Here is a 72,089-nt window from a genome sequence, read left to right as displayed (position 1 = left end):
GGAACTTCCTCGAAAGACTTTGTTATTAGGGATGCCCAAACTTATTTAGGTGACATGCATATGGGCCAACATAGTCCACACATTAGTAATTCTACCTTAGTTCATTCATCAAGGAAGACAATCAATGGAGCTAAACATCATTCAATCAAGGAATTTCGCAGTTACAATCACAAGGTAAAGCCTCACACATTTGAGGTGGGTAACTTGGTGCTCAGAGAGAATACTAAGAATCAACAAGATAGAGAGAAAAAGGGTAAGTCTGAACCAAATTGGCTTGGCCCTTATGTCATCATGACAGTATATGGATCAAGTGCATATCAGCTCTCAACACTAGATGGAGAAAGTTTGGAGGATCCTATCAACAACATGCACCTTTGCAGGTTTTACACATGGTTTTTTTGAGCATCCTAATAAAAAATACAAAAAAATAAAATAAAAAATCATTACTTGGTGAAAACCTAGCAAATAGGCACCTTGTGACACAAAAAAAAAATGAGAAATCAAAAAATGTAAAGAGAAATAAATTCGTCCAACGGTGAAAATCACTTCAGTGGTGCCCTAGTCAAGTACATGGTGAAAAATGGGTTATCAACGCCATGTGTAGAGACTCTTGCTCCTTCCTCCTTCAAGATTCAATTTTTCCCTTTCAATTTGCTCACACTCATAGTCTTTCATTCCATAATAAATTTCCCCATTCCCATCATGGCTTGTTGTTGATCTATTTAAGATTGGTTAGCCATCCATAATAAACCTCTTTCCACTCCTCTTTCCTTTCATAATAAATCAATTCCAATCTATAATTGGGGGCAAATCCTAAATCTAGTTATGAAAGTGGATTTCTTAGCATTGCATGTTTTGAGGAGCATTGACTTTTCATTCATCCTTCCTTTGCACACATTCTGTAATAAAAGATCACTTGCATCATTGATCCACAATAAAGTTCCATTCTTCTTTGCAATAAAGTATCAATTTCATGGATTCAGTCAGTTTCAGATGAGACATAAGCAACACTATGCTTTTAACAAATCAAATCTTTTGGTAGACTTTGGCAATAACAAGATTTTTCAGCATTATCTATCCTTTATCAGGATCACAACGTTGTGACCAAATCAAACATGTTAACATATATGGCTAGAAACAATAATAACTTGAGGATTTTAGTTTATGTTAGTGTCAAGTCTTTGATTTTATTTTGATTTTATGTTTTGTGGTGACATGTCTTTAAGATTTTCCAGGTTGTCTCTTACTAGAGATTTCTATCTCAAGGATATCTTTGACTAGAAAGGTGAGGATGGGATATGTTCACCAATTTTGTTGTTTGTGGATTGTCTCTTAGTAATACTATGACTCATCCAAGGATATGAGGGCATTATGGGTCTAGTGTGAACTAGGGCATTCCTTGTTTGTGACTATTTAATCTTCATGCAAATGGGTACAATGATTTTCAAGGTCAAACCTATATCTAGATGGTCATAACCTATTTGCCATAATAAAGCTCAATAATGATATTATCACAAGAAGCTCTTTCGCCTCCATATCTTCTACCTTCCATTCTCATTTTTCTCATTTGCCTTTCATTGTCCCTTCACGAGTCCATATAGTCCAGTATCACATGACTGAGTATAATGACACACCAAAAATGTCTACATCTCATGTAATGTTCATCTACATCATCATACGTTACTTTGCATCATGCATATCATAGATATAGAAATAATAACTGCATCCATCCTACATTTATCATAAACATGTATATAAGCATATCATATGAACATCATTCTCATAGTGCACCCATCATATGCCATCATTATAAGCATAAAATATTTGCATTGCCATACATAGGAACATTCCATTACTATCTTGTATAATATAAACATAAAAATAATAAAAATAATAACGCATTGCATCATATGCATAGATTGGATCTCATAATCATCATAAGCATCATAGAATCATCATAATAAAGCATATAGAAACATCACAATATCATAGTAAATGCATCACAGATGAACACGTGCATATAACTGTCGCAAGGATAGGTCATCTCATATATATATATATCAAAAAAATCCAGTGTCATGATTCAATGATGTCAAAAACCATATGGCAACACAATCACCCAAAGGTGTCTATATCATCATACAAAAACTGATACAAAAATGGACCAAAGAGAGCTATGATGAACTCCCTCCCTCAGAGTCGGTAGGTCTCGATGAAATTTGAGCTTCTAAAGGCCCAACCCTTGGATCATCTCGTTGACCCCCTCTTGCAGACCCTGCAAGTGGTGTTGTTGGTCCCATCACACTCCTGTTAGATGCCCTTTGTCTCTCTTGACCTATCATCATGGAGCAGGATGCCCATTTGTAGCTCTCTGACCATAGGTAAGGTGGCACTACTTCCTTGTATATACTCCTCTAGTAACTAATCTCTTCTCTTGTTTAGATAAAATAGGCATATCCTGATTCTGTGTGTCCCTAGAGTGTAGCCTCGGTTTCTCTTAGAGCCTCCTCAGTGTCTATATATCATCGGATGGCCTTGTCTCTCTTATTTATCACCTTGTGGATCTATCACCTCAATCAAGTCACATCTCTCTCAAGATCGTCAATCTCATTAGCTTGTCCCTAAGTGATCTCTCTCAGCATGAGTATCTCATCCTCATACTCATCCCTCCTTTCACCTAACCTGCTTTGGAGCACCTTGTACAAGTATATCTTGTCCTTCCTATCCATGTCTACCTTTTATAGCTTGCATTTGTGCCTATGGAGCAACCTGTAGTGGTTGTCCTCCTCTCCCTCTTGGTGGCTTGTCCTATCCTCCATCTCTACCCTATCCTCCACCTCTACCCCTCACAATACTCTCAGTCCCTCCTCTCCTTTGTCTCCTCCATCATTCACCTCCATCATCATCATCATCATCATCATCATCATCATCATCATCATCATCATCATCATCATCATCATCATCATCATCATCATCATCATCATCATCATCATCATCATCATCCTCCACCTCTACCCCTCACAATACTCTCAGTCCCTCCTCTCCTTTGTCTCCTCCATCATCCACCACCACCATCATCATCATCATCATCATCATCATCATCATCATCGTCATCGTCATTGCCATCATCATCGTCATCGTCATCGTCATCGTCATCGTCATCGTCATCGTCGTCGTCATCGTCATCATCATCATCATCGTCGTCATCATCATCATCATCATCATCATCATCATCATCATCATCAAACCCTAGAGCTGGCTCTCCTAGACCTGTCAATCGAGGGAATGGATGTGCTGCAAAATAAGCTGCATATTGATTTAACATGCTTGCATCTTCTATATCCCTGAGCATATCCCAAGACCAAGCCACCATCTCCTAAAACTAAGTCAAAATCACATCATATGACAAAATTGACCCCCAGTATACCTGCTCTCTCATTGTCCAAGAAAACTAGATCTTGAGCCCCGTGGCATCTACTACACCTTGCCAAATTGTCTAGCAACCCTATCAACCAGAGGTCTGTCTAAAATGTAGGGAGTCCATCCAATGAGATACCTACTACAGAAACAAAATGGTAGCTCCCTATCATCCTCCTCCTAGGCCTCACAGTATAAGTACAACTGCCATGTCACATTATCAATGTCATTAATCACTCGACACTAGTACTCTAGCTTCCCAATCTGTGGCTAGGAAGTGATCATGCCATACATATGCACATATACCTATCCATGTACCCAAAATCTAAAATGGATTAGCCTTGTCACTGCAATGTGTTCGTAGGCCCACACTTGTAATCGTGTGACCCCACATCCTAATCCACAGCCATTAAGGTACGCAAACTAATGAATCTTATGGTACAAGTGCACTAGCATGCAAGGCCCCCATGTGAATCTGGTCCTCTTTGTCAGCACAATCTCCAGTTCTCTACCCTATCCTACTGCCAATCCTGAGTAGCCTCGTCAAGACATAGGAAACCATTGATCACCCCTCCCACCACTGCAGTCAATGTATGCTCACTAGTGTACATAACCTCCCAACTCAAGCGCCCTCCCCTCAACTTTAACTTTGAGTCTCCAAAGACTCGTCGAAGTGAAAATGTAACATGCATGTCTCATAGTAGCATCTCTCCACAATAGTAGTAAGCAGTCCTGTGTTCACTCAAATCTCAAGAATGAACATGATGTGTCTCAATCCCATCACCTCGATCGATGCGTGATCATCGACAATCAGGTTTGGCCATAGCTGCTGAGTCATCGAGAACCTCCCTTATGACTCAATCTGAGGTAGATACTCTTGCAATCCAATCAAACCAATCACGTCAATCCCAGTAGTACTCATGTCTATCAAATATCACTTTTATCCTATCTTATCCTAGCAGTACCTATGTCTATCACATGGTGGTGCTCCTTAGGCTCTATCCTAGTGCCTATGTTTATCACATGGTGTTGCATCCTAGTGTATATGTTTATCACATTGCACTTGATCCTATCTTGCTAGAGCACTCATCGGATTTTATCAATTCGATGACTTATCCTACATTCAGCTTAACAAACCTATCTTCTTAAGGACACTTCTTGAGTGAATCCTCTCAACAAATTATCCAATTGGCAACATCTGCTCATCATAAAAATGTCAATTTTGGACTTTTTAGACATAAATGTGGTTATATTTATCCTACACACACCTTTACTACAAAGACACATTTTTATAGTACCCAAGCACATTTTTATAGCACAGATGCAACGTTGTTTGACATAAACACACCCATATCCCATAGACGTGGCTATAGAACCTAGACACACCCATAAGGCGTAGACGTGCACATACATATCATGGACATGTGCATATTGGACACATACTATTGGTAATGGGCCAATGTCCCTCACGAGGATTCACGACATGGTTTAACAGCCTATTGTGGATTCTATAAGTCTAGTGGTTGTATTGAGCATTGACAGGTCGATATTTTGGTGCAATGACAACCCTAGCTTGTAACAAGTGGTATCAGAGCTTGGTGACAAGTTTGAATCACGCAGGTCGCACTGAGTGACACTGGTAGGGGGATTGTTGGTAGTGGGCCAGCGTCCCTTGTGGGGATTCACAACATGGTTTAACAGCCTCATGTGGATTCTATAAGTCTAGTGGTTGTATCAGGCATTGATAGGTCGATCTTTTGGTGCAACGACAACTCTAGCTTGTAACACATACGTACTCGCGCATAGCAAAAGCGCACTAACAAGACCCAGCTACGTTCCTACACCTAAAACATACTTCCACATTTTTGTTTATCTACCTTCTTAATGCAATAAATGTGTCATAAATGCAAAATTAATGAGCAATTTTGAAGTATGTACCGACTCACCCATTTCCTTTGGCTTCTCGAATTATCAGGCTCTCAAATTGATGTAATTTGATTGCCATTGCTCCTAACTATTGACTTATCTCTAAGATCTCTGAGTACTGTACCATGCTCTTATTTCTTTTAAGGTTGTGGATACAAATAAGGATGTTTTCCCTTATGGCCTATATATATAGGTAGTGTAACCCTAGCTCACTACATCGGTCTCCTGCTTCCCGTTGATCCCTTTTCAATCCATTTTTCACCTGTATAATCTTGTCGTCCTATCCTTTATTCTTTCTAGCCTTTCTTTTCGAGAGATTGTTTGCACTTTTTCAAAAAAAATCATCCAATCTCTTGAGGGGGCATATCTTTTCCATCTTGGGGCAACTTTGTATTAGTTTATCGTATCTTCTTTGAGCCAATGCGACAAGCTGCACTATCTTAAAGAGGGGCAAAATGTAGACACCTAAAATTGTCCTAGCATAATTAATAAATATTTTATTTATTTAATTATTTTATTGTAAGCCTTCTATTAATTAAATAGATTTTTATTTATTTAATTAATTCACTCATCCTTTTCTAGGATTTCCCCATTTAAATAAATATTTTTATTTATTTAAATTATCCTTTCCTTAAATTAAATAAATAATTAAATTAAATAAATAATTTATTTATTTAATTGATCCTACTTCCTCTATTAATTCAATAGATCTTTATTTATTTAATTCATTCATTAGCTTATTCCCTCCATGAGAATTATCATTTATCTCTTAATTTTCCTCTAACTACCCCTTTCATATTTAATTATTTTCCCTACCTACCCTTTAATCCTAGCCGACCATTTATTCTTTCACCTCTTAATCCAATCCCTCCATTTTCTAAGGTGTCTTCTATATAAGAGGATCCTTTCATCATTTCACAACCCTAACTAATCCATCAACCTAATCAATCAGTCATTCAAGCCTTCAAGTGACTTCACAACCACAATATATTCTTTGTTGAGCTCTTGTGCACACATAAAATCTGAGAGAAAATGTATCAAAGAAGATCAATGGAGATAGGGAACAATGGAGATCAAACCCTACTTGGCATGCGAATGACCTATTATCATCTTGTTTGTTTATTTGCATGTTCTTAGGTTTCTTCATTGGTGTATGGTGGATTCTTGATTGTAGAACTAGGATTTTATGTGGTTGGATATTTTATGGTTTTACAATAGTTTTTGTGTGTATTGATGATATTATTATTATTAAATATACGGAAAAGGATCAGTTACACTATTTATAATATGGTTTGATTATCAGATCTCGCCTAGCTGCTACAAAAAAATAGCTATCATTGTACGATACCGACTCATATAATTTCTTACCCCAACCCACTATATGCAAAATGGGGCCTATACTTTTGATTGTATGCATTTAGTCAAAACTTGATATACAATATATCTTATATACTCAAAACATGATATACAAAATACTTCAATGCTCAATCCAGGAGATCCATCTAAGAGGGCCTTCCATCCAAATAGCTATTATGTTCCATGGAATTACTCCCGCTTCTGCTAACCGTCCCTAATACCGACATTCAATCTTCTTTCCCTTTATTGATCTCATGCATAAAATCCTCCAATGCGTTAACAAAAGTAGACCTTTCAATGTTGAATTTGGACCAAGTGTAGCCATGAGAGAGTTCAAATAGATAGACTCTTGTGGTTCCATCTTCTATAAATCTTTCAAACTTCTTTACTGCAAGTCTCATCACTATGGAAACCTACACATCAATGGTATGAAAAACGAGTCTTCTTAAAGACTCAGTAAGTAGTCTATCCTTTCTTTGATAACTTTCCTCATTCCTAAATTTCTAAATAGTCCAAATAATTTCACAAGATAACAAAGACCAAAAAATATTACTTTTTTAATGCCTTTAATGTAACCACAAACAACATCACGATGAGTGAATCCATTAGCAAAATTATTCCCAAACATATTTCAAATTTACTTAGAAAAAATGCAATCAAAGATATATGCATAGTAGCATCAACAATCCTACATATATTACACACATCAATATCATTTTTATCATTCTTAATAGGAAGCCTATTCAAATTAAACAACCATTTGAAGCCTTTCTTTTTAGGCAAGATACCATCCCAAAGTTGGGTGGAAATTTTCTACCAATCATTATTGTTGCAATTCAAATCCCATATAGAGTTAATATGAATAATCATATCTGAGTTAGAAGATAAAGCATCATAAACCATTTTAGTTTGGGTATTCTTGAGTGGAGAGCCATCTACCCATGTGTAGGATCTGAACCAGTCCAAAATCACTTCACACGACTTGGGGAGATGAAGGTTAAGACATACCTCCCTTGGCATGGTATAATTTCTCTAGTTGGAAGGGGGCATTTACAATACTATTGACTGAGTCCAAACCAAGAAATAAAATTGCCATTAGGAATGATATCATTAAAGCAATAAATTCTTTTAAGAGACCAACTCTTAGCAAAGCAACCCTAAATGAGAGCAAGCAATCTATCCTTATGGAATAAGTTCCACCAGATAGACCTCCCTTCACAAATAGAATAATTACTATTGATGATCCTAATATTAGTAACAAGGTTTCTAATGAATTCCCATGCCTTCCATATAACCCTAAACACATCAGATTCAACTAGGGAGATTGAGAAGTTACCAGTCATAAGATCACTAAAGGGGAGCATTTTTCAGGACTGACAATCTTTGAGACAACAAGCTTAATGTTATTCCTAATAAGAACCTCCCATGGTTCCTCAACTTCTAGAGCATGGAATATCAATTTAGCTGCTAAGGCAATTCCTTACATCTTGAGATCCTTTAGTCCTATTCTACCCAACTTTTTACTAAGACAACACCAATTCCATTTAATTGAGTGCCACTTCTTGTTATTTCTGTCATCCAAACAAAGAAAGTTTTTGATATATTTTCAAATATCATTAATTTGATAGTTACTAAACATCCAAATAAATGCATAGTATAAGCTGTAAGAGGAGTGAATTTTGAGCCATACCTGAATTTTTCCTGCTAGTGATAGATATTGTTTATTCCATTTCTTCAATTTGCATTCTAGTTTCCATTTAACCCACAACCACATCTCTTTCAGGCATGGATTAATAGTGAAGGGAATTCCCAGATACTATACTTGGTTAGAAGGACCACCACATTGATATCCATATTTACTAAGCCAAAGGGGGGGTATCATTCCAACCCAAAAGAGTGGATTTGGTTATAGAAATTTTAGCCCCAAAGGATTCATAGAATATAATGAGTTTTATCATAAATGAGTCCATATTTTCTTCAACTAGATTCAGAAAAAAGGTTGTATCATCAACAAACTATATATTGATAAGATCCACTTTGGCAGGTAGGGTGATACACCTCACCCTTGGAGAGTGGGTGGATTCTCTAAGTAGGTAGAATATATCATCTACTACAATAATAAATAGGGTGGGAGCAAGAGGGAATCCATGTCTGATAGATATTTCTAGCTTGATGGGTAGAGTACGAGATCCATTAACCTCCTCTTGAGCCATAAACAACATAACATGAGAATCATCATCTATTGGGACAGTGGATTGAACAAACTATGGGTGCTCCTTAGAATAGTTGGTCACCTCCATCATGGAAACCTTAGAGCCCTTGAGCTTCTCAAGGGAAAGATGTTGAACATTCTTCTCTTGACCTTTTGACTTCTTTGGTGCACAAACTAGTCAATATTTTCCTTTTTGGGATCTCTAATTTGAGAGAGCAACACTGTAATGATTGAGTGAGGGAGGGGGTCAGCATTAAACTTCACAAACTTAGTTGCTTCATGAAGAACATGAAGATTAATAGATGGATTGTTAATTGCAACCTTCATTTCATCTTTAAGGACATTAAGATTTTCCAAAACATTGCCTTGATTACCATTTGCGAGATTAGGCGGAGACCGAAGAGGGGTGGAAGATACACCAGTAGGTTGTACCGAGTTTCTAGAATTACCCTTAGAGCCAACTGGGGGTTTACATTAGTAAGAATAGGGAATTTCCTTCACATGTGCCCCTCTCTTTTACACAGGAAGTAAGCATTAATTCCACCTAGAACTTCAATAAGGTGAACCATGTGATCCTCATCAATATTAATTTCAATAAATCTTAAAAGATATTTGCAAAGGTCAATCAATATTAGGACCCTGGCATCCATGTGAGGAACCAAGGAGTGAGTTTTATCCACTCTAAGAACTTTCCCAATGGAGGCTAACATTTGGGGAATAATATTCCATAATAGAGGAAGAAGGTTTTTTATGACAATCCACCTAGGGAAAGAGAGGGCTAGAATTTCATCACTCACAGCCCTAGGCAACCATTTGAGGGCCCTGAAAATACATTTCCCAATAGACCAATATTGTTTCTCAATGATAGTCATCTACAACTTGGCATCATTAAATAAAATGATAAACAAACCTCTTTGGGTCATTCTACAAAATAAAAAATGAGACCCTAATTTTTTAACCCAAATATTTTTTAGCCATTCATCCATATATTTATGGGGCGGGTAGTTAGCAGTGTCCATGGCTGCAAGAAAAACAATAATGTCTTTTAATTTAGATTTTTCATTATTTAGGGTATCAATCATTTTTGAATCGGGGGTGATAGAAAGGATAGACAGAGAAAGTGTTGCTATTTACTAATTTGTCATTAGTTTTATGTCCAAAGTCATCCTATATACTCTAGTCAGTTAATACTACCGAAATACTTAGTCAGTAAGCACTAAAGCAATCGGTTATAGAAGAAAGAAGTCACAGAGTTTAGTATACACTGAGTTGTCTACCGAGTAATGCTCTATGTCTACCGAGCAGCAAAGATGGTATACCAAGTTAATATGAACCGAGTGAAACATGTTACCAGATTCATTGAACCTGGACACATATGTGGAAACGTGTTACAAGATCGTGGAACAGGGAACCGTTATCACATAGGGAATTGCACCTTAAGATTTTGTATGATTTTGAGGACATCTATCCAATGAAATAATTTGTATGGTTATTCATTTGATGAATCATGATTGTAAGATTGAAGTATGAACAGATCACCGTCATAAGAGATCTATTTATACAACATGAAATGAGGATCAAAATGCATGAAGCAAGACATGTGTGATAGATAAGTTGAAAGGAAAAATCATGAGAAAGCATAATGTGTTGTGACTGTTACGACTGATAGAGATATTCAGAGGTCACCGAGAAAGATTTTAGAGAACAGTTAAGGAACAAAGTAAACAGAAGGGTTTATCGAGATGATTTATCAATTACCAAGGTATGCTATGAGCAAGGTAATTTCATATTGAGCACATAGAATCTGCTATAACATTTTAGATGTGAAGTTACATATATTTTGTAAAGATTCTGATTGTATTATTTTGAGTTGTAAGAGAAACCTTTAACATGGTAAAAGACTCTAACAAAGTCTATAAATTGTAAAGCCTTTAACCAGGTACAACATTTAGTATAAGTGTTGTAAAATACTTTAGCAAGGTAGATCTAAAGATCTTGATACTCCTAACAGGGTAAGCTATCAGAAATAGCTAAACATGTAGCTCTAACCGTGCAACCTTTATTATTGCAGTAGTGAAGTTGTGGGTGCCATCCCCACCGCAGTTTTTCTCTCTAACAAAGAGTCTCTACGTAACCAAAATATATGTGTTATGGAGTGAAACATGTATGCATGTTATTTGTATGTTTTAGCTTTATATTATGTTTCAGCAATATTCAGTTTATGTTTAATAGTAAAGTTATTATTGAAGAAAAGTTTTGAAGTACTGATTCACCCCTCCCCTCTCAGTACATTAGCTTTCCATATTGGACCTAACAGAAAGGTAGTTTCTTCAAAAGTGAATCTAGAAAATCCAAGATGAATTGAAGATCAAGCAATCTATCAATTGAGGACAAATAAAAATCCTCTTTATCAGTTTCAATAGTCACAAGAAAGCTAAATTCTTTGATGACTTCATCAATAGCAAGAAATTTTTCATTTTCATCAAGGAAAGCACATGGAATTTCAGAAATGTGATCAATACTTTATTTCTTCTTGTTAGCACATTCTTTCTAGGCTTTCCTCATGTCCTTGACTAGGCACTCTACAATGTTCATTTGATGTTCCAGTGTCTCTCATTGTTCAACATACATACACCATGAAGAAATAATACCGTTCTGTATGAGGTCATTTGGATCAACATATTCAAGTTTCAACCATGCCTCAAAGTCTTTCTCTTGCGATTCAAGTTATTGGGAGAAAGCTCCTATGGTGTTGTCTACTTCTATCTTGGTGGCATCAAGATTATTGATAATGGTGAAAGTTGTACTTAAAATTTGTGTACCTTGACTTAGCATTCAATCCATCCATTCTACCATAGCTCTAGTATGTGATGCTATCTACTCGACTCTCCACACAACCTGTTCATCTATTGATGAAGTCATTGGTTCAATAGCTTCTAAGGACTTCGTTACTTTGATGAATATGGTGGTGAGCTACTCAATTGTGCCTTGAGTTGATCCTTTTTAGCCTTATCTTCATCATATATGAATATAAGAGCCTCTAGAGCTAACTAAGCATCTTGTGTAGTAGAATCATGAGTTTGCTTTCCCAACTCAATCCTTTTGATGGCATACTTTGAATTCTATATTTGGAGGAGGAATAGAAACCTCAACATACTTATTTCTTTCTTTATCCATCTTTATCCTTGACAAGGTTTTAGCTTTCTTGGTGGTTTTGGATTTGATTAGAATAAATTTACTAAAGTCAAAGTCATCAAGAGACACTGCTTTCTTCTTTCTTTTAGGAGCATTAGAAAACAACCAAGGTGGTTAAGTTGAATCATCATCCTCACTTGTCACCACATTTTGAGAGGGATTGACTGATTCTTGAACAATGATAGTAACAATAGGCGATGTCATAGTAAGAACATTGGTAGGATTTTCAATGGATAAATCATTTAACTTAGGAGCTCTCTCTGTCATAAAAATTATCAAAGTCATCTAACATAGAGGAGGATACCTTAGATAGATTGGGAAAAGCAAAGAAAAAGTTCTCAAAGTTATTATGCGGTACCCAAGCAAACTCAATAGCACTAGTAGAGGAGACATGAACAACATTGCTAGGAGAAATACAAGTGACTACATGAGGATTTGACTTAGTAGTAGTAGAAATAGGGACTTGCATCATGGATGAAGAAAGGGATACCGAATGTAAGGAATTATCTGCTTATGGTAGACCTACTTCATCATATTCTTCTTTCTCTTGATCACCTCTTTGATCATCTTCCAGTTGGTTGATCTCAATAGGTTCTTCATTAGGATCCTCACCTTTCAATTGTTCATATGGTACCTCAAACTCTTGTGTCTCATGAACATTAGAGGCTGATGGCTCTCCTTGGGATTTTCCTTTCTTGTTTCAAAGTGTGAACGTCGATTTTAGATCCTTTGCAGGAGTGGCAAGATCCTATTTATTGTTGGCTCTAATTTCTAACCTTTTTCTTATGGGTCCTATCATGCCTATGAAGTGTGATACCTGCAGCTCCAACACAAAACACTCAATAAATCATTACAAGCATGGTTAGCAAATAATAAGAAAACAAAGATGAACCATGAAAAAGTGACCTATCACCTCCTAAGAGATGCGAGTATGGATTTGCTCTGAGATCTAGATAAGCAATCCCAGTGACTTGACTACACCTAGACGAAAGATTTGAAATGATAATGATATGCAAAGATGAGATTGATTATGCTAGATTGATCCAAGAGACTAATTAAGCTAATGATATGCATGATTAAGCTATGATGGTGATGCAATTAAGCTAGAAAAGAGATTGATTAAGCTACATGATTCAACAATTATGCTAGAAAATGATAAAATTAAACTAAATCTAAGATGCAATTGCCTATAACTATAATGCTCAAATGATATACCTATAATAACAATGCCTAAATTGATAATGAGATGGGATCTGCCTATAATAACAATGCATAAGATGGAAAAGAGATGGGATCTACCTATAATAACAATGCATAAGATGAAAATGAGATGGGATCTTGATTGATCCAAAATGGGGGATATTTATAGGATTTCCAAGGCCAGGGGTGAGGTGGCAGGAATCAATGGTCAATATTGAGTTTGAAGATATCAAGGGTGAAATTGGAGGAGGTTGGAGAAGAGGTTGGAGGAAGAGACACTTGTCATCTCTGTGGTGACAAGTGTCAAGGAGATTTGCTCATAAAAGGGAAAGTGTCCAAGAGAGGAGACATGTAACCAAAGTGTCATGTGTCTCAAGGGGAAAATATCCACACCATGGGAGGTTAGGATAAGGAGGTTAGAATGTGCAAGATAGGTGGAATGGGTTAGGTTAGGCATATGGGTAATTTGAATTTAAAAATTCAAATAATAGGAAAAGACTAATTAATTCTCAACAACTCATAAATTGATTTCTTTTAATTAATTAGAGGATTAGAAGAATTGATTGAAAATGGGGGGAGGATTAATTAATTTGAAATTAATTAATCAAAGGGACTATTGAAATGAACCTATTAAATAAATCCTTAGATTTATTAATAAGTAGGTGAAAGGGACAATTTAATCAAATTGCCTAATGAATTCAATTAAATTAGGAAGGGAGATTAATTAAATAATTGCTTATTTAATTAATTATCTTCAAACCATTTTTAGGTGTAGACATTTTGCCCCTCTTTGAAGCAAGGTGTGATGACACATTGATTCAAAGAATAATCTCATTTTGATGATGATATTAGTTCGATAGGATGCCCCAGACATTGATTGATAAATTGTGGTATGATGATGCCCCCTCGGGAGATCAATTGACATAATTGATCTTTGGAGTGTTTAGATCTTTGCGAAATTGATATCCCGATTAGAAATGATTCAATTTCTGCAACTGTGGTTGATGAAAATGTGAGTTCTACGATCACGGTGATGTAGTTTCTTGATTATTGATAAAGCTTGATTGGTTAGATTGATAAGATTGAGATTCAGTCTGGTTTCAGGAATGCAACCTCCTGTATAAGACAAAGATGATCAAAGCGTTTGGTTTCAAGAATGATATATCTTGTATAAGACATGATCAAAATGTCTGGTTTCAAGAAAGATACATCATGTATAAGACATGATGGGTGAATTCACAAAACTGGTTCCCACTTTTGCCAACGAAAGAATTTGGCGAAAGTGGGAATTTCGGATTTGACAATGTTCGAGTGAAACATAAATGTTCGCTCGGACTACCCCTGGGAGTCCGAGCGAACCAACCGGTTCAGCAGGGTTCGAGCGAACAAGGTGGTTCGAGCGAACCCATTAAAATATCGATATTTAATGGGTTCGCTCGAACCCCCCGTTCGCTCGAACCCTTGGCAGTTAGGGTTTTTTTTTAAATTTTATAAATATCGAAAATGACAGTTAAAAGGTCATTGTTATATTTGACTTTTTCTGTCTGGTGGGGGTTAGATCGAACCAGTCGTTAGCATCACGTCATCGAGCATTGTCTGCAGCAGTTAGCATCTTTCTTATTTCAGTTTTCGACCCTTGTTATATCAGGTGCACAAAATAACCCTTTGTTTGGTTTAATAATGTCTTTTTTTATTAAATTTGTAAATAATTTATTTGTTAATTTAATTTTTTAATTAAATAATTATATATAGTTATTGGTTTTGAACATTTTAGAAAAATGTTTGATAATTTATTGTTTTTCATTATTTTAGAAAAATGTTTGATAATTTAATATTTTGATTGAAATGTGTAAATTTGTTTTTAAAATTACGTAATTGTATCTAGATGTATATTTTTTTCAACATTTTAAAAAATTGTTATGAAAAACATAGAAAACTATCCTGTAGTAAATCAGATCTTAGAAAAACATTAGCAAAAAAAGAAAAACGTTAAAAAAATTAATTTAAATAAACATTAGAAAATTTAGATACCAAATTTAAACAAATTAGACAAAATAAATTTCCTCTACAATGTGACCTATTTTCACATCCTATTACACGCACAACATGACCCCTTGAGACCACATATGACACTATACGTTCTCTTAGGAGGTCATAGAGGATCACATATAATATAATAGTGTACATGTATGACATTCCCTTTAGGATCACATCTAGTGTCCTAAGGGGTCATACGTGGTTCTAAGGTGTCACACGTGTTATAACACATGCGGGACCCCTTAGAATCGCATATGACACCTTATAAAATTGTAGGGTGAATGACATACCCCTTAGTCCATCAAATAGTGTCTTAACACATACGTGACCCATTAAAATCGCATATGACCCTTTATAAAATCAATCTTAGTGTGAACGACATATCCCAAAACCCATCACATAGCGTCTTAAGGGGTCGTATGTGGTCCTAAGGGGTCACGCATGCTTTAACACATGCGTGACACCTTAGTAGGTCACATAGGACCCCTTATAACATCCTACTATACATATGACATTCCCCTTAGGATCACATAGTGTCATAAGGGGTCATATGTGGTTCTGAGGGGTCATGCATTTGTTATAACATATGCATGACCCCTTAGAACTGCATATGACCCCTTATAAAATCCTAGTGTGAACGACATACCCCTTAGTCCATCACATAGTGTCTTAAGGGGTCCTATGTTGTCCTAAGGGGTCACGCATGCATTAACACATGTGTGACCCCTTAGTAGGTCACATATGACCCCTTATAACATCCTACTGTACATATGACATTCCCCTTAGGATCATATAGTGTCCTAAGGGGTCATATGTGGTTAGACCCACATATGACCCCTTATAAAATCCTATAACCACATATGACCCCTTGTAAAATCCTAGTGTGAACGACATACCCTTTAGTTCATCACATAGCGTCTTAAGGGTCGTATGTGGTCCTAGGGGCCACGCATGCATTGACACATACCTGACCCCTTAGTAGGTCACATGTATGACCCCTAATAACATCCTACTGTACATATGACATTTCCTATGTGTCCTAAGGGGTTGAATATGTGGTCCTAAGGGCTCACGCATGCATTAACACATGCGTGACCCCTTATAGAATCCTAGTGTGAACGACATACCCCTTAGTCCATCACATACTATCTTAAGGGGTCGTATGTGGTCCTAAGGGGTCAACATGCATTAACACATGCGTGACCCCCTTATAACATCCTACTGTACATATGACATTCCCCTTAGGATCATATAGTGTCCTAAGGGGTCATATGTGGTTAGACCCACATATGACCCCTTATAAAATCCTATAACCACATATGACCCCTTATAAAATCCTAGTGTGAACGACATACCCCTTAGCCCATCACATAGCGTCTTAAGGGGTCATATGTGGTCCTAAGGGGCCACGCATGCATTGACACATGCGTGACACCTTAGTAGGTCACATAGGACCCCTTATAACATCCTACTATACATATGACATTCCCCTTAGGATCACATAGTGTCATAAGGGGTCATATGTGGTTCTGAGGGGTCATGCATTTGTTATAACATATGCATGACCCCTTAGAACTGCATATGACCCCTTATAAAATCCTAGTGTGAACGACATACCCCTTAGTCCATCACATAGTGTCTTAAGGGGTCCTATGTTGTCCTAAGGGGTCACGCATGCATTAACACATGTGTGACCCCTTAGTAGGTCACATATGACCCCTTATAACATCCTACTGTACATATGACATTCCCCTTAGGATCATATAGTGTCCTAAGGGGTCATATGTGGTTAGACCCACATATGACCCCTTATAAAATCCTATAACCACATATGACCCCTTGTAAAATCCTAGTGTGAACGACATACCCTTTAGTTCATCACATAGTGTCTTAAGGGTCGTATGTGGTCCTAGGGGCCACGCATGCATTGACACATACCTGACCCCTTAGTAGGTCACATGTATGACCCCTAATAACATCCTACTGTACATATGACATTTCCTATGTGTCCTAAGGGGTTGAATATGTGGTCCTAAGGGCTCACGCATGCATTAACACATGCGTGACCCCTTATAGAATCCTAGTGTGAACGACATACCCCTTAGTCCATCACATACTATCTTAAGGGGTCGTATGTGGTCCTAAGGGGTCAACATGCATTAACACATGCGTGACCCCCTTATAACATCCTACTGTACATATGACATTCCCCTTAGGATCATATAGTGTCCTAAGGGGTCATATGTGGTTTGACCCACATATGACCCCTTATAAAATCCTATAACCACATATGACCCCTTATAAAATCCTAGTGTGAACGACATACCCCTTAGCCCATCACATAGCGTCTTAAGGGGTCATATGTGGTCCTAAGGGGCCACGCATGCATTGACACATGCGTGACACCTTAGTAGGTCACATAGGACCCCTTATAACATCCTACTATACATATGAAATTTCCTATGTGTCCTAAGGGGTTGAATATGTGGTCCTAAGGGCTCACGCATGCATTAACACATGCGTGACCCTTTATAGAATCCTAGTGTGAACGACATACCCCTTAGTCCATCACATACTATCTTAAGGGGTCGTATGTGGTCCTAAGGGGTCAACATGCATTAACACATGCGTGACCCCTTATAACATCCTACTGTACATATGACATTCCCCTTAGGATCATATAGTGTCCTAAGGGGTCATATGTGGTTAGACCCACATATGACCCCTTATAACATCCTACTGTACATATGACATTCCCCTTAGGATCATATAGTGTCCTAAGGGGTCATATGTGGTTAGACCCACGTATGACCCCTTATAACATCCTACTATACATATGACATTCCCCTTAGGATCATATAGTGTCCTAACATACATATGACGTGTTAGATCTCTCTATTCTTGAATTTTTTATGTATGTCAAAGATTTAAATATGTACATGTACATTAGATCTCTCTATCTCTTTGAAATATATGTTATCTCTAGATCTGAAATATATGAACTCTCTCTCTCTCTCATTGAAATATTTGAAATTTTTACATGTATTTTTTGAAAATGAAAATGATCTCTCTCTCTCTCTCTCATGAAAATGATCTCTCTCTCTCTCTCTCATGAAAATGATCTCTCTCTCTCTGCTTACGTATTTATTTTAACTTTATGACATGTACCTAGATAGATGGCATCCCAGGATATACCTTCGCAGGCTCCTGATCAGGATCCACCTTTGCAGGCTCCTGATCAGGATCCACCTTCACAGGCTCCTGATCAGGATCCACCTGCGCAGGCTCCACATCAGGAGCCACCACAGCAGGATCCTCCACAGCAGGATCCCCCCTTGCCCGATATTGCCACTATTTTTCATTATAGTGATCGAGAGCTGCATAGGTTGAGGGCCATACTAGATGACCCTCGTACTGATGGCGTGTACAAGAGTACGTGCACGTCCATTTTTGACAGTTTGCAGACATTGAGGGATCGCTTAGTATCTCATACCTCATTCTCACCTGAGGTTATAGAGGATATATATAGACAGTTGAGGAGTGAGGTGAGGGGTCCTCATTCTTTTGCTGATGTGGTGGGGGTGGTCTCGAAGGAGACCATCAAGGAGAGATGCTTCCCACAATATCAGGAGAAGAGTAAGGTGAGGGGATATCAGGTTACCAGATGTATTGACCCATAGGTTGCGTCACTGATTTACCCACGATTCTTAGCAGCCCATGGTCGTTATCCTAATAACGACCAGATTCCATTATACTTTGCACAACAGGTATTTGCTGAGGTTCATTGTCAGATGAAACCAAACTACCTTGATATTCCGGGATATTATGGACAGGGGAGGGGCAGGATTGCTGATAGAGATGCATACCGTAGGCGTGATAGAGCTCCGCCTAGACACAGGGACCTTGTTGGCCAGAGATTTCCTGCAGTAGTCCCAGCCATGGCACCCATAGCAGATCACGTTGTGATTGCTTCTCAGAGAGAAGCAATTGATAGGATTGGACATATTGCATCAGCAGCAGCCACCATATCTTCTGACAGGGTGGGCAGATATATGATGACTCGACCACGTTCGTGATCATCCATAGATCATGCATCTTCTAGTCATGGGGGGGCTTCAGATTCAGATGATCGGTATATTTCTGCTGGCATCCCCTCCCCAGATGAGGTAGCAGCTATAGTCGGAGGTAGTAGACATGTACAGATGTCGCAGTATTTAGTCGAGGACCTACTACATGCTTATAGTTTTATTTCATCTCGACTTGGGATACCATTGGGTGATGTTAGAGAGGAGATTCTCAGAGATGTTCAGGCTACAGCGGCATCGACGCATACCCCGAGGCAGTCACAGCATTCTCATCACTCTACGCATGCTCCAGGCACTGACCCACCTACAGATCACTCTGTTGCTGCAGAGGAGGAGCTACGAGCTGATGAGCTCCATATCACAGATGAGGGCCGGTTGGATTCATGTGAGGAGATACGAGCTGATCAGGTACATATCACAGATGAGGGTTTGGACTCATTTGAGGATCAGCTGAGAGATTTGAGCCATACTGGATTTATGGACATGCTACTACAGTTAGACACTTCATCCACGATGCCCACTCATCTAGTTAGCCCCTTGCACTCCTCAGTGATACGTACAGCTAGAGAGAGATATACTGGCACGAGTGATGTTGTTGATATGATTACGGGACAGGATCAGTCTACTATACAGCCTACTCCAGGTGATACATAGGTATGTACATGTACATGTGTGTTTAAAATTTTAGAAGATATGTATACTTACATTGCAAATTTGTACCTAATAAATCTATATATATATATAGATCTCATGTTTAATTTAAATAATCTAGAACTTTCTAAGTTTTAATTTGTAGATCATTTAAATTGATTGTGGACTAATCCTTAAATTGACAGTTAGCTCATGTCACTCCTTCCTTGAGCTCTGAGCATGTGCGTAGGAGAGATTCTTTAGATGCTGACATTAGTGTACAAGTTAGTTATGGTTTTTGGTATATATATATTTGATGTACATGCACGTCTAGAGAGATCTATATATATTATATTTAATATTTAAATAAATTCTACTTTTGCAGGACTCCCCCTCAGATGGTCGCTCAGTTCGTAGCCGACATGATGATCCCCAGTGTTGATTTGCTCCAGACTTTATAGCTCATTTACATTTATCTTTTTATATACTTTCATATTATATATATATTCATGCACGTACATGGAGTTTAGACTCTAGATTATACTTTATACCTGATTTATGTTTGACTCTGGATTATACTTTATACTTTATACATGGAGTTTAGACTCTAGATTATACTTTATACCTGGTTTGTGTTTGACTAGAGCTAGATTATACTTTATACATGGAGTTTAGACTATAGATTATACATGTTATAAGTTTTATACATGTTTGATTATATTATATTTATACACATGTTTGATTATATTCTAGATTTATGTACATGATGTTTGATTAAATTAGATTTAAATACATGATTGATTAGATTGTATATTTCATGCATGTGTACAACGACTTGTTTAGACTCTAGATTATACTTTATACCTGGTTTGTGTTTGATCAAGATCTATTATACATGTTTGATTATATTAGATTTATACACATGTTTGATTAAAGATTAGATTTAAATTCATGTTCAAGATTAGATTGTATATTTCATGCATGTACAATGACTTGTTTAGACTCTAGATTATACTTTATACCTGGTTTGTGTTTGATTGATCTATTATACATGTTTGATTATATTAGATTTATACACATGTTTGATTAAAGATTAGATTTAAATTCATGTTTGATTAGATTGTATATTTCATGCATGTACAACGACTTATTTAGACTCTAGATTATTCTGTATACCTGGTTTGTGTTTGATCATCTATTATACATGTTTGATTATATTAGATTTATACATGTTTGATTAGATTAGATTTAAATACATGTTTGATTTTCAAACAAACTTGATTTAAATGTATTCAATTATAAATGTTTGATTTTCAAACAAAAGAGTATGTATGAAATGAACAAACTAAACTAAGATAGGTCATGTATTGAATAGTTCACATCCAGTACATGTATATTACATAGGTATGTATATTTGTAGGTATGTGAGCTTCTAGGTATGTATATTGTAGTTAAATAGTTCACAACATGTACATGTCCTAATTCCATATTAAATATATCAATTTTACAAATGTACATATTATGTATTCTAATTTAAATATGCATTTTTTAATTAAATACAAATACAATTACATACAATTAAACACGTGCACATTTAAATACATCCTAATTTGATATAATGTATAAATAAACTTAAAAAAATATTTATCCTAAATAGTTTCAAAACAAGTTACTTGAGATCTAGAATTTATAGATTGAACTTTTACATTAAAATTCAATTCAAGTGGATTACTAAATTATGTATATATAGTTCATACCACATCAAGTGGTTCACAACGCTCTTCAATAACACTTAATATTTTGTCATGATCTTCACTATCTAGTCTCCACTTTTGAGTCCGCCCTCGACGTGGAACTGTTTGAAGAATTAGGCCAACAGCAATGACCAAGTGACTATACTGATATACCTTGTTATCAATTTGGTATTCAGTGAAATGAATCCCATGTTGAACAATTTTAACTTGTTTGAAATATGTCCCTTGCACTACAACTGATCCTGCATGTACATGTATATAAGAAACATGAGAAATTAAAAAAATTCACAGAAGCGATTTGTATGTATGTACATATTCAAATCAGAACTCAAACCTGTGGGAAATGACATTCCATCACTCATCTCAGATTTTGATAACTTCTTTCTCTCTTCTGTGCAACGCAATAAATAATAACTAACACCTTCTATATTTCCATCTTCTGCTATGACTGCAAAAATATCTCCTGCAATTTGACACAATTTAAATAAATTCTAAGTTATATGTCATTTTTAAGGAAATGTTTACATGTGTACGTCATGTACATACATACCTTTTTTAATCAATCCTGAAATATGATCGTAATCACCAAAAATCAAAGGAATGTCTTCAAAGTTTTCATCCTCATTTGAATCCTCGTATGTGTCAGAAACATCTAGTGGCACCATTTTCCATTCACTAACATATCCAAGCTCTTGGTTCTTGCAATCAACATAGTTTTCGAAAATGCATTCAAAACAAAAACATGAATAATCTCTAGTGTATAATGTCCATGGGCGATTATCTGTACTCATGACACAATGCAAAGATCTTGTCCTCTCCACACTCTTGCATCCATGCATTGATTTTCTATCCACATCTGTAAAATGTACATGTGTACAAGAATACATACATGTAGATCAAGTTGTTAAATTAAAAAAAAATAGAATAAAATACTAAAAGAGAACACGTACCGGTTATCTCCCAAAACACTCTATATGGAATGGGCTTATATGTTCTTGATGATGATTCCCCAGGATAATTAGGTTGTTCAAAGTGTTTCTTACACCATTCAACAACATCATGTGCATTTTCTATACGTTCTCCTGTGTACTTTATTTGATGCTTTCTTATAGCACGTTTGATACAAGCTCCTGCACCATCATGTTCACCCTTTCCATGACCACTCTCAAAAAAACTCCAAACATGTGGTATTTTGTCATTTCGATGATATCTACATAGTGCATAAAATGGCCTCGAAGATTTGAATTGTGCCGCACATCCATCAGACCAAACAAAATGTTTAACTATTGTTATGCCTCTATCTTTCAAATATTCAAAAAACTTCTTAAAGCAATGTTGTACAAAAAGTGTGTCATGCTCCTTATCATCACTGATATAGAAGTGGTACTCTTTCTTAATGACACGATTTTCAAATGTACTATCAACACCATCTAAATTCATCTGTGCATGTCGATAACACACATGCACGAAAATAGTGATTTGCTTTGAAAAATAATACTCTGATTGAATCTCTTTTTGATGCACAAAAGAGTAATTCTCTGCGAAGTCAACTACAGATAAAATAGTTCCAAGTGGGAAAGTGTCTCTTAATCTTTTAAATTGTTCTGCTTGCCACTTGGCAAAAAAACCATGGCATATGTATGGTTTTATCAACTTACGAAAATTTTCCATAAATGTTCCAATAGGTATTTCTTCTTCTACATAATCTAGTCTTGTAGATTCCTTTCCAAATTTTGTTTCAATTTTTTTGTACTTATAACTCTTGCAATCTACCATCTTCCTCATGTCAGTATCTTCATCTCTCAAAGGCAATTTAGCCAAGTCCCCGCATGTTCCACAAATTCCTCTTATGCAATTTATTTGACCGGTTGCATTATCATCTGATTTATCACATAAGATGGATGCTATAAATTGACTTGTTCGTTTAGGAGGAGCATTTTCATAACCATCATTATCTTCTCTAATCTTTCGAAACACCTGATAGTACAAGTCAAATTCGATGTGATAACGACAACAACAAGTTTCGAAAACTTTGTTTAACTTCACATAATATGGCCTTAACCGTTCAAACATGGTTTGTCCAATCTTTATATGAGGGTTTGTTTTAGTAAACAATACATACAATTCATGTTTTGTTGTGTCTAGCCAATGTTTTACATGGAGATCATAACGATCAGGACCAATCCTTTGCTTGATAACATCTCTACTATTTGATGAAGGGCGAGTATTATCATTCCAAAAACTTGTCACAAAGTTCCTAACAACATCTTCAATTCTATCAGAACGAGGAGCTCTACACATAATTGCCCAATTCCCTTCTGAGGTAGTATCATCCAAAATCTTTCTCCTTTTAACATATTTAGATATTGTCCTTCTACTAAAACCAAACTCAGATGACAGTGAAGAGATTTGTCTTTTTTGAGGCAATCTTTCATTTACTAAAGATGTCAACATCACTCTTCTTGAAATGGTCTTATCTAGTTTTCGAGATTTTTTACCAATGTTCACCAAACCTTTCTTAACATTATCAACAATAGATTTTTGTAGCTGAGAATATTTCCTCTTTTGATTTGTTGTATCTATACCCAACAATTTCATTGGATCTATTAAGTCTTTATGAGTAAGTACAATTGATAACAATTGAGCTTTTTCTAGTGTAGTATCAAGATTGTTGAAATGCGACATTATTTCTTTTGCACTTTTATTCATTGACCTCCTTTTAGTATGTCTAGGTTCTTCACTGAGACGTTTCAACTCATCCACATCCATTTCAAGTAAATGATCTAAATTTTTATAAGAAATATTTCTCTTCACCTGTTTAGCTAGATCCACAATATGCTCATCCATATCAGTGGTAGGAGGTAAGGAGCCTGACCCCTCTCCTTCAAAGGTCTCCATTGGTTCAACTTGGACAATCTCCTCCCTATGTTCATCAACTATATTGTGTTCTTCAACAGGTTCATTTGCCCGTTCTGCACATAATTTAAGAGTTTGTGTAAGGTTCTTGAATTAATCAGAGATTATTCAATTAGGATTAAGAATAGGGGTGAATTTGGCTTAAAGCTTTACATGTTAAAATTAAAGCCCATTCAATTTGGTTTATTAAATTTAAATACTTTTTTAAGACCTTATTGTTATAACTCTAATTAAATTACTTGTTTAGGTTTAAAGTTCAATTTGTTCTCAGGTTAGGATTAAAGTTCAATCTCTAATTTTGAGCACTAATTTAACACATAAAATAAAATTTTGATAAATTAGAAATTCCAATTTTGAAAATTAAAAGTACAAATATTTTGATGCATGCATACGATAACTTAGGTGACCTCATATTAATTTGTTATGGACCATAATGTAAGTGGACTATAATTTGTCACATGTGAGTATATTTAAGACCTATTATTGCATAATAGACCTCCTAATCTGAAATGTTTTTGCATGTACGTGAAGTTGAATATAAATAGTTCACCTAAATTATTCAACATGTTTAATAGGAGAAAAATGCAATTACACAACAAGCAAGTTGATGGAAATTGAAATTTGCAAATACACATGTATTATCTCAAATTAATTATGTTTTCCAATTAAAACAAAATTATTTTTAATCCTATTAAAAATATTAGATAAAAAATATTGAATTCTAATTAATTGATACGTAATACATATTAAATTAAATATCTTCTTTGTTATAAATTTATGTCACATTTAAGAACTATAATCAATGTAATAGTCCTAATAGGCCTTATTATTAAAATCAATATGACCACATTTGAAAAAACATTTCACAAAATTAATATGCTTAACTACCCTTAAGACAAATATATTATGTGATATTAAAGGACCTATCACATGAAATTACTTGTACATGTAGATTAAATATTCAATATATATAATTTAGAACCTAAAAATTATGACATAATAGGTCTTATCTATTATAAATGAACTTAATTATATAGGAGAAAAATGCAATTACACAACAAGCAAGTTGATGGAAATTGAAATTTGCAAATACACATGTATTATCTCAAATTAATTATGTTTTCCAATTAAAACAAAATTATTTTTAATCCTATTAAAAATATTAGATAAAAAATATTGAATTCTAATTAATTGATACGTAATACATATTAAATTAAATAGAAATAAAATTAAAAATACATACTTGCATCATGATATCTTTGTCTTCTTTGTTCTCGATATCTTTCTTCCGTTTCGGGAGAATAATTCCTTGCAGTTTTATTTTGCCTTCTCTTCTTGTTCCCCATGCTTTTACAAAAAACCTTCAAATTATTCGCTTTCAAAATAATTTTCAAATATCTTCTCTCATCCAAAAGTGCGAATTATTTTAATCATTTGAGTGATAAAAAGCGAAAAAAAATTATAGATATTTATACGATTCCACAAATGAAAAAAAAAACAAAAAATGCGTCGGCCCGTGTTCGAACGAAAGCCGACAGTTAAAAATTGTTGGGTTCGCTCGAACATGGCAGTTACCAAAAAATGCGTGCCAAAATTTAGCTCGGGGGTTCGAGCGAATGGGGGTTCGCTCGAACCCACTTTGGTTCGAGCGAACCCAATCCGATCGAACATGTGTTCGATCGAAACCCCAAAATTGGAAGTTTCTCCCAAAAAATTTCAGAGTTCTGAAGAATTAATGACTTCGGAGCTCTGGTTCAGTACACGAATGAAATAATCTTCATAACCCAAAAATATTAGATGGTAGTACTCGAAACAAGCTTTCCAACGGATATAATTTTGTTATATTTTGAATTTATTATGTTCTTGATTTTTTAATTTTATTAAAAGTTGGTTTTTAAACGAACATGAACTTCTCTGTTCAACGCATTGGGAAAAATAAGAAACTAATTCAAAAATTTTTTGAAAAATATCTATGCCCTTGGTATTGATGTCTTCTTTCTAACAAAAAAAAAAAAATTGAATTTCGATTTATATAGAACAAGTTATGTGTTCAAACGTAAACCTATGTTTGAATTATGACTAGTCGGACTTCAAAACTTTATAAAATAAAAAATATTGAACATATCACTATAAAACCAAATGCATGCCATGGATATTGATGTTACAAACCAAAATTCAAAAGAATTGAGTTTTTATCATTTATAGAAAAAAAGTTATGCGTTACGGAAGGCACATCACTCTTAAAAAATGTAGTTTGTTGTAAAAAACTACTTTTCGAGGGAGATGGAAAATTTTTTAAAAAATCTTTCAAAAAAAATTGAAAAAAATGTATATAGAATCTACAAACAAAATGCTAGAAATCACTAATTTACATCATCTTCAAATTTTTAATAGTTTAAAAGTTATAGTTCTCGGAAGTTGAAGATTATTTTAAAAATGTACATCTCAGTGTCAAAAGTGGCAAAAAAGTGGGAACCATTATTGTGAGTTCACCCTGATAGAATCAATTTAGATGCGATCAATTGATAGAATTGATAAGGTTGATTGGATAAAGAACTGACAATTTGTTGATATTAAGTTGTAGAAAGATTCAGATATGTTGATGTTGGTTCTGTTGAGAGGGTAAATATAAGATTTTCGCTGGGTCTATAATATCTGGAGAGAGTTGAGTCATCATTCTAATTGCATATACACTCATGATGATGCCTTGATGATTCCTGCGATAGATTTAACCTTGGATAAAATGAGCATGTGAGATCCCATGCAAGAATAAAATGCAAGCTAAATGCAAATGAAATGCAAAGCTATGACCGAACTAGTCATGGGGTTATTGCATTTTGTCATCATTGAGCTTTTTAAAATGTGGAAAGTGAGTGAAAACATCAATGGTACAATTAAACCATGATGACCTAAGCATGACTTTCTTGAATTTTGATATGGCAAGTTAGCACAAGCACCGATGTATAATTGAACCAAGATGACCTGAGTGTTGCTTGCGTAAAACAGACAGTATTAACCATTTCAAAACACAAATCGGAAATGTCTTCAATGATACTCTGATTATCATGTCCCAAGACAAATTTGCACATATTAATGATTAATTTACAGACAACAGACAAGAAAAATATCATGTTCCTTCCTTGTTGCTCTAGTCAGAAACATCCTGGAGTTACTCAGAAATCATGATAGCGAAAATCAAGATAGAAAAGTTGAACAAGCATGTTAAAATCATTATCTAAAAGATATCATCCATTAAAAAGTGTGTGATGTGCTTAGATTGACTTTGTGATAGTTTGATGGTTGATAATTTGATCTCGTGTTTAACGTTGGATGTCTTAGTTTTTGCTTGATAAGGGTTGCCTGTTGTTCTACCTGTTTGAATAAGCTCAAAATGATAAAAAATTTTGCCCCTAGCTAGGTTCAGGATTTTGCCCCAAGCCTAGAAACAACTTCATTATGATATACCCAATGATCCAAATCATGGTGAGAAGCCATCTGGGATACCTGCGTATGTACAAGGCTTTATTATGGATATGAACAATGCTGAATGAATGCAAGTGGAAGGATGCATGAGCTAATAGATGAAAGAGATAGCTAACAGATAATGCCTGTTTACCAGGTTTTTCACCATCTATTTTTATTGCACTTTTTCTCATATTTGATTTTTTGGATTTTTTGCTTTTTCACTTTTTTTGGATTTTTTGCTTTTTCATTATTTTTGGATTTTCTGCTTTTTCACTGTTTTTGGATTTTTTTGCTTTTTCAGACACAAAATTTCTTTAGATGCATGCTATTGATGGGTTCATTGAGTTGATCTCCATCCTATGTTGATAGCTGATATGCTCCTGACCCAAATATTGTTGTGACCACAAACGGACCTAACTAGTTTGGTTCGAACTTTCCTTTCTTTTCTCGATCTGCCTGGTTGCATGGATTTTCCTTGAGTACTAGTTCCCCAACTTGAAAGACTCGTGGTTTGACCCTATGATTATAACTTTGGCACATTCTTTGCTGATATACCTTTAAATATGATCAAAGACATTTTTTCTTCATTCATGGATTAATTCTAACTCCTGCAATCTAGATACTCAATGTTCTTCATCTGGGATAAGACCTTTTAATGATACTTATAGAGAAGGTATCTCTACTTCTATTGGTAGTATTGCTTCTGATCCATAAACAAGAGAGAAAGGTGTGGCACCTGTTGGTGTGTGGATACTAGTACGGTAGGCCCATAGAGCAGGGTTCAATTGAATATGCCATTCTCTTCCAGCATCATTCACTGTCTTTTTGAGGATTTTCAAAATAGTTTTGTTTGATGCTTCTGCTTGCCCATTCCCTTATGGATAGTAGGGTGTGGAAAATCTATGTTGGATCTTGAATTTCTCATATAGCTCTTGTACATCCTAATTCTTGAACAATCACCCATTATCAGTGATAATGGTCATGGGTATTCCATAGCGACATATAATGTAGTTCAAGATAAATGTAGCAATTTGTTTTCTTGTGATATTTGTGAGAGGTACTACCTCAATCCATTTTGTGAAATATTCTGTAGCTACAAGGATGAATTTGTGACCATTAGATGAAGAAGGATTTATCTTTCCTATTAGATCGAGACCCCATTGGGAGAAAGGCCAAGATGTTGCCAAAGCATGAAGTTCTTGTGCTGGTGCATGAATCAAATTTCCATGAATCTGACATTGTTTGCATGTTTTAGCTATTTGAAAAGAATCTCATTCCATAGTTGGCCAATAATAGCCCAAGCGTATGAGTTTTTTCGAAAGGGTAAGACCACTTGAATGAGCGCCACAAATGCCGTTATGGAATTCATGTAAGGTCTTCTCAAATTCTTCTTGTTCGAGACATCTTAAAAGAGTACTGTTTAGACCTCATTTAAACAAGGTATCCGTGACAAGATTAAAATGCGAGGATTAGCGAATAAAGTTTCTCTTTTGATTTTTTGATAAGTCGAGAGGGAGGATATTATCTTTCAGGTAAGTGTAAGTTTGGCCATAGTGGGAGGAATCGTGCCCAACAAGGAGACATATAGTTTGGGAATCAGGACAATTATGAGCATGGTAAAACAACTCTTCCACCAGGAATTCATAACGATGTTGATTTTCCTATGTTTGAAGGAGAGAAGCAAGTGTAGCCATGGTGTCTACTGCTTTGTTGTCATTCCTTGGAATCTGCTAAAAATTTATTTCTACAAAGTATTTCTTTATATCATCGACCATCTTTTTATAAGGCATTAAATTTTTGTCCTTTGTTTGATAATCGTCATTAATTTGATTGATGATGAGCTAAGAGTCTCCAAATACTTGAAGTTGTGTAATGTTCCATTCTATAGCCATTTTGATGCTTGTAACCAAAGCTTCATATTCTGTTGTATTGTTGGTGCATGGAAAGCTTAATTTGTATGCTTTTGGAATTGTATGACCTTGTGGTGTGATGAATAGAATACCTGCTCCTGATCCATGTTGTGTATATGAACCATCAAAGTATAATTGCCATGTTTTTGTGGTGACTACTAGGATATCAACATCAGGAAATTCAATCTGCAAAGGAGGATTATCTTGAAGCGGTGCCTCGACTAGTTGGTCTACAATGACTTGCCCCTTGATAGCTTTTTTGTCTACATACTCAATATCAAACTCACTTAGGATCATGATCCATTTTGCTAGTCATCCCGTTAATGTTGCCTTGTTGAGTAAATACTTCAATGGATCGATTTTAGCTATCAACTTGATGGAGTGAGATAGTAGATAGTGTCTTATTTTTTGAGAAGCAAAAACTACCACCAAGCATGCTTTTTCTGTTGGAGAATAGTTGAGCTCGTATCCCACTAATGTTCTGCTGATGTAGTAGATGGCTCGTTCTTTTTCTTCATTATCCTGTTGTGCGAGCAGAACCCCTACTGATACTTCAATGGTAGATACATAGAGTAACAACGACTTTCCTAGAATTGGTGACATTAGGATAGGTGGTTGTATGAGATATGCCTTGATCTTGTTGAATGCATCCTCACATTGATGGTCCCACTTGAAATGAACATTCTTGTGTAATAGATGTGTAAATGGTTGACATTTATCTTCTAGTTGAGCAACAAATCTTCTGATTGTCTGGAGTCTTCCTTCGAGTGATCTGAGTTGACTTATATTCTTGGGAGATGCCATCTCCATGATTGCTTTGACCTTAGCTGGGTCTACTTTGATACCTCTAGCTGAAACAATGTATCCCAATAGCTTTCTTGAAGTGACACCAAAGACACATTTCTTAAGATTGAGTCATAGCTTATATTGTTCTAGCCTGTCAAAGATCTCTTCTAGTATTCCTATATGGTCTTCTCTATTGTATGATTTTGCCATGTCATCCACATAGTCTTCCATGAATGTATGCATCATGTCATGGAATATCATTGTCATAGCTCTTTGATATGTAGCACCTATGTTCTTTAGTCCAAAAGTCATGACGTTCCAGCAAAAAGTACCCCATGGGCATGTGAAAGTTGTCTCTTCTTGATCTTCAAGTGCTATTTTAATCTTATTGTATCTGGAGAAACCATCCATTAGAAAAAACACGGAGTGTCCAGTAGTTAAATCTACAATGATGTCAATGTTAGGCAAAGGAAAGTCATCCTTTGGACATGTGTTATTAAGATCTCTGAATTTTGTGCACATTCTGATGCTTTTGTCTGGTTTTGAAATAGGAACGATGTTGGATACCCATTGAGGATAAGCTACAGGCCTGATGAATCCAACATCCAATAATTTTTTTTAATTTTGCTTTGACTAGGAGAGCGATATGTGGATGTTTTTTCCTTAATTTTTGTTTAATTGGTTTGGCTCCTGGACTGACATTTAAGTGATGCATAATAAGCTCTGGATCTAACCCTAATATGTCTGCATATGACCAGGAAAAATTGATTTGTTGTCATTTGAAGAATTCCACCTATTGTTGCATTTCTTCTTCTAACAAAGAATTTGTTGGATGTAGGATCTTTGGTTTCTCTATTGTCCCAATGTTAGCTGCCTGTATTGGTTCGATCAAAATGGATGACCTTTCTTGATAGTGTGCAGTTAAAGTGTCAAATCTCCCATCTTTTGACACCTCGAGGAGGTTTTCACTGTTAGATGTGTCCTTTCTTTTTAATTTTTACTGATCTAATGTTGCCAAGAAATGGTTTTCAACATTAGAACTGATATTGTTTTCTTTATTTTCCTTTTTGTGACTAGGAGATTTGGCACCCACTTGACTGGAAGATGCATTGCTGAAATTCCTAGTGAGAGTTGTTGCGGGTTTGATTGTATTAAGATATATAGATATGGTGTGGTCATTCGGAAAGGTATCAATGACAATATGTCCTTCATTTTCCCAATCAATAAGTTCAGGGTGGATTAGAGGTAGGGGTCCTCAGGTTGAGATGTTTCAAGAGTATCAAGGGTCATGTGTATCAAAGTTTTCAATATGTATGTCAATATCTAGAACGGTACTCTCATCATAATGACCTCGCACCAGGAGCTCCTGATCATCCTCAATTAAGTCCAAGTCAACCGAATGTGATTCTAATTCAAGTGAGCTAGTTCCTAACATTTGCCATATATATGTGTGAACTACATCAACTCCTACATCTTCTTCAAAGCAATTTTCTTTAGTTGATTCTTCAGAGTGATAGGAATCCCATTCCCATTCATTAGAATTTGTATCACTTGCAGCCTGCAATCTACAGATTTGTTCATATAGTATTTGATTTGTTTCCTCATCTTTTCTTGTTATATCTTTTCTTCTTTTATATTCAACCTCTTCGGGATTGAGATTGAGTTTTGTCAACCTTTCTATGATTTCTCCTTGATTATTACCATATTCATGCTTGTTTTGATTGAGATTTAAGGTTGTTTGGGAGGTGCTTTTAGTTTGTTTTTCCTGTTGATTTGAAGCTTGCTTCTTTTCCCATTTCATGTTTGCTTGTGTTTGTTGCTTAGCTAATGTTTCTTCTCTTTCAATTTCCAGTTGTTCTTGTCTGTTTTCATATTCCTCTTGTTGTTGGCTAAAAGATGTGTCTTCTGGTAAAGTAACTTGTCCATACCCTAAGCCTATTTTGTTTGTAGGTTGTTGAGTATGAGATATTTATACCAACCCGAGACCTAAACAATTAGGCCGGCCACCTAAAAGATAATACAATAAATTCATAACATAAACCCATAGTCCAATGATCAACCAAGTTGGCTTAGGCCGAAAACAATGTTAACCAATCATTAAATCCCATCGGAATGCATCAGGAACATCCTCCAACATGTTACAGAAACTGGTCCATAACCTAGATAACACCAGACCCAAAATAGGTCGCCATAAACCAAATCCAACATCACCGATGAACTGGAACACAAACAAGATAACCAACAACATCCTAGAAGCCATCTAGAAGCTACACCAACACCACTTATAATATGCATCAAAAGATCTTCAATAAAGCTCTGCCAGTAAAACCCTTACCGATGACCAAAAGGCTTACTAGAACAAATGATAGCTCCTAAGTCATCAAATCCTGAACCAACTGATCATGATACACATCTAAATAACATGAATGATAGATCCAAACCAATTCCATAAAACAAATCATACCACACCCTACCAGATCAATATCATAATCAACCACTCTACCGGAAGCAACCGAAAACTGGTAAACAACCAAAACAACCAGTGTTGCCATCAATGACAAAACATCAATGCAACACATAATCAATTCCTCCAAATTGCCAACAGATAGTTATTGTAGTTAGTTTTCTTGAGGTTCGTTATAATGATGTTGGTGATTCTAGTAATATGTGTTGATGTAGATGTTGCGGTGGTAGTTCATGATGCTTGTGGATGTTTCTGAATTGTGTGCCTTTTGTGTTGGTGGTCCACATTGATCATTGAGCATATAATTGGCATTTTCTCTGGTGTGTTAGTGTTCTTCATGGTTTTGGTTGATCAGATGTTTGTAGATTGTTGTAGATTTTCGATGAGTAATTCTTGGAGGTGTAGCATGTTTGAGGTGATGATTTGGGTCCATGCTATGTCTTAGCCAACATTTTTTGGTCCACATCTGATAATTTGTATCTAATTATTGGCATATGCACACTCCAATGAGACATTGCATGTGATTGAAGGTTTTGTCATTGATGGCAACCTTTCAATCCTATGGCACCAGCAAAGACATTATACTGACATCAGCAGATCACACTCTACATCGACACTCAGGACATTGACACCGGCATAGAAGAAAGGAAGTATACCGGCACAAAGGCCGATAGGATTTTTGTTATATAATATTTTGTTTATTATTGTAAGTCGACTTGGCAAATTATAAAATGACTCTTATATATAAAAGAGATCATTGTAGACATTTTGTGAGGAAGGAGTAGAAGCATTCAAGAAAATATTAGGCAAACCTAATGTGTGAAATATAGGTCAAGGGGTATATGTAAAGAACAGAGCAGGAGCCGGTACTAAATCAGGCATTGAAGATGCTATTGTAAAGCAGTACAAGATATTGGATTTGTATAATCCTTATTGTAAGTCAGTGAGACTTCCCATTGAGCAGTGAGCTCTAGGCAGTTGGCCTTCCTGCATGTGCAGGCCCCTATTGTAAGTAATATTCTCTTATTGGCCAATGAGTGAATATTGTGGGTCACAAATCCCACCGAGGTTTTTCCCACACCGAGTTTCCTCATTAAAATCTTTTGTTATGGTGTGCTTTTCATGTGGATGTTCTTGATTCTGTTTATTGCATTATTTCTTGCATATCGGTAGACTGTTATATTATGTTTTGCATGTTTTAAGTTAGGAAATTCTAATCACTGATTAGATACTAATTCACCCCCCCTCTCAGTATCTGTGGGACCCCTAACAATTGGTATCAGAGCTTGGTCCTCTATTTTCAGAAGCCTAATAGCTTGAGGAAGATCTTGACACTGGTAAAGATGGAAAATCTGATGAAGCAACTTGAAGGAGCTCTTATAGACTATGATGCAAAGAAATTGAAAAATATCAAACTAGAAGATGATTTAAGGGCAACTCAGGATATCATTCAGGCACTTCAAAATTTTTTTACTGTTGCAAGAAATAAGAGAAGAGAACTTTGTGAAAAATTACAAAATGAGAATGATGAAAAGGAATCACTTAATGATATGATAAGCAAGTTGAAACAAGAGAACATGACAACAAAAAATGAAATGCAGGATATGACTATGAGATTTTGCAAAGAGATTGAGGATAGGAAGAAGAATGAAGAAGAATTGATCAAAAGACTAAGTGATGCAGCAAATGAGAATACAAGACTTAGCTATGAAAATGACATGTTGAAGATAGATTTGATGCATACTCAGAATGACTCAAATGAACTGATGAGACAAAAAGAAATCTTGGAAAGAGAACTGGAAACTGCAAATCAAGACAAAGAAAAATTCAAGAAAAGCTCAGAGGAACTTGGCACCTTGCTGAAGAATAAAAAACCTAAAGGTGACACTTCTGGAATTGGCTTTGAAGTTGGTGAAAGCTCCAATACTGCAAATACTCAGGATCACAACAAACCGGTAAGACAACCTAATGCTTATAAATTCAATGGAAAATGCTTTAACTATAATAAGTATGGTCATAGAGCAAATGAATGTAGATCTAGAAATTATTAGAATATCAACACACCCACCGGTCAATGTTCTAAATGCAACAAAGTAGGTCACAACTCTGAAAACTGCAGAATGAATGTGAGATGTTATGTTTGTGGAAGATTTGGACATTTATCTAATCAATGCAGAACACAAACTGGCATAGGTTATGGGAAAGCCATTCAGAAAAATAATGTAACTTGTTATGCATGTAACAAGATTGGGCATATTACTAAATTTTGTAGAAGTAAAGGAACACCGGTAGACAACAAAAGTTCTAGCTTGAAAGGTAAAGAAAAAGTTGAAGAGGTTAAGCAAGAATTCTCAAAACAATGGATTAGGAAAGCTGATCTAAATATTGGGAATACTCCTCCACCGGTAGAACCAACCAATGCTTCACCGGCAGGACAAAGTGATGCTTCACCAAAAGGACAGAGCAGTGCTCCATCGACAGGAAGTTCTTCATCTAATTGAAGAAAATTTCCTTGAGGGTTTAGCAATCTAATGACACATGTGCTATTATTCCCTCGGTTAGAGATTAGAAGTTGGAAATAACTTATTACCGGCAAACAATGTTAAGTGAATACTTAACCGACATGCAATTAATGTGGTAGATGGTGAAGAGACATTATAAAGTTAAGGTTTTGGCTCCATTTCATTTCACCGTGATTTCAAATTTTTGAAGAGCGCGAAGACTCCAAGCTAAGGCATTTTGAGCAAGAAGCAAGAACACTCCAAGCAATCATCCATCTGTAGCATCCTAAAATTGCGACACTTGCAATTTCGACTGCATTTGGGTCTTCACGATGGCGACGCAACACTGAACCTGAATGGAGACCCCGAAACTTGTTCATGACATCAAAAACTACATTTTTCAGCACCCTGGCCTGATCCTCCTTGCACCCTGCTGTCCCTGGAGGTGGGACCATGGCGCCTAGCGCCCTGGTCCCTGGCCCCATTTTGGGCCCGGTCTCTTTTGGGGCCTCGGGTCTTTATGTTTGCAATTTGGAAAATAATCTTTCCTGGTCGGCCTAAGGTCAGAAAAATTAGTCTATCAACCTTAAATGGCAAGTATATAAACTACATTTCCTCTCCCATTTTGGTAAGATGGAAAAAAGGCGGAAGCGATACTCAAACATTCAAGCATTCAAGCATTCAAGCATTCCTTCAAGCAATTGATCATTCTAAGTCTCCATTCAAGGCTAAGTGTTCCATTCAAGACAAGGATTCAACCATTGAAGAGGAGATCACATACCACATACAACATACAACATACAACAACATCTACACCTTTGCATGTAAGAATACAAACATTCTTACAACAAGGTACTAGTACTTGTTTTATAATCACTTACATTTACAACATTTCTCATTTCTTGGTTAATTCCAAAACTGGGGTTTGACCTAAGGGCAAACCCCTAATCCCTAACCCCCCAATCGTCTTCTCTTTTCTATGTGTAGGTTGCAGGTACGCGGCTGAAATTGAAGATCTGGAATCCTTGTGCAGAGACGAACAGATCCCCCTTCATTTCACGGATTTTTTGGAGGACCGTGTGCACGCTGGGCGCCATCGTCCCGTCAATTTTTGCTCAAATTTGCAGGACAGCGCCGTCTCGACATTTTACTGCTAATTCCAGGTCCGCAGCTTCATCCCATATCCCTATCTCTGTTTATAAGCGAATCTTTCTCACTTTCTATGCATTCCTAGCTTGATCCTTCTATCAACATTCTTTACAAAAGAGGGTAGCCTTGCTATCTTAACCCTTGAAACTCATTTAGAATCCAATCTTGCATTGTGTGGGATTGGATCTTGTGGGTTTCAACCCCTCTTTTGAATGTAAAGTCTCTCCTAAGTGAAAACCGTCAACCCTAGTGACCTCCTTCCCCTCTCCTCAGAGTGGTGGGGGGAACACTTAGGGTTCGATCGCGATTTTCTACTTTACACCATCCAAGGTAGTAAAAGGTATTTAATCATGGTATCCACCTCTGCAATTGAATATATAGCAAACCCTACTGTTGTTGAAGTAATAAAAAGACCTAGGCCCGTATTTTAGTTAGTTGTCGAGATAGCAAAGAAGGATGATACCTTAGGTTCTTTTTCTCAAATTCCTAAGGGAGTTGTTTATGCTAAAGACCCCAAAATGTACATCCATTGCAACATTGAAGAGTTAAGAGATGAGGAAATTAAAACCATGTATAAAACCATGATATGTGATAATACCGGCAATATAAAGGATGAACACAAGATCATTGAGACCCTAGGATTTACAGAAATCCTTAGCATTCTTGAATTTCCAAAGGATGTGATTAGGATAGTTTTAAGTAGGGTACATGGAGAATTTTTCTGGTTAGATGCAATCCATAAGATCACCAAGGAAGCTGTGAAAGCTGTCACAGGGTTACTGACCACTGGTAAAAGACCAGATAAAACCAAGAAGGTTTCCAATGACCTAGTTATAAACCTAATTGGTGCAACATTTGACAAGAGGTCCCTAAGGGTTAATGATGTAAAAGATATCAATGTGAGATTCATCAGTATGATATTAGGATATAAAGCTACTCATGCTAATAGACTTAATTTAGTTTCAAGCTTATGCATTAAGAGTGCTTATGACATGGTCACAGATAATGCAAAAATTGACATATGTGAATGGTTAAAGGATGAATTAATTGACAACCTTGGAAAGATCAAGAAGGACAAGAAAGGAACTTTCAGATTTGGAAATCTGTTAGTATGTCTAATACTACACATAACAAAATAGGTTCCTGGTATAGGTTACAAAGAACTTGGATATGATATACCGGTAGGTAAACAATTGACTGAACTATTCAATAACATGGGTGAGAACAAGGAAAACAATATTAATGACTTTTTCCAAGCATTAAAAGCCAAAATGAAGAAAAGAGCAAGGTTATCACAGAAGATTGTAGACAAATACAAAGATGATATATGCTTTGTCATCAAGAAAGATGAAATCTGGATAGAAGCGGTCATCCTAAGGACAATTTGGGTAACCGAGATGGGCTATGAAACAGATGATCACATAGTTGAAACATATGCCAAAGCACTTCTAGAAGCCTCCAGAGAACCAAAAGAAGAAGTATTTGGTAGTGCTGAAACCATAGAAAGCCAAATTCAATCAAAGAAAAGGGTGAAAAAGGTTGAGGCAGTTGTAAGGAAAGGGTCTAGACAAGCAAAAGCCATCAAAGAAGATGTATTGAAGAAAACCGGCATAACAGAGGATGAGTTAGTAGCTCCACAGCCTGAAACTCACCTATCACTGGTAGGTACTTCTTCACGAAGTGACATGCCTGCAACTTTCAAAAGAGTTGTAAGGAAAAGAGATCCCTCACCGGCAACCACACCTTCACCTAGGAGGACGAGGCAAGAAGATAGGCAGTGATAGAATTGGACAAGAAAATAAAAATTGAAAAGTTACTTGTTGTATATTCGGTAAACTCTCCGTAAGAAATTGATGATCTGATTGCAAAGGCCAACCGGTCAGTATTCTCTACTGCACACCGACATATTTCACTAATGGCAGGAAGAGTTAATGAAGTGACAGAGGAAACAAAAGATGGATGGGATATATTCCTGGTTGAGAAAGAAAAACAAGAAGAGTACATGAACCCTAAACCCATAAAATTTTATCAAAAAGATAGAGACAAGGGGAAAGGTAAAGTTGGTGGACCACCAAGTATCAAGGTTAGAGACAACTTACCCCCACCTTCTTTAAATACTCCATCGATAAAATCAACAACTACTGAAGATCAACCAACAACTAAGAGTATGGATGTAGAGGATAATAATCCTAATCCTTAAGTCCTATATACTGTGAATGTTGATACTCAGAAAATCAACATAGTAGTAAACAAAGATACAACTGTTAAGTCAGATATGGCTAGTGAGCCTCCGGTAGCAAGGGAAACAGATAAACCGATAGAAAATAAAGAGCAAAAGGTAGAGACTGAGACATAGACTGAGGCAATGCAACATACTAAGAAACAAATAGAGCTAAAGGCTTCGGAACAACAACAACCGGAATAGGTACATAAGGAAACAGTGCCACCAACAACTAGTGAAGTAGGCAAACCAGTGCTTAAAGAAATACAGACACAAACAGACCTACCAGAGGTCAATATAAGCTTGGTTACTTCCACTAGTACTTAGATTGTTGGATCATCATCAAGATATAAATCAACAAATGTGACTGAGGTGCTATTAGATTCTATCAAGAAAATAACCGACTGCAGCTCACAAGCTTACAAAGTAATTGATGATTCCATACCAATTTTGAAGGTAATTGCTCCCAATTGTAATATAGACAATAAAGATTCTTTAGGACAATTGGATACATTGTGTAAATATATCTCAGAAAACATTGAGAAAATAAAAGAAGAGTCAGTGAAGGATAAAGTAGAAGTTGCAAAAATAGAAATTCTTTGATGAGCAAATAAAGAAGTGTAATAGAGATTTTGACACACTTCTATCGAAACTATGTAATTTGTTGAAAGAATAGAAAAATCTGTATAAAGATACCTATAAAACAAATTTTTTAACTGTAGATATTGACAAGAAAATGAGCAAGGTACAAGATGAGATCAATACTTTGCAGATAATTTTGTCAATTCACCTAATACACTATCAGTTTTTGAAGAGAAGATAACAAATTTTGAGGAAGAACTACTCAAATCGGAAAGAGAGAAAGAAAGAATAATAAATAAGGCAAAACATTTGAGATCTAAACTAAGTCCAAGATTGGACTATCTAGCATCTCTGCGGAAGGAAATTTCTGAGGCATTAATACAGGGAAGCAAAACACTGGCAGAGCATTTGCAGCATCTCACCGATATAGTGAAGAGAACAGAGACAACAATAAAGGATAGCAAGAAGTTTATGGATAGTATAAACTTGATTTTGGGAGACCTTTTTCAAATTATAACTACCCAGCTACAAGGTTGAAACCACAAACTCTACTGACATCTTGACAACCTTTGTCATTGATGCCAAAGGGGGAGTAGTGGGATGAGAAAATTCAAATCATAGGACAGGAATCATATGCTCAGGGGGAGCTCTCACATTTTTGGTAATATTTTTGGACTACACATTTTTGGATACTTTTTGAAATTTCTCATGAGTGTTGCCATCAATGCCAAAGGGGGAGATTGTTGGCATATGCACACTCCAATGAGACATTGCATGTGATTGAAGGTTTTGTCATTGATGGAAACCTTGCAATCTTATGGCACCAACAAAGACATTATACTGGCATTAGCAGATCACACTCTACACCGACACTCAGGACACCGGCATTGGCATAGAAGAAAGGAAGTATACCGGCATAGAGGACGACAAGATTTTTGTTATATAATATTTTGTTTATTATTGTCAGCTGACTTGGCAAATTGTAAAATGACTCTTATATATAAAAGAGATCATTGTAGACATTTTGCAAGGAAGGAGTAGAAGCATTAAGGAAAATATTAGGCAGACCTAATGTGCAAAATATAGGTCAAGGGGTATATGTAAAGAACAGAGCAGGAACCGGTACTAAATTAGGCATTGAAGATGCTATTGTAAAGCAGTACAAGATATTGGATTTGTATAATCCTTATTGTAAGTTAGTGAGACTTCCCATTGAGCAGTGAGCTCTAGGAAGTTGGCCTTCCTACATGTGCAGGCCCCTATTGTAAGTAATATTCTTTTATTGGCTAGTGAGTGAATATTGTGGGTCACAAATCCCATCGAGGTTTTTCCCACACTAGGTTTCCTTGTTAAAATCTTGTGTTATGGTGTGCTTTTCATGTGGATGTTCTTGATTCTATTTATTGCATTATTTCTTGCATACCGGTACACTGTTATATTATGTTCTGCATGTTTTAAGTTAGGAAATTCTAATCACCGATTAGATACTGATTCACCTCCCCCTCTCAGTATCTGTGGGACCCCTAACACTAATCAACAACTATATCATTGTAATTGTTTTATGTGTGTTGAGCCAACCTTGTTGATCTTCACAAAGTTGATGTCATGTATAAATAAATGTAATATCCTTGTAATTGAGTGTGTTGTGGATGAGTGAGAGAGTATATGAGCGAATAATATATTGATCTTTCAGAGGCAAAGGAGAAGTGTGAAGAAGAAAGTTGTGCTTAACTGAAATTGTAACCAAGCATAAGGAGATGTTATTTCTTAGTTCATGACTTCCAGATGTGATCCGAATCCATTTGTAAGGCAGTGAGCCTTCCCTAGGTTATAATCCTTCTTGTTTTTTAGCAGTGAGCTCTAGGTAGTGTACCTGAATGCATGTGCATTCCCCATTATAATACTTATATATTTCTAACAGAGTATGCTTATATTATGGGTGTGTTCCCACCATGGTTTTTCCCTTGACCGGGTTTTCCACATCAAAAATCTTGGTGTTATGTGTATGCTCGATGTGTTGCTAATTTATCCTTTCGTGCTTAATTATTAGATCTAAGAACAAGTTTATGTTGTATAAGTTTTATGACAACTGATTCACTCCCCCTCACTTGTCTTCCCTATCTTCATCAATTGGTATTAGAGAGGGTTCCTTCGGTGAAGCTTAACCACTTGAGGTAATCCAAGATGGCATCTTACAAGAAGGATAGTCCAATATTCGATGGTACTAATTACTCTCTTTGGAAGAATCGCATGGAGTGTCATCTAAGATGCATTGGTGAATCTTACTGGACTATTACAAAAAACATGTAAACCATTCCTATAAATGGACCTTCAACTTAGGATGAGATGAAGGATGCTAAATGCAATATTAGGGCTAAGGAAGCATTGCTAAGTGCTCTGACTGACTCTGAGATGACAAATATTATGAAATTGTATACTGCTCATGAGATTTGGAAGAAGTTGGAAACCCTATATGAAGGAGACAATTATGTGAAGATTGATAAGTTAGAGGGCCTAAAAGGTAAATATGAGATCTTGAGGATGAGAAAGGATGAGAACATCACTTATTTTATGTAGAAGGTGAATGAACTTGTGTGCAATATCAGATGTGTCAATAAAAAGTTGGAAGAATCAAATATTGTTGCTAAAGTGCTCAGATCCTTACTTGCATCATACAAACATAAAGTTGTTTCTATTGAGGAGATCCAAACTGTGAATGATGTATCTAGGGACATGTTGATTGGTAATCCTTTAGTCTTTGAATTGAGTGAGTTTGGTGATTCCCTTTCTAAGGTAGAATTTGCATTGAAAGCCACAGTTTCCAGAAAGAATAAGCAGAGATATGATCCGTGAGAAAGTTCTTCAAGGTAGACATCTAGATATGAAAAGGAGAGGAAAGAAATTGAAGAAGAGCAAGAGATTGAGGATCTTGAAGCACTTATTGCCAAGACATTACCCAAAGGAACCGGTAAGTATGAAGGAAAATTGCCTCTTAAATGTTTTTCTTGCAACAAGATAGGTCATTGCCTCAAGGTGTCTAGAAAGAGTTCCTATAAAATATTTCAAGCCTAAATTTCAAAAGATATGTTATTATGTTGTTGATGAAGGTGTTTCAGATGATGAATTGGATAAGGGAAATACAAGAGTGATAATGAATGGGTGTTTATTGCTATCAAGGAAGACGATCCAATACCTACTGATTCTGCTAGTTGCATGAATGTGGAAAGATATTTGGTTGCACAAGTTGAAGAGAAAGATGAATAGGTGATTGAAAACAAATGCTCTCATCATATGACATGTGATAAGAGTAAGTTTATGAGTTTCTAAAAGTATGAAGGTGGAGTTGTAAAGTTTTGAGATGACAAAGCTAGTATAATCTGTGGTAGAGGCTCCATTTCTCTCTATGGTAAGTAAAATACTAATGATTTCTCATATGTATAAGGCCTAAAGAATAATCTTTTGAGTGTTGGATAGATGGTGGACAAGGGATATGATCTTCAATTCAAGAATGACAAATGTAGAATCTTGGGTAGCTCCGAAATTGAGATTGCATCAGGTATAAAGACAAAAGGTAATATATTTCAACTAAATAGTGCTGATAAAAGATGTTTGATTGCTCAAGTTGATGAAAGTTGGTTTTGGCATATAAGGATGTGTCATGTGAATTTTGATAACATCGTTAAGATAAGTTCTACTCAGGCTATGAGAGATCTTCCTAAATTGATGAAACCTCCTAAATTGATGAAACTTGCTAACCCTATGTGCAAGGAATGCCAATTAGGGAAACAAACCAAAATTTATTTCAAGAGTAAGAAGCATTTTTCAAATGGATTATTGGATCTTGTGCATATTGATTTGTGTGGACCTTCTATAGTTAGAAGCTTGCAAGGAGAAATATATTTCATGTTGATTGATTGATGACTATTCAAGGATGATGTGGGTTACTTTCTTGAGGGAGACATTTGAAGCTTTAAAGAAATTTAATATTTGCAAAGCTATGGTTGAGACAGAGATAGGTTTGAATTTGAAGTGTCCGAGATCTAACAGAGGTGGGGAATTCACTTCCGGTGAGTATAATACATTTTGTGAATAACATGGGATAAAGAGATAACTGTCTGCTCCTAGAACCCCTTAGAAAAATGGAGTTGTGAAAAGGAATAATATAACCATTCAAGAAGTTGATGAGACAATGATGTTGCAAGGAAATGTTCCACATACATTTATTGGAGAGAAGCTGTGAGTACTTATGTTTACACTCTTAACCAGGTGCATATCAAAGGTGATACCGGTAAGACTCCTTATGAATTATGGTTTGGTCATGCTCCTACTATTAAATATTTTAGAATTTTTGGAAGTAAATTTTATATCAAGAGTGATGAAGATCTAGTGAAGTTTGATGCTAGATGTGATGAAGGAATATTTCTTGGTTATTATACTAAAATACAGGCCTACCGATGTTATAACAAGAGATTAAGAAATATAGTTCAGAGTGCAAATGTTAGGGTTGATGAAAGCAAAGAGAGATAGTACAGATCTTGTAGATATGATTAAGATGATTAGAATGATAGTAGAAAAAAAGGGAAGCAACCTCAAATCTAAAATCAAGTTCAGAACATTCCGGTGAATCTAGTGATTCAAGGAGAGGGAACTAGTGCAAGTTCAAAAGAAAGAACATGAGTTAGAAAATCAAGAAAATCCTAAGACTCCCAAGTATGTAAGATTGAATCATTCTGAAAATTAGATCATAGGAGATAGAAATAAAGGTGTTTATACTAGAAGAAGAATTTTTGAAGATCAAGTTGAGTATTGTTTGATTTCAAAGATTGAACCTAAATATGTAAATGAAGCATGTAAAGATGAACTTTAGGTTAAAGAAATGGAAGAAGAATTGTTGTAGATTGAAAAGAATAATACATGGATTTTTGTTCCCAAAACTAAGAATAAAAATATAATTGGAACTAAATGGGTCTTCCAAAACAAATTGAATGAGCAAGGTGAAGTTGTTAGGGAAAAAACAAGACTTGTTTGAAAAGGATATTCTCAAATGGAAGGAATTGATTTTGAAGAGACTTTTGCTCTGATGGCAAGAATTGAAGTTGTAAGATTATTTCTTTCTTATGCTGCTTACAATGATTTCAAAGAATATCAGATGTGTTGGGAGATTGTTGGACATTGCTGCTACTAGGATATGTTGTTTTCATTGATGTCAACATATTCCTGTGATTTGCTCCGGTGATTGTTTATTGGGAAGATCTTATGATCTGGTTTTACAGTCTTGGTGCTTTGTAGAGTTCAACATTTCCTCTGATATATTCTAGTGTGATTAGCTCAAGATTTGAGTTTTTGGGATATTGTTTGGGATGGTCTTGCGTATCTTCATTTTAGAAGGTTTGTGATTTGGTGCTCCACAAGTTATCTTTCGCCTTGATAGTTGCTAATTTGTTGTGCTCTTGATTTTTTAGATGTTGATCGATGAAGATTTGATAAGTGGTGTTGGTCTAGTTCTTATTGATGATTATAACATGCTTGTTGTTGTTTCCTAATTGTGTCCTATTTGTTTTGTTGATCTGCATTGATTGTTGTGCAAGTTATTGGTGGTTTTCATGAACTGGTAATGATCTTCGTGTTATGTGGTATTTTTGGTGGTTTAGTGTGTTGCAGTTGATCTTGGTGTGATTTCTGGTGGTGTTAAGCATTTGGGAATTTGAATTAGAAACATATTATGTCATGTAAATCATTACATTGGTCTAGTGGTTGATATTTGTATCGTGTCATGTAATTTTGTAATTGTGAGTTGAGGGTTTAGCTGACCTTGTTGTCAAGGTTGATGAATTGTATATATATGTGTTATTGTCATTGTTGGCATTATGTGAACCAATATGAGGACATGATGACATTATATGTTGTCATTGATGTCAATATGCTGAAGAAGAGAGAACCGGTATGTTACCAAGAACCAGTATATGTGAGAACTGGTATGACATTGTGAACTGGTATATGTGCCTAAGTGAAGCGGTGTGTTTGTTCAAGTTGAACCAGCATGTGGTTATGGGAACCGGTACATGGAAGCTTTGTATGACTACTGGTTGGTAATCTCAACTTCAAGGTTTCTGATTGAAGTGCCTCAAGCCTATGTGACTCAATCGGTGACTTCATGTGATGAGTTAGCATTGTAACGAAGAACAAATCATGTTGCCATGACAACCTTGTGCGCATGAAGGATCTTACATGAAGGAGATTGTCCCTATCTGATGGGATGGGGTTTGGGATAAACTAGCCTAGTCTATGCTCTTGGATCCTTTCCTTGGATCATCTGGTGTTCTCTACACACCCTAGGGTCTCTAGGACTTCCCTTTGCTTGAGAAATCCCCTGACCATGCCCAACCCACCCACCAATGAGTTGCAATGCTGCTCCTAAGGTCTCACCTACTCATGAGACTCAAAACCCCTTACTATGGCTAATAAGGGCTAATCTTGTTCCACACCTTCCAAGGTCTTAGCAAGGTTGTATCAAGTCTTTTTCATGGTTTTTCCACCCATTCATGATCCCCCAAGAGGTTTCAAGATTCTAACCCCTTACCGATTTCACAAATTTGGGTTTTTGCCTTCAAATAGGGCTACAAGGATTAGGACCATTTAGGCCTCCTAACTGGTCTTTTAGGGCTCCCTCTCTCAAATGATGCACAAACAACCCAGTCTCCCAAAAAGGACTACCATTCATTTAGAAAAGACTCAAGGATTTTCTAGGTTTTAAGCCCCCAAGAGTCTGTACACTATCCTAGGTGGATTTTAAGGTTTTCAAGGGTTTTTGTGAGGGTTTTAGGGTCTGCCTGGGTCATAGTGAGTGTTTTGAGTTTTAGCCACCTTGTTTGGATCGGTGGAGGCTCCTCCTTCACACCAATGATGCTTCACTCACTCCTTTACACTTCCTCCAAAGGATGCACTCTCCACTAACCAACCTTGCTCTCCAAGACCTCTGCACCAACAACCATTCCTAACCGGGCACTGTCTAGTCTCGCATAGGAATGGGTCTTTGCTTGGCCTCCTTGCATTTCCAAGGGCCCTGCTTGCATGGGACTATAGTACAAGGTCTTCACTCTCATTACTCATGGTTTCATGGTAATTCGACAATAGAGAATGGAGTTAAGACTTCATTTACACAAACCGGTCCAAAACTGGACAGTAAGACTGCAACTTACAAATTATTTACAAACACACTCAAGCGGTAAACAAAAAGCTAATCTAATCACTCACAATGAAGATATATACACCGAAGAAGATATTTCACATAGGTTTTCTCACAAATCAATCCATTAGTTTGCTTGGTAACTTCATTCAAATTGACTGGTAACCCAAAAATAGTCATAGTCAAGCTTTTCTTCCTTGGGCCGTACAATGTCTGACATCCAATCCATGCATTTAGGGTTTGAAAATACTTATACCACCCATACCTCAGTCGGTGTGCCAACAGTTGACATTATGTGAATTGTTATGAAGACATAATGATATTGTATGTTGTCATTGATGTCAATATGTGACATGATGTGAACCGACACATGTGATAGATGAGAAGAGAGAGGAACCAACATGTATGAACTGGTTTATATGCCAAAGTGAAGCAGCATATTTGTTCAAGATGAACCGACATGCAGTTATGGGAACCAACACATGGAAGCATTGTGTTACTACCAATTGGTAGGTAGTTTCCACTTCAGGATTTCCGGTTGGAGTACCTCAAGCCTGTGTGACTCAATCGGTGATCTTTATGTGATGAGTTAGCAGTATAATGGAGAACAGATTGTGTTGCTATGTAAGCTCTGTGTGTGTGAAGGATCTTGCATGAAGAAGACTATTCTTATCTACCTTGGGAATGTGCAAAGTCTATCGAACGGTGATAATGCGTGATGGGTTATCAGCCGCCATGGAATCGGTGGATAATGGACGATGGAGAATGTCTTGAGATCGACTCAAGATTGTTGCATTTAATGTAGTATGATTCAATGGTCAGGATTGAACCGCTTGAATTGCTTAACCTAACAAGTTTAGGGTTTAGGGTTTTTACTACCGACCTATCTATTTTCTATAAGGTCGATGTTGTGTTTCTTTCTAAGGTTGTTGGCAAAAGTTGTGAGTGTGTATCCAAGGGAAGTGATACGTGATACTTGCTAGACCAAAGGAGAGAAGAGATACCTACAAAGCGAATGTGCAGAAGGAGAAGAGGAGCCAAAATGGATCTGCATTAGCATTGAGTGCTGTTACCAGATCATTGTAATTCCTGTTGATCTTTAACCACTTCAATAGTTGTGAAATCCCTTAATAGGGTAGCCTTAACTGGGCTTGATGCAAAATCCCTTAACAGGGTAGTCTTAACCGACTTGATTCAAATCCCTTAACAGGGTAACTCGAGGTTAATGAGTTCTGAGAAGCTATAGAGCTCTGGAGATCCTTTAGCTATTGAGTTCTTGAAATCCTCTAACAAGGTAACCCTAACTGGGTTTAACCCTTAACCAGGTATTATAGCCATCCCTTAACCGGGTGATCCCTAACAGGATCGGTTCCTAGTAGAACCTATTGTAATGTCTTTAACCGGACAAGGCTCCTAACAAAGTAGACTTCAAAAGAGTTCAAAAGCAACTTGTGGGTATTCATCCCCACCGTGGTTTTTCCTAGTTGGGTTTTCACATGAAAAATATGTGTGTCATGTCTAATGCTTTTATCTTGTGATGCTTTGTTTTTACCTGTTGAGCATATGATGGTTCTATGTTTTATGCCTGTCTATAAAACATATTGAACTCACTATTATGAGGATCTGATGTTATTTTACCTGTTCATGCATGAGAGCGTAATGGTACTGTAGTATTGAGATAAGAGGAAATCTTAGTGAGTGATTGGTTTATAATTGTTTGAGCTATTCTAGATGTTACCGGTTGCACTCTGTTTTAACTAGTATCCCTGTTTGCCAGTCATTTGGAGTATTTGCTGTCAAACCAGTTTTGGATTGTATTTGTGTTTGTACTGATTCACCCCCCTCTCAGTACTGGTTTAGTACTAGTGGTTTATCATTGAGTTATCACCAACATTAGGGCTCTCCACGCACAACAAGGGTCTGTGACCACTTTGGGTGGAAAAGTTGCTTGACAACTTTTAAAAGTTGTCATGCAACTTTTGCATCTTTTGAGCAACTTTGCCATTGTTGCTTTTCATGACTCCTAAGCCTATTTTGGGCTATCCTAAGGACATCAACATGCCAATAAGGCCTAACACACATTCCAGGCACACTCAATCTCTCCTGCACAAGAAATCATAACAAAAACACTAAGGACCTAGTCTAGCACACATGAGCTCATGGCTCTTATTCATGTACAATGGCTTCTAAAGAAGCATAACATCAATAAGACAAAGAAAGAGAAAGAGTTTGGAAGGGTGCTCCTACACCATACTCCCCCTCTACACACAACTAAGAAATAGAAGAAGAGATGAGAGCCAGGTCTATTCCAAGTGTCTTGAACCTACTCTCCTCCACCCATGTAGCTTCAGATACTGGTTGATCTACCCATTTCACTAAGTGCTCCATGTAGACCTGGTGTCTAGTATACTTCTTCACCCTTGATTCCAAGATCTCCTATGCTTTAGGCTTCTTCACTTGAGGTAAGGTATTTACATCCAAGTCTTGTAATACCTTAGCTTGGTTCTCAGTTTGCCCTGCTATCTCTCCCTTGTACATTACCAAATCAACAACATTGAAGACTGGTGAAATGGCTAAGTCTGAAGGTAAATCAACCTTATAGGTGTTCTCACCATATTTTGCCAGAATTTGACAAGGTCCTACTCTCTTCATCTGCAGTTTGGTAGGCTTACCACTTTGCATCCTAGCTTTGCTCAAATGGACCATCACATAGTCACCCACCTTGAACTGAACTTTTCTTCTTTTCTCATCCGCTTTAGCTTTCAGTTTTTGAGTGGATTCAAGGATGGCCTTCTTAACTTGCTCTTGAACTTCCTTGATGGTTTGAGTGAAGTCCTCTACTTGCCCACTCTTCATCTCCAAAGTACTAAGGTCTCTCAACTCACATACTCCCCTTGGATGTCTGCCATACACAACCTCAAAAGGGCTTCTACCAGTGGTCCTATTCACACTGTCATTATATGCATACTCTGCTTGAGGAATGATAAGGTTGCATGTCTAACCATACTCCTTAGTTAGACACCTCAACAAGTTACCTAACACTCTATTGATGACTTCAGTTTGACCATCTGTTTGTGGATGGTAAGCTGAGCTAAATGACAAGTTAGTTCCTAATCTCCTCCATAATGTTTTCCAAAAATGACCCATGAACTTGCTGTCCCTATCTAAAACAATGCTTAAAGGGAGTCCATGAATCCTAACAATCTCTTTGAAGAAAAGGTGTGCAACATAGCTAGCATCATGTGTAGTCTTACATGGTATGAAATGACTCATTTTGGAAAATCTATCTACTACCACATAGATGTTGTCCATACCTATTTTAGTCCTACTACAAAGTCCATGATTATACATTCCCAAGGTCTATTAGGGACCGACAATGGTTGATAGAGACCAACATTGCTTGATCCTCCTTTTGCTCTTTGGCATACTCCACATTGTTCTACGTACGTCTTCACATCTCTTGGCAACTTTGGCCAATAGTAGTACCTCTGTAATAAGTCTAGGGTCTTATTAATCCCAAAGTGTCCACTCAAACTGCCATTATGTTTTTCTTGGATGTGGTTCTCCCTCATAGATCCTCTAGGTACACACAACTGGTTACCTTTGAACAAGAGACCATTTTGGAGAGTGTAATCTGCATACTCACCATGGAAATGGTTCTGAAATTCTTCGCAAACCTTATAAGCTGATGAGAAGTCTTCATCTCCTTCATAGAGGTCTTTGAAACCTTCTATTCCTGTGCTCTGCAACTGTAGTTATTGAACAGTCAACAACTTCTTGCTTAAGGCATCTGCCACCTTGTTAAGTTGCCCCTTCTTATGCTTGATGGTAAAGGTGAAGGATTGGAGGTATTCCATCCATTTCAGATGTCTATTTCTTAGCTTCTCTTGAGTATTAATGTAACTCAATGCCTGATTGTCTGTGAACACTACAAATTCTTTTGGGAGTAGGTAATGCCTCCATTTCTTTAGAGACTGCACTAATGCATACAACTCTAGGTCATAGGCTAAGTACTTCTTCTTTGCTTCATTAAGCTTCTCACTAAAAAATGCCACAGGTCTTCCCTCTTGACTCAATACACCAACTACTGCAATTCCACTTACATCACACTCCAAAGTGAATAGCTTATCAAACGTAGGTAGGAGAAGGATAGCTTTTGTGGCTACTTCTTGCTTCAACATTTGAAATGCTTTGTCAACCTGCTCAGTCCATTTAAACTTAGTTTTAAGGCCTCCTTTGATGGTGTCAAGGACTGCTACACATATACCACTGAAATTCCTCACAAATTTCCTATAGAATTGAGCTAATCCATGGAAACTTCTAACTTCAGTCCCTATTTTAGGTGCAGGCCAATTCAAGATTGCCTCCACTTTGCTTGGATCCATCTTCAAGATTCCCTTAGACACCACAAATCCTAGGTAAACCAACTCTTGCTTCAAGAAGTCACACTTCTCTAGGTTGATGGATAGCTTCTCCTCATGCAACCTCTCTAAGACTAACCTCAAATGCTCAAGGTGCTCTTCTTTGGTTCTGCTATAGATGAGAATGTCATCTAGGTACACCACCACAAATCTGCCTTTGAAATCCTTCAACACTTCATTCATCAACCTCATGAAGGTGGTTGGAGCATTGGTGAGTCCAAATGGCATCACAAGCCATTCATACAATCCTTCTATGGTTTTAAAAGTAGTCTTCCACTCATCACCCTCCTTAATTCTTATCTGGTGATAACCACTTTTAAGGTCTAGCTTGGTAAAATACATAGCCCCTCCTAAATAGTCCATTAGATCCTCTATTCTAGGAATAGGAAACCTATACCTTATGGTGATCCTATTGATTGCTCTTGAGTCAGTGCAAAGTCTCCACTTAACTCCTTTTTTTGATGCTAACACTACCGGGACTGCACATGGGTTGATGCTCTTCTTAACCAGTCCTTGTTCCAATAGCTCCTTCACTTGCCTTGCTACCTCCTTATTCTAATCAGGTGTGAGCTTATATGCAGCCTTGTTAGGTAAGGATGCACCAGGAACAAAGTCTATTTGATGGCTTATAGACCTTCTAGGTGGGAGTGTTGTAGGTGTTCCATCACTCACTATGTCCTTATGCTCTTGCAACATTTGCTTTACCTCCTTGGGTATTTCTGCCTACAATGTGTCTTCTTCCTCCTTTGGTTTCACAAACATGGCACACTTCACTATCTCCTCCTCATGTAGCAAGTTTAAGAACTCTTTACCGGTAGCCATTAAAACACTAGGTGTCTTTGAAGTTCCCTCTTCATTCTCTGTCAAAGACTGAATCTTGAAGGTCTTGCTGTCCTTCTTAAAGGAAATGGAGTTCTCCTCTCCATCATAGATCACCTTCCTATCAAATTGCCAGGGTCTTCCTAGCAGCATATGACATGCATCCATAGGTAACACATCACAAAGGATCTTATCCTTGTATCCTCCAATAGAAAACTCTACCCAGGTCTATTCATTGACTAACACACTCTGCTCATGATTCAACCATGTCACCTTGTATGGGTTGGTGTGGGGTATCCTTGTGAGTTTCAACTTCCTAATTGAGCCTGAATCAACTATCACCTTGCACACTTTACCAATAATCTTGCATCTCACCCTAAACAATGCTCTCCTATGCTTAGGTTCACTCTTAATTGACTATCTTATCAAGACCCTATTGAGCATTAGATTTTCTCCACTCTCTAATTCAATATGGTCCACCTCAGGTGTCTTGCTGCTTGAAGAGTCTTCATGTGCATAAGCAACCCTCTTTCCACTGCTTGATGATGTAGGCTTGTCAGGGCATCTATATGCCGAGTGTCCCAATTGTCCACAATTGTAACACTTCATTGTTGCAAAGTAGGAGTTACCTCTGCCAGTACCTTTGCCCCTACTTGGACCACCTTGTGCACCTCTTCCTCTAGAATGTCCTCCTCTAGGATTGGTTTCACTGCCATGTTTAGTCAACTTGGCTTCTCCTTGGTTCCTCTACTCATTTGACTTGCTTTGGTAACCACCTCGGTGATTCACTTGTTCTCTACCTCTGCCTCTACTCCTGTTATTGGAGTCTCCTTTCCTTTTGTTCCTCTCTTCTACCTTGGCAGCAAGCTAATGACACTTTTGGATAGTAGTAGGAGTCCATAGGCTTATCTCCTCTTGAATGTTCCACTTTAGGCCGCTTAGATACCTAGCCACCTTAATGGATTCATCTTCTTGGACTTTGGACCTAAGACATAGCTTTTGAAACACCTCTGTGTAGGAGGCCACATCAAGATCCTTCTGCTTCAATCCCTATCTCTTCTTATGAAGTTGGACTTCATAATCCTCTGGTAAGTAGTTCTCCTTAATCTTACCCACCATAGCTTTCCATTTTGCAATAGGTAGCTTTCCCATACTAACTCTTTCTTCTTGCAGGTACTTCCACCTTGTCAAAGCTACTCCCCTTAATCTTGATTTGGCAACTTTAATCTTCTAAGCCTTTGTCACTCCTTCACACTCAAAGTGCTTTTCCATGCCCTCAATCCATTCCATAATAGTGTCTATGTCCATTCTTCCACTGAAATGTGGCAATCCTTCAAAGGCTTTGGTGTTCAAGGCCTTAATAGCCTTCATAAAAGGTTCTTCATTGAACAAGGAATCTAGTTTAGGGATAATATCATCTATGTCTATAGTCTTCTTGCCTTTACCCTTGGTGTCTTCATCCCAAGGTCCTTGTGTCCTCTGATCCACCACTTCCTGTAGTTTATCCCTCATCTCACTCACAGCTTCTTCAAGGAGTCTATTTTTCTACTTCTGCTCTTCCACCTCTCTAGCCAGCTCTACACTAGTAACCATTCTACTCTCCCCTACTGATTCACCAGTATATAGAGACATACATAGTCCAACAAGTCTTTAACTTGCTCTGATACCAATCTGATGGGATGGGGTTTGGGATAGACTAGCCTAGTCTATGCTCTTGGATCCTTTCCTTGGATCATCTGGTGTTCTCTACACACCCTAGGGTCTCTAGGACTTCCCTTTGCTTGAGGAAACCCCTGACCATGCCCAATCCACCCACCAATGAGTTGCAATGCTGCTCCTAAGGTCTCACCTACTCATGAGACTCAAAACCCCTTACTATGGCTAATAAGGGCTAATCTTGTTCCACACCTTCCAAGGTCTTAACAAGGTTGTATCAGGTCTTTTTCATGGTTTTTCCACCCATTCATGAGCCCCCAAGAGGTTTCAAGATTCTAACCCCTTACTGATTTCACAAATTTGTGTTTTTGCCTTCAAATAGGGCTGCAAGGATTAGGACCAATTAGGCCTCCTAACCAGTCTTTTAGGGCTCCCTCTCTCAAATGATGCACAAACAACCCAATCTCCCCAAAAGGACTACCATTCATTTAGCAAAGACTCAAAGATTCTCTAGGTTTTAAGCCCCCAAGAGTCTGTACATTGTCCTAGGTAGATTTTAAGGTTTTCAAGGGTTTTTGTGAGGGTTTTAGGGTCTACCTGGCTCACAGTGAGTGTTTTGAGTTTTAGCCACCTTGTTTGGATCGGTGGAGGCTCCTCCTTCACACCAATTATTCTTCACTCACTCCTCTACACTTCCTCCAAAGGATGCACTCTCCACTAGCTAACCTTGCTCTCCAAGACCTCTGCACCAACAACCATTCCTAACCGGGCACTGTCCAGTCTCACCTAGGAATGGGTCTTTGCTTGGCCTCCTTGCATTTCCAAGGGCCTTGCTTGCATGGGACTATAGTACAGGGTCTTCACTCTCATTCCCCATGGTTTCATGGTGATTCCACAACGGGGAATGGAGTTAAAACTTCATTTACACAAACCGGTCTAAAACTGGATAGTAAGACTACAACTTACAAATTATTTACAAACACACTCAACCGGTAAACAAAAAGCTAATATAATCACTCATAATGAAGATATATACACCAAAGAAGACATTTCACATAGGTTTTCTCAAAAATCAATCCATTATTTTGCTCGGTAACTTCATTCAAACTGATTGGTAACCCAAAAATAGTCACAGTCAAGCTTTTCTTCCTTGGGCCGTATAATGTCTGACATCCAACCCATGCATTTAGGGTTTGAAAATACTTATACCACCCATACCTTGGTTGATGTGCCAACATTAGGGCTCTCCATGCACAACAAGGGTCTATGACCACTTTGGGTGGAAAAGTTGCTTGACAACTTTTAAAAGTTGTCATGCAACTTTTGCATCTTTTGAGCAACTTTGCCATTGTTGCTTTTCATGACTCCTAAGCCTATTTTGGGCTATCCTAAGGACATCAACATGCCAATAAGGCCTAACACACATTCCAGGCACACTCAACCTCTCCTACACAAGAAATCATAACAAAAACACTAAGGACCTAAAACTAGGACCTAGTCTAGCACACATGAGCTCATGGCTCTTATTCATGTACAATGGCTTCTAAAGAAGCATAACATCAACAAGACAAAGAAAGAGAAAATTTTTGGAAGGGTGCTCCTGCACCACTATCTACCTCAAGAATTTGTGATGTTTGTAAATGGTGATAACACGTGATGGGTTATCAGCCACCATGAAATCGGTAGAAAATGAACGATGGAGAACGTCTTGAGATTGGTTCAAGACTGTTGCATTTAATGCAATGTGCTCAATGGTCAAGATTGAACCATTTGAATTTTTCAACCTAACAGGTTTAGGGTTTAGGGTTTATGATACCGACCTATCTGTTTCCTATAAGGTTGATGTTGTGTTTCTTTCTGAGGTTGTTGGCAAAAGTTATGTGTGTGTATCCAAGTGAAGGGATACGTGATTCTTACTAGACCAGAAGAGAGAAGTAATACCTGTAGAGTGTGAGTACAGAAGGTGAAGAGGAGCTAAAGTAGATCGGCATTGGCATTGAGTGTTGTTACCTGATCATTGTAATACCTTTTGATCTCTAACCACTTCAACAGTTGGGAAATCCCTTAACAGGGTAGCTTTAACCGACTTACTATAAATCCTTTAACAGGGTGACTCAAAACCATTGAGTTCTTGAAATCCTCTAACAAGGTAACCTTTAACAGGGTTTAACCCTTAACCAGGTATTCTAGCTATCCATTAACCGAGTGATCCCTAACAGGATCAATTCCTAATAGAACCTATTGTATCAGTCTTTAATCGGACGAGGCTCCTAATAGAGCGAACTTCTAAAGAGTTCAAAAATAGCTTGTGGGTATTCATCCCCATCGTAATTTTTCCCAGCTGGGTTTCCACATGAAAAAATCTATGAGTCATGTGTGGTGTTATTCATGTGATGGTTTGAGTGATTTGTGTCTAAAGGTAAATCATGTTAATCTAGCTGTTTATATATCTTTGATGATAGATTACCTGTTCATGCACTAAGGTGAAATGGAAATGAAGTATTAGATTGTATGAAAAGATAAGTGTCAACCAGTTTATGCTTGTCTTAGTTATTCTTGGTTTTGCTGGTTGTACTTTGTTTAAGAATGGTGTTACTATTTGTCTATCAAAGCACAATCTCTGCTGACAAACCGGTTTAGGATTGTGTTTTTGTCTGTACTGATTCACCCCCCCTCTCAGTACCGGTTTGGTACTATCCGTTCATCATTGAGTTATTAGTCATGTAATTTAGTGATAGAGGTTGTGTCTGCATTATCAAAGAGTGGTGTATGTGTGAGCAAGTTATTCATCCTTCAACATTGTGATTGAGTAGAGATTGGTGTGGCAGAGCAAACATTTATGCTTAACGAGAACTGTAATTAGGCATTTGCAAATGCTACCATTGCAGTTCATTCCTTCCGGATTGTAGTCTGAATCTTGTTGTAAGTTAGTGAGGCTTCCCTGAGGGTTATAGCCTTCCGGGTCATTGTATTTGAGTAGTGAGCTCTAGGTAGTGTGTTTGAATGCATGTGCATTCCCCATTGCAATATTTTCACATACTACTACAGAGTATCATCTTACTATGGGTAGGTTCCCACACACATCAAAATATTGGTGCTGTGTGTTTTGTGCTTTTAATTTGCTTATCTTTGTTATTGTTGCAGTTTATCAAATTTGAATTTGTGATTAAAGTTTGTAGATCTGGTGAAAACTGACTCACCCCCTCTTAGTTTTCTTCTTACCAAAAAGATGGATGTCAAGTCAACATTCCTAAATGGTGAATTGGAAGAGGAGGTGTACATAGAGAAACCAAATGGATTTTAGTTGACTAATCAAGGAGATATGGTTTGTTGGTTGAAGAAACCATTGTATGGATTGAAGCAAATGCCAAGAGCATGGTATGCAAGATTGGATAAGTATCTGGTGAAGCTAGGATTTAACAAAGGTATTGCTAATAGTAATATGTACTTGAAAATTGATCATGATAACATTCTAAAAGTGTAAGTTTTTGTTGATGATATTATATTTGGAGGGAATGATAGTTTGTGCGAAGAGTTTTCTAATGAATTTGTAATGATCTTGTGATCTGGATTGATGAGTGGAAGCTTCTAATCAGGGGGAGTAGTCAGTGAGTCAATTTTGATTGCAAATATGTGCCTTTGTCATTGATGTTAGAGGGGAAGAGAGTCATGAAAGGGAGGGATTAATATGTGAGAGTTGTTAATTTCTTTGTCATTGATTGTTTTTCACATCATATGTTGCCATCAATGCCAAAGGGGGAGGTTGTTGTATATTGTTGGAAGTATGCTACAAATATGTGCTTGAGAGATATCTGAGAGATGTGTTGACATTGATGTCATCATATTTCTTTGTCTGTGACAGTGATGAAGTGAAGTTCAGTGAGTTAATTTGTTCAGCATAGTCAGCATGATGATGATCAAAGTTTGTGGATTAAAGTGTTTTTAGATGGTTGTCTATAGATGATTCGACGCAATTTTTAGAGGTCCGCATGAAGATTTGAGTGAGGTATGGGTATCTATGTTCTAGCTAGTTTTTGAGTTGTTCAGAGATGACAGTGTCAATATTTTGATCTACATTGCTCTGCATTATAATATCTTGATCTGTGGATTTGGAGAAGTGTTTGGGATGTTGATGTGTATCTTCAATTCAAATGGTTCATAGTTTTGAGATCCACAAGTTATTTTTCAAGGTTGACAGTTGTTGCAGTTAGTGTTCTTGAGGTTTGGTATAATGATGTTGGTGATTCTAGTAATTTGTGTTGATGCAGATGTTATGGTGGTAGTTCATGATGCTTATGGATGTTTTTGGATCATGTTCCTTTCATTTTGGTGGTCCATATTGATCATTGAGCATATAATTGATGTTTTTCTCTAGTGTGTTAGTGTTCTTCATGGTTTTGGTTGATCAAATGTTTGTAGTGTTGTGGATGTTTGATGCATAATTATTGGAGGTGTAGCATGTTCGAGGTGATGATTTAGGTCCATTCTATGTCTTAGCCAACATTTTTTTGGTTCACGTGTGATAATTTGTATCTAATCAATAACTATATTATTGTAATTGTTTTATGTGTGTTTGATATTCACAAGGTTGATGTCATGTATAAATAAATGTAATATCCTTGTAGTTGAGTATGTTGTGGATGAGTGAGAGAGTATATGAGCAAATAATGTATTGATCTTTTGAAAGCAGAGGAGAAATGTGAAGAAGAAAGTTGTGCTTAACCAAAACTATAACCAGGCATAAGGAGATGCTATTTCTTAGTTCATGACTTCCAGAGGTGATCCAAATATGTTGGTAAGATAGTGAGCCTTCCCTAGGTTGTATCCCTTCTTGTTTTTGAGTAGTGAGCTCTAGGCAGTGTGCCTAAATGCATGTGCATTCTCCATTGCAATACTTGTATACTTCTAACAAAGTATACATATATTGTGGGTGTGTTCTCACCATGGTTTTTCCCTTGACCAGGTTTTCCATGTAAAATATCTTGGTGTTATGTGTGTTCTTGATGTGTTACTGATTTATGTTTTCATGCTTAATTATTAGATCTGATAATAAGTTTAATTTGTGTGTTTTGTGACAACTGATTCACCCCCCCTCTCAGTTGTCTTCCCTATCTTCATCACTAACTCCGTCAAAATAATTTTGTCTGAAGGATATCTTGAGAGCATGAAAGGCTCATCATTGAAGCATCCAACCCTGAGATATGTGAAGGTAGGGAATTGAAGGAACATACATCCATATCCACTTACCACCTCCTAGGGATGATCTAATGCTCTTTAATTGTACAATTTATTATTCAACATACACATGTAGTATCCAAAGAAAGCATAACTTACCCTTTGGAAATGATTGAGACTATTCTTTAGTATCGATTGGGAGTAATATTTGTATACAACAACTTTCCTTCTATCACCTATTGTGGATAGACCTAGAAAATGTCTCATTGAAGCTATAATGTATACCTAGGAGGAGGTCATGTAGAACTTAAGAGTGGTAGGCACCTTGGTAAGTTTCTCACATATGGAATCATTGATTTGTTTTCTCTAGAATATCTTCTTCTTATTCTATTTAATAACATGGATGTATTGATACATCCATTTATAGAAAGTGTTGGAGTTGGGAAGTCCTTTCACTCTACTCAGGAGAGTTATCAAATTATTGACTTCTTCAATAAAGTCACTTCTTGTAAGAGTCTCCAACTATCCAGCAATGGTAGGCCTCGGGGTCTTCAACTAGTTATCATTCATGTTCTGCCTACACTTGTCACAATTTCTATCATAATAGGCTAGAGCTGATTGAATAGTGATGTCTGAGTATTTCTCAATGCTGGGACACTTGAAGATGGTGTCGAAGAAATCCTCATCAAGATTGATCAATTTCTTTCTATTTCATCTTTTACACTTTTGCTAACCGGATCAAAGTGACTTGCAACTGCCATGACAAACATAAGGTCTTGAGTAGAAATAGGGAAAGTTGCAACTAAATGTATGCCAATGTTGATGATTGATTCCATTTTGTAATATGATGGAGGCTGCTCAACCCCATTTAAAAACTCTGATAGGTCAACATGACCTATCTTTGTATCCCTTATGTGATTTGTGTTCGATGTGACTGTAGAAGGTGGGAAGACCGGATGAGGGTCCTGTTTCTTGAACTTCATTTCCTTTTCTCTCAGAGAAGCTTCTGTCATTTGTATTATGGCAACACCATGACAAGAAAAATCATCAATAATGTAGAAGTGCAACTTGATCAACCATTTTGTTCACTTTGAATTGAACAATCTCCTGAAAGTAATGCATTTGAGATCATTAAAGTTTCAAAAACCCTCATTGTATCTTGATAGTTCTAAGGTAAATCACACTTAAAAACCCCATTTACGTGTGTGAAATAAGTGCAATTTGATTTTATAAGCTTTAAATACACTTATGAGAAAGTGTGGCTAACAAGTGTCATTCAGGTTTATAACCTCATATTACTCTTATTGGGTAAAAATAAAGGATATGTATAATTCAGACTTATAAGTTTGATTTACACCTATTGGGAAGAACAAAGTGTAAGGAAAGTATTTATCTCTACCATACACTTGATAAGAAAAAAGATAAAGCAAGTTGTAAGGTGGGCTTATGAACCTGTCATACACCTTGGTAACTTGGCAACTTTGGTGTAGGGTAGGTTTGTAAACCCACCTTACACCACAGGAAAGGCATAGTGATGTCTTTGTGTTTGGTAGGGTTGTAGACCCATCTTACACCTTGCTTTGGTTTATGGTGGGCCTATAACACCGACAAGCACCAACTTTGGTTTTTGACAAAATGCACAGGGAAAAACATAGTCACAGTGCAAGGTGGGGGTCGTAGACCCACCACACACCACTGAGAAATGTGGTGTGTGGCGGGCCTACAACCCCACCCTACACCATAAAGGGGAGCAACATCGATAACTTTAAAAGGGTGGAGTGTAAGCCTTTGAACCCAAATTGTACCAAAACTTGGTGGAGCACGGGTCCAAGGACCCACACCTCACCATATTTGGGGTACTGTAAAAGCGACATCATATACAAAGGGATGATAACAAAAAGTGCCACTCGGGCCCATTGACCTCAACAACATCACAAATGTGGTGTCATTCAAACCAATGAACCTGTACGACACCATGATAGGTAAAGCTTGTTGGATATTGGGGAGATTGTTGGATATTGTTGTTGCTAGGATATGTTGTTATCATTTATGTCAACATATTCCTATGAATTTCTTTGGTGTGTGCAGATTGGGAAGATCTTATGATCCAGTTTGTAGTTTTGTTTTGTTGATCAATGCTTTGCAAAGTTCAGTATTTCCTCCGATATATTCTAGTGTGATCAGACCTAGTGTTGAGTTTTTGCAATATTTCTTGGGATGGTCTTGTGTATCTTCATTTCAAATGGATCATGATTTGGTGCTCCGCAAGTTACCTTTCTTCGTAACAGTTGCTGATTGGTTGTGTTCTTGAGTATTCAGATGTTGATCGATGAAGATTTGATAAGTGGTGTTGGTGTAGCTATTACTAATAATTCTAACATGCTTGCTGATGTTTCTTAATCATGTTCTATTTGTTTTGGTGACCCACATTGATCGTTGTGTGATATTTTGGTGGAACTGGTGATGATTTTTGTGTTATGCAGTATTTTTGGTGGTGTAGCATGTTGCGGTTGATCTTGGCGTGATTTCCGGTGGTGTTGTGTATTTGAACATTTGAATTAGGTCCATGATAGATTGTGTAAATGATTATATTATTCTAGTGGTTGATCTTTGTATCGTGTGATGTGATTTTGTAATTGTGAGTTGAGGGTTTAGTCAACCTTGTTATCAAGGTTGATGAATTGTATATATAGGTGATATATTCATGTAATTTAGAGATATAGGTTGTGTTTGCATCATTAGAGAGTGGTGTATGTGCAATAAAGTGATTCATCTTCCAGTGTTGTGATTGAGGAGAGATTGGTGTTGCAGAGCAGACAACTGTTCTTAACCATGTTACCTCCTATTTTTGCATTCATTGATTTTTCCATGTATTGAAATATTCATGCCAAGATAATGTGTGTCAACTTTAGCCTACTCAATTCTCTTAAATTATTATATTTTTTCTTTAAGTTCATCTCAGCTGATGCGTCTTTGAACCTTTTGTTTGAACTTGGAGTTTAGTTTAATAGTTCATCGGTTCATTGGTTCATAGAGTCTTTGTATATTATGTCTTAGTTGCGGCAAGTCTAACTTGTGTAGAAAGCTCATGGGGAGAATGAACTTGAACCGTTGAACCTTCAGTGGTTCAAGAGTTGAATGGTTCAACGGTTTCACATTCAAAATGGAAGCTTTGTAAAAGCAGAGGCTGAAGGAGGGAAATGATCGACATGAAGGGGAATATTCTAAGATTCTCAATGATTTATTTGGAAAGATTTCCACTTAAGAAGGTAATCATTTTCTTGATAAGAGATAGCGCGAAGTGATTTGTAATAAAAGAATGTATCAAAAGTGTTATCTTTGATGCAATTCAACACGAATTAATGAGTTGTGGTAATCATGAAACTGAATTTTAAGCTTTTATATCATTTTCACAAGATTTGTGTCTTAATAAAGAAGCTAAACTAGGAAAGGTGGAGGTTCGGCATTGGAGGTAATTTTCTTAGAATTAAAAGACACTCAGTTGCATGAAAGGTGAGTTGAAAATCTTTGCCATCTTTGTCATTTTCATGCTTCAAGGAAGAAATTGTTATTTTTTGTTGTAGTAGCCATAGTGGGTGTTATTGCAGCCTATTTTAGTATTGAAAATGAGACATGTTCCACCAAAATTAGGGTCAGAATTAGGTCTTAGTTTCTCTCTTCTAGAATTTGGGGAAACGTCCTTAGCCCATGCTGATTTAGATGAATTCCTAGAAAGAGCTAAAAATCCCTCTGGTTCACCCATGATGGAGAAGATTGTGGATAGTAGGTTGATAGAAGCTTCTATTTTTCCTCCTGCTATACAATGCCCTAAATTAGTGCTCAAGTGAATGAGTAAATATGACCCCGAACACAGATGTATTAGAAATGCAAATGGGGATATTCTATTGAGTATAAACAGAGAAATTGTTATGGTTGTCTTTAAAATCCCTGCTAAGGAGCCGTATGAGGATTGGACTATAACCATGTCTTACAGATTTTTTATGAGAAAATAAATCCCAATATAGAAGTGTTATAGCCATAAATTGGCTCTTGAAATTTTAGAAAGGTGGTTCTAGATTGCCCAAGCCCTTAATCAGAGAGCACTTGATTAGGGAGGTAAGGGACATTGTTATTTTGTTGCATAAGGTGAAAGGGAGCCAACATACGTTTTATTGGGAAGAATGGATGTACTTTTTCATCCAGGTCATATTAGATGAGAAGTGGTATATAGATTGGGTAGATTTAATTGCCAAGAGATTACACGAGGGGCTAAGTAACTGCCTCAAAAATAAGAACTTCTATATGTCCTCATACTTGTTCTATTGTTTGGCATGTGTCAGACCTTGGCTAGGTCTACATCATGAGGAATGGGTTGATGGGATGAAAATTTACAATTACCATCCACACCTTCAGCTACAAAAGTGTCATGAGGATTTACGAAGAGTTCATGATGTGTTTGTAGGGAGACTGGTTAATGAACTTCAAGGAAATGTAAACAAACGATTATTTGATGAGGTTATGCATCTAGTTAGTACATATGGAAGTTAATTCATTCAATATCCTCGGCTCACCTACATCAGGGTTGGAGGGTTTGAAGGAGAACCATTGAAATTGCTGAGGTTTTCCCTTGATCACTTTGTGCTAATTGAACTGTGCAGGCAACTTGCTCATATTGATAAGAAGACACTAGCAAGACAAGATTCGGGTTTTCTTTCCTAGTTGAACTGGGTTATTATATTTGCCATACTATTTCTGATGCTTTGAACCTAGAGGTTGATTTTGAAAAGCTTAACCTTCAACACTCCACAACTAGACCAAATTTTGACAGCAAAGGTTATGCTTAGGCACATCTATCCCTCAAAGGATATTTCTCTCATGTCCCACAAATTGAAGACTTCTAGGAAGATTGTGAAGATGAATTTGAAGTGAGGAGGAAAACATTTTTTAGGTTTACAGTGGATCAAATTATTACCTTTCAGCTCAAAATGAGTGTAACAGGGGTTGTGGATAATGGTAAAGATTTGATTGATCCATAATATGTAGAGAAAGCACAGGGTTCCCCAATCCCTGAGATAGAATGGGATAAGAAAGAGGAAGATCAAATCCAAATGAGAACATTCCTTGTTATCCGCAAAACTAAACAATGGTTACAAAGGTAGAGACTAGGAAAACTAGTAATCGAAGATTCTCCTATTAAAAAAGTTTTGTCTAATAAATTTATTAAAACTTGTGTTGCAGGTGGTGCCAAGGTTAAGCTTGAGGTAGATATTGTCAAAGGTTCAAAGAAGTCCCTTGTTAGCCAACTTCCAACCTATGTCACCAGATCAAGAACCAAGAACAAGGGCAAAAAGCTACTAGAAAGCACAGTGGTGGTTGATTTGGAAGGATCTACAGAGGCAGAGAATATAATGCTAGAATAAAATATTGAGATGTCTTCCATGGAAGTTGGTGACATTGAAAAACCTGAAGAAGAAGAAGAAGCAGGCATTGGAGGTTCATTGATTTTGGCAAATGTTGGTGTTGAACGATCCCAAGCAAAGAAAGATGCAGGTTACAGTGCCCCTCACTGGTTAGATGCTTCTCTTAGTAGCAAACAGAGAAATGTGGTTCTTGTCTCGATTCCTTTTGAAGATATGGTTAGTAAATGCTTGGGTAAAACTACAAAGTCCAAAAGGCTGAAGGCAGTTTCAAAAATGGATTTTGATCAGAATACAAAGAATTGGACTGCTGAGATAGCTCACCTTTTTTCAGATAAAGAAGTAGAAAATCCTTCACCAAAGGATTTCATTGTTGAAAAGACAAATTTGGCAGCTGGATGGCGGGTAGCAGATGTTCACCATTTGGAGGCCTCCACCAAAAGAATAATAAGCATGACATGGAAGGATGAAAGGGATAAACAAGATCTCAAGGAAACATCGAGGCATATGGCAAAGTACATAGATACCATTCATAATCCCAATAGCTAACTGATTTCATAGTTGCCCATGTCATTTAATCCTAAGTCACCTATTAATATTAAACTTTTAGGTCAAATTCAAAAAAGTAAGATGGTGACATAAATTTTCCTGGAATGGTTGGATGGGATCACTCAATCCAACACAAAATACTTCAAGAATCTTTGCAAAGTTTATGATAATACCATAACTGTAATGAAAGAGCCAGAGATAGAAATTGCCAATTGGAAAAAGGAGGAAACTAAATGGAGAGTTGTAGTAGCTCAAATGGTTGATGTCCAAAAGTATGACATTATGAAGTTTCTGTCAGAAAAACTAGTGCAGGACTTGGATGACAATGTCCTTTATGTATGCAAGATAAGTATTGAGTGGCGCAATTCTGTAGTAGACATGGATGTGAAGAACCTGCCAAGTTGAGAAACGAGTTGGCTCAAATCATTTTATCCATGCAAAATGATTTGAAATGCGTACGAATTAAGTGCCTGAAAGAGGATGAGAAAATGATAGAAAGTCTGGAGGTTATTACTCAATATTTCGAAGGAAAAATTAATTATGTTAGAGAAGCAAAAAATCTAACAACAAATGACTACTCAACTGTGGCAAAGATTGAGTCCCTCCTTTTTTTGTGCATAGAACACTTGTGGAGTTATGTAGATATTGTGGCCCAGGTTCGACGAGACAAGGAAGTGTGGTACCAGTGGATTGCTCACATTGGACTTCCAAACCTTGTCATTATATAGAGCTTTTTAGTTGCCCATTTTGATTGGAGACGTGTCACCAGCATAGTGCAAAACCAGCCTGAGGATCCCATTCCATTGCTACAATTTCGGCCGTGCAGGCCCTTTGAAATTATTTAGTGATGAATTATAGGACAATTTCAAAATTCACTTTTCTAGTTATGTTTTAAAAAGCGAATCTTGACTCAGGGGTAGAGTTATGTAACTCTGTGTTTTGCTAACTTCAGTTAGTTGATCTATGGCTATTTATATGTTTTAAAAAGACTATGTGAAGGTTTGAGAATTTTTGGCTTTCAGATGATACATTTTATTTTGCAGTTACATAATGTTTCAAAAAGAAATACTCATTTATTTGTGAATGAATGAAAGTGATTATTTTGGAGTCTCAAATCTGTGTGTTTGATGAAGGAAATTGAATTTCTATTGGAGTTCATTTCTGTCAAAATAGTCTTTTGTTTCTTTATGGAATGTTATGTACTTAAGAAGGAATTTGGTCTAAAAGTTTCTTTTGAATGAGAAGTGTGCAACATAACAAAGTTTGTGAGCTTTGTCATTTGATAACTATATTTTGAAATTACATTTACAACATGGTGATGTGTAGATGTGAAATGTCTTTCATACTTTTTGGTTAAAAGTATATGCATAACTTATTTTCTTGTTTCCATTCATTGAAAATCTAAGAGGGAGTTGTACCTCAGAAAATTCAGAGGGAAAATTTCACAAGTTTACCCAACTGTTTGGTTAATGTTTTGTTCTTTTAAGGGGCAATGGAGTGGCATTATTTCAATTTATCAAAGGAAAAATTTGTAAATGAATAAACTAGAACTTTGATCAGGCATTTGGAGATGCTATTCTTTTAGTTCATTTCTTCCGGATTGTAGTCCGAATCTTGTAAGTCAACGAGACTTCCCTAAGGGTTGGTGCCTTTCGAGTCATTGTATTTGAGTAGTAAGCTTTAGGTAGCATGCCTGAATGCATGTGCATTCCCCATTATAATATTTTAGCATACTACTATAGAGTATCATCTTACTGTGGGCTGGTTCTTACCATGGTTTTTTCTTTCACCCAATTTTCCATGTCAAAATCCTGGTTTTGTGTGTTGTGCTATTAATTTTATTATCTTTATTATTAGTGTAGTTTATCAGATTTGTTTTTGTAGTTACGTTTATAGATCCCGTTAAAACTGATTCACCTCCCTCTTAGTTTTCCTCCTCTTTGTTACTAACAATTGGTATCAAAGCTAGATTCTTCGAAAGAATCTTAACCACTTGAGGAGATCCGGGATGGTAGTTGCAGGTGTTATCTTCAAGAAGGACAGTCCAAGATTTTATGGAAGTAACTATGCTATATGGAAGTATTGGATGGAAGTACACTTGAAATGTCTTGGAGAGGATTATTGGAAGATTACAAAGAATGCCTATTATGTTCCTCCAAATGGACCAATTACTGTTGATGAGATGAAGGAAGCTGAACATAATATTAGAGCGAAGGAAGCATTTCTTAGTGCCCTAACTGATTCTGGGATGGAAAATGTAATGGGACTTCAGAATGCACATGAGATCCGAGAGAAGCTTAAAATCTAGTTTGAAGGAGATAAACAAGTGAAAGTTCTTAAGATGCAGAGTTTGAAAGGAAATAATGAGATGATGAAGATGGGAGATGATAACATACACTCTTTTATGGCTAAGGTGAATGACCTTTTCCTAGGTATCAGATGTACTGGTGGAACCCTTGAAGAAGATGAAATTGTTGTTAAAGTGCTAAGATCTTTGCCTCCTACTTATAAACATAAGGTGGTTGCTATTGATGAGATCCACAACGTGACTATAATGACAAGAGATATGCTGGTTGGAAAGATTGTTGCATTTGAGCTAAGCGAGTTTTGAGAATCTCATGGAAAGTCTGGGACTGCATTTAGAGCATCAACATCTATATTCGGAAAGCAGAAGTATGATCCCGACGAGTGCAAAATATCTAGATATGAAAGAGAGAGAAGAGAGATGGAAGAGAAAGAAAGAGAGCTGGATGAGCTTGAAGCCTTGATTGCCTGAAGATTTCCTAAAGGAGTTGGTAAGTATGATGGAAAATTGCCTTTGAAATTTTTCTCTTTCAACAAGATAGGACATTTTTCCTTTAGATGCCCAGAGAGAATGGCTAAATATGATAGGAATGATAAGTTTGATAAGCATGATAGGAATGATAGATATGAGAAGCATGGCAAATATGATAAGCCTTACAAGTCTAAACAAAAGTATATGAATCAGAAGAACTATTATTATATGCTATCGATGAAGGTGTTATAGATGAAGAATCAAAAGGAGATGAAGTTGTGTTTATTGCCATTAAAGAAGATAGACCGATACCTATTGATTCCACTAGCTGTTTTGTTGAGGAGAAAGATTTTAGCTACTAAAGTTGAAGAGAAAGATGGATGGGTAATTGACATCGATTGTTCACATCATATGATCGGTGATAAAAGTAAATCTGTAAGTATGGAAAGGTATGATGGTGGAATAGTAAGATTTGGAGATGACTAATCCTATGTGATCCATGGTAGAGGTTCTATTTCTTTTGATAGTAAGAATAACACTTATGATGTCTTGTGTGTTGAAGGTTTGAAGCATAATCTTTTGAGTGTTGGTCAGATGGTAGATAAAGGTTATGATCTACAATTTAAGAATGGAAAATGCAAGATCCTAAATGCCTCCGGCATGGAGATTGCATTCTAGAACTAAGACTGAGGGTAACATTTTTCACTTGAATGTTGGTGAGAAAAGTTGTTTGATTGCTCAGATTGATGAGAGTTGGTTGTGGTATAGGAGAATGTGTCATGTTAACTTTGATTCAATGATTAAGATTTGTTCTACACAAGCTGTTAGAGATTTGCCTAAGTTTGTTAAGCTCACTAATCTAGTATGTAAGGAATGTTAGTTGGGTAAGTAAACAAGATTTTATTTCAAGAGAAAATAATATACATCTAATGAATTTCTAGATCTTGTGCATGCTGTCTTGTGTGGACCTACAAATATTAGATGTGTGCAGGGTGACAAATATTTTATGCTGCTAATTGATGATTATTCTAGGATGATGTGGGTTGTCTTTTTGAAGAAGATAAAAAGAATTAGACAAATTCAAGATATTCAAAGCAAAGGTGGAGATTGAGTCTAGAATGAAGGTGAAATGTCTGAGATCTGATAGAGGTGGAGAATTCAGTTTCAGCAAGTTCAATTCACCTTGTGAGAAGCATGGAATCAGAAGACAATTATCTTTTCCTCAAACCCCAAAACAAAATGGAGTTGTTGAAAGGAAGAACATAACTGTCTTAGATGCTACAAGGACTATGCTAATTGAAGGGAATGTTCTAAATATCTACTGGAGAGAAGCTATTAGCACTATTGTTTACACATTCAACAGAGTTCATATTAAAGGTGATACTGGTAAGACCCCTTATGAGCTATGGTTTGGTCATGTTCCTACTGTGAGATATTTTAGAATATTTGGTAGAAAATGTTATATCAAGATATATGAGGATATAGAAAAGTTTGATGCTAGAAGTGATGAAGGAATTTTCTTGGGATATTTTACCAAGAGAAAAGCCTACTGGTGCAACAATACAATATTGAGAAAGATAGTAGAAAATGCAAATGTGAAGGTGGATGAGAACCTTGCAAAAGAGATCAAAGCATGTGGATATGATGATGTACAACATATTGTTTTAGCCCCTATTCAGACTGAAGAACCAAAACAGATTGATCTGGTAGACACAGTTAACCTAGATATTGTTGCTTCTAGTGAAGAGGTACATGAACCTAAATAATCAGAACAATCAAAAGACCCCGAGGTATGTAAGATTGAATCACTCTAAAAATCAGATTATTGGTGATAGAAATAAAGGTGTGATGACTAGAAGAAGGTTAGCTACTGAAGAAGTATGTTTGATTTCTAAAATTGAAGCTAAACATGTTGTTAAAGCCTATAAAGATGAAAATTGGATGAGAGCTATGGAAGAAGAATTAGATCAAATTGAAAAGAACAACACTTGGGAACTTGTGCCTAGAACTAAGAATATTAATGTTATAGGTACTAAATGGGTATTTAGGAATAAATTGAATGAAGCCAGTGAAGTTGTCAGAAACAAAGCTAGACTAGTTTGCAAAGGATACTCACACAAAGAAGGATTGATTATGAAGAGACTTTTTCTTCGGTGGCCAGACTTGAAGCTGTTAGACTATTGCTTGCTTATGTTGCTTATAAATATTTCAAGGTATATCAGATGGATGTCAAAACTGCCTTTTTAAATGGTGATCTTGAGGAAGAAGTTTATATTGAGCAACCTGATGGATTTTCATTATCAGATGATGGAGACATCGTATGTAAGTTGAATAAATCTCTTTATGGATTGAAACAAGCCGTTAGAGCCTGGTATGCTAGACTAGATAAGTATTTGTTGAAATTAGGATTCAATAAAGTTGTTGTTAATAGTAATCTATACTTTAAGATAGAGAATGATAACATCTTGATTATTGAAGTCTTTGTTAATGATATTACCTTTGGAGGTGCTGATGAATTGAGCATGAAGTTTGTCGGTGATATGCAGAAATAATTTGAAATGTCTATGATTGTAGTGATGAAATTCTTCTTAGGTTTGTAGATTTTATAGAGTGGAAAAGGTATATTTATATCTCAAACTAAATATGTGAAGGAATTGCTAAAGGATTTTAGGCTAGATGACTCCAAACTGGTTGGAACTCCTATGGTGACTGGTTGTAAATTGTCTAAGAATGATGAATCTTCGAAAGCTAATCAGAGCTTGTACAGATCTATGTTTGGTGGACTGCTATATCTTACTCAGACTAGACTGGACATTATGCATGTTATGTGTATGGCTTCTAGATATCAAGCTGATTTGAAAGAGAGTCATGTCACTGCTATGAAGGTGATATTCAAATACTTGAAGGATACTATGGATTATGGTATGTGGTATCTAAGGAATGATGATTTCATGCTATGTTCTTACACTGATGTTGATTGGGCTGGAGATGTAGATGTCTGGAAGAGAACCATCGATGGAGAATTCTTTTTGGGTAAGAAATTGGTCTCATGGGCTAGTAAGAAACAAGATTCAATATATTTATCTACTGTTGAAGCTAAGTACATTGCTGCTACTAGTAATTGCACTTAGGTAGTTTGGATGAAGCAATTTATGCTAAAAGATATTAGAGTTATCTATGATGAGCCCACTATCATATACTATGATAATTCCAGTGCTACTAACATGTCAAAGAATCTGGTGTAACATTCAAAGACTAAACATGTGTCAATCAAATATCATTACTTGAGAGAGCAAGTCAATGAAGCAAAAGTAAAACTGGAGTATGTATCTACAAAGGAACATATAGTTGATATTTTCACTAAACCTTTGCGTGTAGATACATTTGTCTATTAGAGAGACAAGTTAGGGGTATCCACCCTTCTTGATGACAACTACATGCATTGAGTTGCATCAATCCGGTGGACTTCAAAGCCTTATCCTCTTATCTAGATTGATGAGTACGTGCTGCTCCTCTAGTGGAGTAGTATGTGTTATAGGGGGAGAGACTCCTGAGATTCATGTTTCTCTTTAGGGGAGAGAGTTTGGTTATCCATTTTCAAATCTTTAACATTGTTGTCAAAGGGGGAGAGAGATCATGTGAAAAAATGCTTTATATGTCTTGATCTTAGGGGGAGTTTGCTGAAGATATCTTCTTTCTTTGCATTGATTGTTTTTCACATTCATATGTTGCCATCAATTCCAAAGGGGAAGATTGTTGAATATTGGGGAGATTATTGGATATTGTTGTTGCTAGGATATGTTGTTGGTATTGATGTTAACGTATGTTGGCATTATGTGAACCGGTATGAGAACATAATGACATTGTATGTTGTCATTGATGTCAATATGCTGAAGAGGAGAGAACCAGTATATATGAGAACTGGTATAACACTGTGAACCGACATTTGTGCCAAAGTGAAGCGGTGTGTTTGTTCAAGGTGAACTGACATATGGTTATGGGAATTGGCACATGGAAGCTTTGTATGACTACCAATTGGTAGTCTCAACTTCAAGGTTTCCGGTTGAAGTGCTTCAAGCCTGTGTGGCTCAACTAGTGACTTTGTGTGATGAGTTAGCATGGTAATGAAGAACAGATCATGTTGCCATGTAAGCCTTGTGCGCGTGAAGGATCTTGCATGAAGGAGATTGTTCCCATCTACCTTAGGAGTGTGCGAAGCCTATAAATGATGATAACACGTGATGGGTTATCATCCGCCATGAAATCAATGGAAAATGAATGATA

This window comes from Cryptomeria japonica, chromosome 8 (genome assembly GCF_030272615.1).
Source record: "Cryptomeria japonica chromosome 8, Sugi_1.0, whole genome shotgun sequence".
Lineage (NCBI taxonomy): Eukaryota > Viridiplantae > Streptophyta > Pinopsida > Cupressales > Cupressaceae > Cryptomeria > Cryptomeria japonica.
This window is presented reverse-complemented; position numbering follows the sequence as displayed.